We start from the raw sequence: 71,343 nt of genomic DNA on the forward strand, positions 1-71,343 counted from the left end.
CCATTCTCATATTTCCCCCATTTTCTCTCTTTTCCCCCTTGTTTCTCCATCTTTTTCCTCTCAGTTTCCTCTTGTCCCCGGTCTCTTCTCCTCCATCCTCATATTTCCCCCATTTTCTCTCTTTTCCCCCTCGTTTCTCCATCTTTTTCCTCTCAGTTTCCCCCTGTTCCCGGTCTCTTCTCTTCCGTCCTCATATTTCCCCCATTTTCTCTCTTTTCCCCCTCGTTTCTCCATCTTTTTCCTCTCAGTTTTCCCCTGTTCCCGGTCTCTTCTCCTCCATTCTCATATTTCCCCCATTTTCTCTCTTTTCCCCCTTGTTTCTCCATCTTTTTCCTCTCAGTTTCCTCTTGTCCCCGGTCTCTTCTCCTCCATCCTCATATTTCCCCCATTTTCTCTCTTTTCCCCCTCGTTTCTCCATCTTTTTCCTCTCAGTTTCCCCTGTTCCCGGTCTCTTCTCCTCCATCCTCATATTTCCCCCACTTTCTGTCATTTCCCCCTCGTTTCTCCGTCTTTTCCCTCTCAGTTTCTCCCTGTTCCCGATCTCCTCCGTCCTCGTATTTCCCCCTCGTTTCTCCATCTTTTTCCTCAGTTTCTCCCTGTTCTCCGTCTCTTCTCCTCCATCCTCCTATTTCCCCCACTTTCTCTCTTTTCCCCCTCGTTTCTCCATGTTTTTCCTCTCAGTTTCTCCCTGTTCTCCGTCTCTTCTCCTCCATCCTCCTATTTCCCCCACTTTCTCTCTTTTCCCCCTCGTTTCTCCATGTTTTTCCTCTCCGTTTCTCCCTGTTCTCCGTCTCTTCTCCTCCATCCTCCTATTTCCCCCACTTTCTCTCTTTTCCCCCTCGTTTCTCCATCTTTTTCCTCTCCGTTTCTCCCTGTTCCCGGTCTCCTCCGTCCTCGTATTTCCCCCTCGTTTCTCCGTCTTTTTCCTCTCAGTTCCCCCCTGTCTCTTCTCCTCCGTCCTCATGTTTCCCCCGTTTTCTTCCCCCTTCAGTTCCGTTTCCTCTCCGTCTCTGCTCCGTTTTGGGCGCACCCCTCCCCCCGGGGCTCAGTGGTCACGTGTCACACTCCGCTCTTCCATGGTCGCCTGCTCGGCTCCGCCCCGCCTGAGGTGGTGGAGGTGAGGAGGAGGCGTGGCCGCGCCTGCGCACACTGTCGGAGCTGGGTAGGCGCGCTGAGAGAAGATGGCGGCGGCGGGGGAAGCGGCATGAGCGGCCTCACTCATTGAAAGTGTCCAGCATGGCGTCCCCGGGCGCGCAGGTACGAGAGCGGCCGTCTGCGGCCAGAAAGCGGCCTGGGAGCCCCCGGGGCTTCTCACACTGCCCGGCCTGTGGGGGCGGGGGCGCTAGGCCCGGCCTCATTTCTGCAGCCTCATCAAGGCCCGGGACTCCGGCTCACACGTGGGCCTGGAACTGGAGGTCGGGCGGAGAGGAGCTGATCAGACCTCCCCACAGTCACCCAAACACCCGGCGGAGAGGGAAGGACGACCGGGGGAGGGGGACATTACCGGGGGGACGGGAAGGTGGGGGAGGGGGATAATACCGGGGGGGCGGGAAGGTGGGGGAGGGGGATAATACCGGGGGCGACCAGGGGAGGTGGACATTATCGGGGGGGGCGGGAAGGTGGGGGAGGGGGACATTACCGGGGGGCGACCGGGGGAGGGGGAAACCACCAGGGGGGAGGGGGATACTACCAGGGGGCGACTGGGGGGGGACGGGAAGGTGGGGGAGGGGGAAACCACCGGGGGGAGGGGGATATTACCAGGGGAGGGGAATAATACCAGGGGGGAGGGGAATACTACCAGGGGGCGACCGAGGGGGAGGGGGGGGGATACTACCGGAAGGATGGCCGGGGGAGGGGGACAATACCGGGGGCGACCAGGGGAGGGGGACATTACCGGGGGAGGGGAATAATACCGGGGGGAGGGGGATACTACCAGACGGACGGGAGGGGGAAACCATCGGGGGGGAAGGTGGGTGAGGGGGATACTACCGGAAGGACGACCGGGGGGAGGGAGACATTACCGGGGGGAGGGGGATAATACCGGTGAGGACTGGAAGCAGGGTGAGGGGGATACTACCAGGACGACGACTGGGGGAGGGGGATACTACCGGTGGGGACGGGAAGCAGGGGGAGGGGGATACTACCAGGGGGCGACCGGGGAAGGGGGATAATACCGGTGGGGATGGGAAGCAGGGGGAGGGGGATACTACCGGTGGGGACGGGAAGCAGGGGGAGGGGGATACTACCAGGGGGCGACCGGGGGAGGGGGATAATACCGGTGGGGATGGGAAGCAGGGGGAGGGGGATACTACTGAGGGGGACGGGAAGGAGGGTAAGGGGGATACTACCGGAAGGACGGCCGGGGGAGGGGGATAATACCGGGGGGGAAGGGAAGCAGGGTGAGGGGGATACTACCGGGGGGGGACGGGAAGCAGGGTGAGGGGGATAATACTGGGGGGACGGTTGGCGGAGGGGGAGGGCAACCGGGGGTGGGGGATAATACCGGGGGGACGGGAAGCAGGGTGAGGGGGATACTACCGGAAGGACCGCCAGGGGAGGGGGACGGGAATGAGGGTGAGGGGGATACTACCGGAAGGACGGGAGGGGGATAATACCGGGGGGGGGACATTACCGAGAAGAGGAAGGTGAGGGAGACATGACCAAGGGTAGGATAAAAACGACATTACCGTGAGGGACTAGGTGAGGGGGACATTAGTGAGAGGACGAGGGGAGGGTGAGGGAGACGAGAGGATGTTCTGTGGACTTAATCAGGGGAGGACGAGGGGAAAATGACTGAGAGCAGGGACCTTACCCTGGTGGGCGAGAGACGTTACCCTGAAGGGGACGTTACGTGAGGGGTAGGGAGGAGGGTGAGGGGGACTTTACCGAGGGGAGCGAGAGGAGGTTGAGGGGGACAGTACCAGGGTCGGGAGGAGGGTGAGGGGGACAGTACCAGGGTCGGGAGGAGGGTGAGGGGGACAGTAGCGGGGTCGGGAGGAGGGTGAGGGGGACAGTAGCGGGGTCGGGAGGAGGTTGAGGTTGATTTTATGAGGTGGGGAATGTGGGAGGAGGCAGGGGCGTTACCTGTGGAAGCGAGGGGAGCATTACTTGGGGGATGGAGAGAAGGGCGACGGGCTCGTTACCTGGGGGAATGAGAGGAGAGTGAGGGTGCATAGCCTGGAAGACTAGATTGGGGCGTTGCCGGAGGAACTTTACTTGGGAGGAGGGGGACTTTAACTGGAGGATATTACCTGGGGGGACAGGAGGAGGCTGAGAGGAACTTTACCTGTGGGGACAGGAGGAGGGCGAGAGGAACTTTACCTGGGGGGACAGGAGGAGGGCGAGAGGAAATATACCTGGTGGGACAGGAGGAGGGCGAGAGGAAATATACCTGGTGGGACAGGAGGAGGGCGAAGAGATCAATACCTACGGGGACGTGAGAGGGACATTACATGGGGGAAGAAAGCAGGTTGGGGGGACGTTACGGCAAAGGTGGATATTGCCAGTTACCAGGGGGAGGGCGAGAGGAACATTACCAGGGGAACGGGAGGAGGGTGAGGGGAACATTACCGGGGTGCAGCAGTTTTCGGTAGTTTGGGACGTGTGTCCTGCATGTTTTAAGTGCAGATGGTGATTGTTCTAGGATCACTCTGCACAGGTTACTGCCATTTCGGGGGTCTCCTGCTGGTTGGCAGCTGATTCTGGGGCTTCATTTCCTGTTCCTGTGTCGGGTGTATGAGTTTAAGGAGTAGAACCACACGTGTAAACATGTAGGCGGGGGTCCAGAGTGTGGACGGCACACATCACCGGCTCAGGAGTGACACTATAGGACGGCACACATCACCGGCTCAGGAGTGACACTATAGGACGGCACACATCACCGGCTCAGGAGTGACACTATAGGATGGCACACATCACCGGCTCAGGAGTGACACTATAGGATAGCACACATCACCGGCTCAGAAGTGACACTATAGGACGGCACACATCACCGGCTCAGGAGTGACACTATATGATGGCACACATCACCGGCTCAGGAGTGACACTATAGGATGGCACACATCACCGGCTCAGAAGTGACACTATAGGACGGCACACATCACCGGCTCAGGAGTGACACTATAGGACGTCACACATCACCGGCTCAGGAGTGACACTATAGGATGGCACACATCACCGGCTCAGGAGTGACACTATAGGACGGCACACATCACCGGCTCAGGAGTGACACTATAGGACGGCACACATCACCGGCTCAGGAGTGACACTATAGGACGGCACACATCACCGGCTCAGGAGTAACACTATAGGACGGCACACATCACCGGCTCAGGAGTGACACTATAGGACGGCACACATCACCGGCTCAGGAGTGACACTATAGGACGGCACACATCACCGGCTCAGGAGTGACGCTATAGGACGGCACACATCACCGGGTCAGGAGTGACGCTATAGGACGTCACACATCACCGGGTCAGGAGTGACGCTATAGGACGTCACACATCACCGGCTCAGGAGTGACACTATAGGACGGCACACATCACCGGCTCAGGAGTGACACTATAGAACGGCACACATCACCGGCTCAGGAGTGACACTATAGAACGGCACACATCACCGGCTCAGGAGTGACACTATAGAACGGCACACATCACCGGCTCAGGAGTGACACTATGGGACGGCACACCACCGGCTCAGGAGTGACACTATAGGACGGCACACCACCGGCTCAGGAGTGACACTATAGGACGGCACACATCACCCGCACAGGAGTGACACTATAGGACGGCACACATCACCCGCACAGGAGTGACACTATAGGACGGCACACATCACCCGCACAGGAGTGACACTATAGGACGGCACACATCAGCAGCTCAGGAGTGACACTATAGGACGGCACACATCACCGGCTCAGGAGTGGAACTATAGGACGGCACACACCACCGGCTCAGGAGTGACACTATAGGACGGCACACATCACCGGCTCAGGAGTGACATTATAGGACGGCACACATCACCGGCTCAGGAGTGACACTGTAGGACGGCACACATCACCGGGTCAGGAGTGACGCTATAGGACGTCACACATCACCGGGTCAGGAGTGACGCTATAGGACGTCACACATCACCGGGTCAGGAGTAACGCTATAGGACGTCACACATCACCGGGTCAGGAGTGACGCTATAGGACGTCACACATCACCGGGTCAGGAGTGACGCTATAGGACGTCACACATCACCGGGTCAGGAGTGACGCTATAGGACGTCACACATCACCGGCTCAGGAGTGACACTATAGGACGGCACACCTCACCGCCTCAGGAGTGACACTATAGGACGGCACACATCACCGCCTCAGGAGTGACACTATAGAACGGCACACACCACCGGCTCAGGAGTGACACTATAGGACGGCACACATCACCGGCTCAGGAGTGACACTATAGGACGGCACACATCACCGGCTCAGGAGTGACACTATAGGACGGCACACATCACCGGCTCAGGAGTGACACTATAGGACGGCACACATCACCGGCTCAGGAGTGACACTATAGAACGGCACACATCACCGGCTTAGGAGTGACACTATAGAACGGCACACATCACCGCCTCAGGAGTGACACTATAGGACGGCACACATCACCGGCTCAGGAGTGACACTATAGGACGGCACACATCACCGGCTCAGAAGTGACACTATAGGACGGCACACATCACCGGCTCAGCAGTGACACTATAGAACGGCACACATCACCGGCTCAGCAGTGACACTATAGAACGGCACACATCACCGGCTCAGGAGTGACACTATGGGACGGCACACCACCGGCTCAGGAGTGACACTATAGGACGGCACACCACCGGCTCAGGAGTGACACTATAGGACGGCACACATCACCCGCACAGGAGTGACACTATAGGACGGCACACATCACCCGCACAGGAGTGACACTATAGGACGGCACACATCACCCGCACAGGAGTGACACTATAGGACGGCACACATCAGCAGCTCAGGAGTGACACTATAGGACGGCACACATCACCGGCTCAGGAGTGGAACTATAGGACGGCACACATCACCGGCTCAGGAGTGACACTATAGGACGGCACACACCACCGGCTCAGGAGTGACATTATAGGATGGCGCACACCACCGGCTCAGGAGTGACACTATAGGATGGCACACATCACCGGCTCAGGAGTGACACTATAGGACGGCACACACCACCGGCTCAGGAGTGACATTATAGGATGGCACACATCACCGGCTCAGGAGTGACACTATAGGATGGCACACATCACCGGCTCAGGAGTGACACTATAGGACGGCACACACCACCGGCTCAGGAGTGACACTATAGGACGGCACACACCACCGGGTCATGAGTGACAGGACTACTCCTGTAAGGATTGGAATCACTAAGGACTTAGGAGTCCAGGGGGCGGTGTTACTCGGTAATTAACAGCCTCTATGTGTATGGTGCGGTAGATCCGCCCCTTGGACTCATGGTGACTGTGCCCTGTATTCTCCGGTGCCCTGGACGTCACTTGGTGGTCACTGCCCCAGTGGCGGATCTCTCGCCCGAGTTATGCTCCGTTTTGCCTGCACGCTGGCTGTACTCCGTTATCATTACTATACACAAGATCTGCAGATCACAGTGATTCCTACAAAGTAATGAGGATTAATAACCAGCTGCTGGCATTGGGATCGGGTTAAAGCCCTGTGTCACTAGTACCTTTTTTATGTCCGAGGTTCCCAGGTTATGGTTGCAGCTGTTTATGGTGTTCTGTTTTACAGTCATCCCGATCGGATCCTCCTTGTGGCGCAGGACTTGGATCATTCTCCTGTCCAGATGTCCTTACTGGGGGGAGGTGATGATAGGGACTGTGGTGATCCTTACTGGGGTGATGATAGGGACTGTGGTGATCCTTACTGGGGTGATGATAGGGACTGTGGTGATCCTTACTGGGGTGATGATAGGGACTGTGGTGATCCTTACTGGGGTGATGATAGGGACTGTGCTGGTCATTACTCGGGGTGATGACAGGGACTGTACTGGTCCTTACTAGGGGAAGGTGGTGATAGGGACTGTGCTGGTCATTACTGGGGTGATGATAGGGACTGTACTTGTCATTACTGGAGTGATGATAGGAACTGTACTGGTCCTTACAAGGGGAAGGTGGTGATAGGGACTGTGATGGTCATTACTTGGGGTGATGATAGGGACTGTACTGGTCATTACTCGGGGTGATGACAGGGACTGTACTGGTCCTTACTGGGGTGATGATAGGGACTGTACTGGTCGTTACTGGAGTGATGATAGGAACTGTGCTGGTCATTACTCGGGGTGATGACAGGGACTGTACTGGTCCTTACTGGGGTGATGATAGGGACTGTACTGGTCGTTACTGGAGTGATGATAGGAACTGTGCTGGTCATTACTCGGAGTGATGATAGGGACTGTACTGGTCCTTACTAGGGGAAGGTGGTGATAGGGACTGTACTGGTCATTACTGGAGTGATGATAGGGACTTTGCTGGTCCTTACTGGGGGTGATGATAGGGCCTGTACTGGTCCTTACTGGGGTGATGATGGGGACTGTACTGGTCCTTACTGGAGTGATGATAGGGACTGTACTGGTCCTTACTAGGGGAAGGTGGTGATAGGGACTGTACTGGTCATTACTGGAGTGATGATAGGAACTGTACTGGTCCTTACTAGGGGAAGGTGGTGATAGGGACTGTACTGGTCATTACTGGAGTGATGATAGGGACTTTGCTGGTCCTTACTGGGGGTGATGTAGGGCCTGTACTGGTCCTTACTGGAGTGATGATAGGGACTGTACTGGTCCTTACTAGGGGAAGGTGGTGATAGGGACTGTACTGGTCATTACTGGAGTGATGATAGGAACTGTACTGGTCCTTACTAGGGGAAGGTGGTGATAGGGACTGTACTGGTCATTACTGGGGTGATGATAGGGACTGTGCTGGTCATTACTCGGGGTGATGACAGGGACTACTGGTCCTTAATAGGGGAAGGTGGTGATAGGGACTGTGCTGGTCATTACTGGGGTGATGATAGGGACTGTACTGGTCATTACTGGAGTGATGATAGGAACTGTACTGGTCCTTACTAGGGGAACATGGTGATAGGGACTGTGATGGTCATTACTTGGGGTGATGATAGGGACTGTACTGGTCGTTACTGGAGTGATGATAGGAACTGTGCTGGTCATTACTCGGAGTGATGATAGGGACTGTACTGGTCCTTACTAGGGGAAGGTGGTGATAGGGACTGTACTGGTCATTACTGGAGTGATGATAGGGACTTTGCTGGTCCTTACTGGGGTGATGATAGGGCCTGTACTGGTCCTTACTGGGGTGATGATGGGGACTGTGCTGGTCCTTACTGGGAGTGATGATAGGGACTTTGCTGGTCCTTACTGGGGTGATGATAGGTACTGTACTGGTCCTTACTGGGGTGATGATAGGGACTGTGCTGGTTATTACTTGGGGTGATGATTGATAGGGACTGTACTGGTCCTTACTGGGGTGATGATAGGGACTGTACTGGTCCTTACTGGGAGTGACGATAGGGACTGTACTGGTCCTTACTGGGAGTGATGATAGGGACTTTGCTGGTCCTTACTGTGAGTGATGATAGGGACTTTGCTGGTAGTTACTGGGGGTGATTATCAGGACTGTGCTGGTTCTTACTGGTGGTGATATGGACTGTGCTCTGCTCCTCACTGGTTGTGATATGGATTGTGCTGGTTCTTACTGGTGGTGATAGTGATTGTGCTGGTCCTTAAAGTGAACCTGTCAGCATGATTTTGCTCAGTAACCTGCAGACAGTGTCAGGTCGGCCCGTTATACTGATTGTAATGATATCTGTGATGAATTCTGTCTTGTGGTTCTTGTTTAATCAGTGTTGGTTCTCAGTTAATGTTACTCCCATGCTCCGGAGCGGCCTGTAGCCGAGTCTTATCTTTCTGCTCTAAGGCTAAGGTCACACTAGGCTTTTCGCAGCGTGTTTTTATGCAACTTTTCAGCTGCGTTCTACAGTACCTGCAAAGTCTGAGATTTTAGAAATCTCATGCACACATTGTTTTTTTTGTCATCAGGATTTTGTGCTTTGCATCGTTTTTTTGCACAATGGAGGATGTCACTTTCAGCATCTTTCACCCTTTGAAATGAATGGGTGGTGAAAAAACGCACCAAGAAAACGCAAGGATCAGGTTTTGCTGCATTTCTTGTGGCAATGCATCATTCTATAGAATAGGACTTTTTTAACACTAAAATCTAGCATGCCAAAATAGCAGAAAAAAATGCAAGAAAAATCCAGGCAAACATGCTTTATTCTGCAGCTTCTTTCCTGCCAAGAGATCGGGTTTTGCTGCAGAACAAAAAACGGTGAATCAACACCTAGTGTGAACTTACCCTAAGGCCGTGGTCAGACCTGCGAGAAACTCGCACGAATCTCGCATCTCAATACCCGGCACTCAGGACCCCGGAGTGTGCGGCTGCGTGTATTTCTGTGCAGCTGAACCCTCCGATCCCGAGTGCCGGCGGCAGTGCCGGGTGTTAAGATGCTAGACCGGTGCGAGGTTCTTTGCAATTCTGACCCCAGCCTTAGCCGGAGAAACCAAGTAAAGAGATACCCACAGGCCGCCCCGAAGCACAAACAGTCTGTCTCCATGATGAGGAACATGTCTGTGCTTCGGGCGGCCTGTGTCTCTCCTTGGTTTCTCCGCCTTAGAGCAGGAAGATGAGACTCTGCCTACAGGCCACCCTGGAGCACGGCATAACATTAACTGAAAACTGATTACACAAGAACCACAAGACGGATTTCATCACCTCAGGCATCATGTTAATCAGTGTAACGGCGCCGACCTGACATTTTCTGTAGGTTACCGAGCACAATCCTACTGACAGGTCCCTTTAAAAGTTGTGATGGGGATTGTGCATTTCCATACTGGTTGTGATGGAGCACTGTGCTGGTCCTTACTGGGGGTCATGGGGACTGTCCTGGTCCTTAATTGTTGTGATGGGGACTGTGCTGGTCCTTACTTGTTGTGATGGGGACTGTGCTGGTCACTACTTGTTGTGATGGGGACTGTGCTGGTCATTAACTTGTTGTGATGGGGACTGTGCTGGTCATTACTTGTTGTGATGGGGACTGTGCTGGTCCTTACTTGTTGTGATGGGGACTGCTGGTCCTTGTTGTGATGGGGACTGTGCTGGTCCTTACTTGTTGGGATGGGGACTGTGCTGGCCCTCACTTGTTGGGATGGGGACTGTGCTGGCCCTCACTTGTTGCGATGGGGACTGTGCTGGCCCTCACTTATTGCGATGGGGACTGTGCTGGCCCTCACTTGTTGCGATGGGGACTGTGCTGGCCCTCACTTGTTGCGATGGGGACTGTGCTGGCCCTCACTTGTTGGGATGGGGACTGTGCTGGCCCTCACTTGTTGGGATGGGGACTGTGCTGGCCCTCACTTGTTGGGATGGGGACTGTGCTGGCCCTCACTTGTTGGGATGGGGACTGTGCTGGCCCTCACTTGTTGGGATGGGGACTGTGCTGGCCCTCACTTGTTGGGATGGGGACTGTGCTGGTCCTCACTTGTTGGGATGGGGACTGTGCTGGTCCTCACTTGTTGGGATGGGGACTGTGCTGGTCCTTACTTGTTGGGATGGGGACTGTGCTGGCCCTCACTTGTTGGGATGGGGACTGTGCTGGCCCTCACTTGTTGGGATGGGGACTGTGCTGGCCCTCACTTGTTGGGATGGGGACTGTGCTGGTCCTCACTTGTTGGGATGGGGACTGTGCTGGTCCTTACTTGTTGGGATGGGGACTGTGCTGGTCCTTACTTGTTGGGATGGGGACTGTGCTGGTCCTTACTTGTTGGGATGGGGACTGTGCTGGTCCTTACTTGTTGGGATGGGGACTGTGCTGGTCCTTACTTGTTGGGATGGGGACTGTGCTGGTCCTTACTTGTTGGGATGGGGACTGTGCTGGTCCTTACTTGTTGGGATGGGGACTGTGCTGGTCCTTACTTGTTGGGATGGGGACTGTGCTGGTCCTTACTTGTTGGGATGGGGACTGTGCTGGTCCTTACTTGTTGGGATGGGGACTGTGCTGGTCCTTACTTGTTGGGATGGGGACTGTGCTGGTCCTTACTTGTTGGGATGGGGACTGTGCTGGTCCTTACTTGTTGGGATGGGGACTGTGCTGGTCCATACTTGTTGGGATGGGGACTGTGCTGGTCCTTCGGGTGGTCCGCCAGGTTGAAATCTCTGCAGCGCCCTGCCACCACATACAGATGCTCTTCTTCCCTGGCACACCTATCTCTGCCATGTGCTTCCTGGCGCTGCCTCCTGCTGGCATCGGCCCAGCCATGTGCTTAACCCTTCCCCACCCATGATGGTGACTGAGCCTATGTACAGAGATCGTCAAATAATAGGTGTGTGTGTGGGGGGTTGGTGTAATTAGTGACATCCGCCATGAAATGTGATCAGGTGGCGATCAGACGATTCAAAATCCATGATCTCATTTAGGATTGTGCTTCTTAAAGGGCCGGTGACATAGTTTGCCAGAGCTGATGTTGCAGATCTGCCATTAATGTCGGTGGATATGATTTTTATAGGTTCTTGGCAATGCAGATACAGGTGCATCTCACAAAATGAGAATATCATCAAAAGTGAATTTATTTCAGTTCTTCAATACAGACAGTGACTCGCCTCTATTCTGTAGCGTCATTACACACAGAGGGATCTATGTCACAGGATTATTTCTGGTAATGTTGATGATTATGGCTTACAGCCAATGGATACCCAAAAGTCATTATCTCAGGAAATTAGAATACCATCAGTGATGGTTTGGGGAGCCATGTCATCTGCTGGTGTAGGTCCACTGTGTTTTATCAAGACCAAAGTCAGCGCAGCCGTCTACCAGGACATGTTAGAGCTCTTCATGCTTCCCTCTGCCGACAAGCTTTATGGAGCTGGAAATGTCATTCTCCAGCAGGACTTGGCCCCTGTCCACACTGCCAAAAGTACCAACACCTGGTGTACACACAACAGTATCACTGGGCTTGATTGGCAGCAAACTCGCCTGACCTTAACCCCATAGAGAATCTATAGCGTATTGTCAAGAGGAAGAGGAGAGACACCAAACCCAACAATGCAGACGAGCTGAAGGCTGCGATCAAAGCAACCTGGGCTTCCATAACCCCTCAGCAGTGCACACAGGCTGATCGCCTCCATGCCACGCTGCATTGATACAGTAATTGATGCAGAAGGAGCCCGGACCAATTACTGAGGGCATTTGCTGATCATACATTTCAGTAGGACAACATTTCGGATTTTACAATCATTTTTCAAGCTGGTGTTATAAAGTATTCTAATCTACTGAGATAATGACTTTTGGGTGTTATTCTCATTTTGTGAAAAGCACCTGTATGTGACAAGAAGGTATGTGTGCAGTATGGACTGGCTGATAACAGGGGACAGTAGATTTACTTCTGAGGGCCTGGTGGTGGGTATCCTCTGAGGGCCTGGCGGTGGGTTTCCTCTGAGGGCCTGACGGTGGGTTTCCTCTGAGGGCCTGACGGTGGGTTTCCTCTGAGGGCCTGACGGTGGGTTTCCTCTGAGGGCCTGACGGTGGGTTTCCTCTGAGGGCCTGACGGTGGGTTTCCTCTGAGGGCCTGACGGTGGGTTTCCTCTGAGGGCCTGACGGTGGGTTTCCTCTGAGGGCCTGACGGTGGGAGTCCTCTGAGGGCCTGACGGTGGGAGTCCTCTGAGGGCCTGACGGTGGGAGTCCTCTGAGGGCCTGACGGTGGGAGTCCTCTGAGGGCCTGACGGTGGGAGTCCTCTGAGGGCCTGACGGTGGGAGTCCTCTGAGGGCCTGACGGTGGGAGTCCTCTGAGGGCCTGACGGTGGGAGTCCTCTGAGGGCCTGACGGTGGGAGTCCTCTGAGGGCCTGACGGTGGGAGTCCTCTGAGGGCCTGACGGTGGGAGTCCTCTGAGGGCCTGACGGTGGGAGTCCTCTGAGGGCCTGACGGTGGGAGTCCTCTGAGGGCCTGACGGTGGGAGTCCTCTGAGGGCCTGACGGTGGGAGTCCTCTGAGGGCCTGACGGTGGGAGTCCTCTGAGGGCCTGACGGTGGGAGTCGTCTGAGGGCCTGACGGTGGGAGTCGTCTGAGGGCCTGAGCTCCGGACTGATACATTGTAGCAGCTCTTGGATGTTTCCAAAATCACCAAGCAGCATTGTCTCCTTGATACATTGGGCCCTGGTGTCCTGCGCTGAGGTTTTGCTCCAGGGGAGGGGTGATGTGCTGTGGTTTGGACCCTTGATCAGGGCACCCATTGTACCCGCTGCCGTCCTGGTGTTTGCTGGCGCACGGCCCGCGGATTACGCTGGGTGCTGTGTGAACGTGTCTATTGCTGAAGCTGCAGGATTGTGACAATGAGACACTCGTGCTGCGCTCGCACTTTTCTCTGGATGTTCGCGGCTCGTTAACATCTCGGGATTAGGTCATATTGTACAGGACAAAGGCACGCCTTATCCTATCGGTGATCCAGGGGGATGGGGGAGTGATCCAGGGGAAGGGGCAGTGATCCTGGGGGAGTGGGGATTCGGGAGTGATCCTGCAAAAGAGGGGCAGTGATCCTGGGGGGAGAGGGGATGGAGGAGTGATCAGAGAGGGAGGGCTAGAGGAGTTATCTGGGATGGGGGAGTGATTCTGCAAAAGGGGGCAGTGATCGTGGAGGGGAGAAGGGATTGAGGAGTGATCATGAGGAAGAGGGCAGTGATCCGGGATGGGGGGAGTGATCCTGGTGAAGAGGGCAGTGATCCTGAGGGGGAAGGAGGCAGTGATCCAGAAAGGGGGGATTGATCCATGGGGAGGAGTGATCCTGAGGAGGAGGGCAGTGATCCCGTGGACAGGAGAAGGGATGTAGTAGTGGCCCCGAGGGGGTCAGGGAGTGATCCTGGGAAAGGGGGCGCAATGATCCTGGTAGATTTGTTTCCGGTGGAAACAGGGAGTGACCCTGAATATCAAATGTTGAGGTGATAACCCGCCGTGTCTGGGAGAGCGGACGTATTGTCGGGGAGTTGTGAGGGGTGCTCGGGTCGCCTGCTGTGTGTGGTCTGACTTGTGTTTCTTTTTTTTTTTCAGTACATTTTTGGGGAGTTCAGTGACGATGAATTCCGCCAGTTCTTCACCAGCGCTCGTTGTACAGTAGAGGTAAGGCTCTGTCCCTCGCCACGTACTTAACATTGGGGGGTTTCGCTGCTCACAAATCTTGCATCAGAACTTCACACCCAGAAGTAATTCTTGCTTGATGGCACACTCTGAAATCCGGGCACAGGAGGCATTGTGATATAAAATTGTCACATCATGTCGGCTGGCGTGCTGGCCCAGCGTTGTATCCTGGTTAATGGTGACTGGGCATTGTTTTGTGGTGGTTACCGGCATAATGATCCTGTGTTGTGATGACCAGTGCCTTGGCATTGTGTTGAGGTGTCCGGCGTGTTGGCATCCTGGCCTTGTCAGGATGAATGACGTTTTGGCTACCTGGCATTGTTGTGACCGGTGTGTTGGCGTTCTGGTGTTTTAGTGGTGACTGGTGTATTGATGTCCTGGCATTGTGTCCGGTTGTGTTGAATGACAACTTGGTGTTCTTGTGGTGGCCTGCGTGTTTGCTTCCTTGCAGTTTGTCGTAGCTTGTGTGTTGGCCGGGAGGTGCTGTGGTGATGGCCGGTGTGAGCGTCCTGGTACTGTGTCCGGTTGTTGTGGTGACTGATATCTTGGTGGTGTTGTGGTGGCCTGCGTGTTGGCTTCCTTGCAGTTTGTCGTGGCTTGTGTGTTGGCCGGGGAGGTGCTGTGGTGATGGCCGGTGTGAGCGTCCTGGTATTGTGTCCGGTTGTTGTGGTGAATGACATGTTTGTGTTCTTGTGGTGGCCTGCGTGTTGGCTTCCTTGCAGTTTGTCGTGGCTTGTGTGTTGGCCGGGAGGTACTGTGGTGATGGCCGGTGTGAGCGTCCTGGTGTTGTCCTGGTATTGTGTCCGGTTGTTGTGGTGAATGACTTGTTTGTGTTCTTGTGGTGGCCTGCGTGTTGGCTTCCTTGCAGTTTGTCGTGGCTTGTGTGTTGGCCGGGAGGTGCTGTGGTGATGGCCGGTGTGAGCGTCCTGGTGTTGTCCTGGTATTGTGTCCAGTTGTTGTGGTGAATGACTTGTTGGTGTTCTTGTGGTGGCCTGCGTGTTGGCTTCCTTGCAGTTTGTCGTGGCTTGTGTGTTGGCCGGGAGGTGCTGTGGTGGTGGCCGGTGTCAGCGTCCTGGTGTTGTCCTGGTATTGTGTCCAGTTGTTGTGGTGAATGACTTGTTGATGTTCTTGTGGTGGCCTGCGTGTTGGCTTCCTTGCAGTTTGTCGTGGCTTGTGTGTTGGCCGGGAGGTGCTGTGGTGGTGGCCGGTGTGAGCGTCCTGGTATTGTGGCCGGTTGTTGTGGTGAATGACATGGTGGTGTTCTTGTGGTGGCCTGCATGTTGGCTTCCTTGTGGTTTGTCGTGGCTTGTGTGTTGGCCGGGAGGTGCTGTGGTTGTGGCCGGTGTGAGCGTCCTGGTGTTGTCCTGGAATTGTGGACGGTTGTTGTGGTGAATGACTTGTTGGTGTTCTTGTGGTGGCCTGCATGTTGGCTTCCTTGCAGTTTGTCGTGGCTTGTGTGTTGGCCGGGAGGTGCTGTGGTGGTGGCCGGTGTCAGCGTCCTGGTGTTGTCCTGGTATTGTGGCCTTTTGTTGTGGTGAATGACTTGTTGGTGTTCTTGTGGTGGCCTGCGTGTTGGCTTCCTTGCAGGTTGTCGTGGCTTGTGTGTTGGCCGGGGGGTGCTGTAGTGGTGGCCGGTGTCAGCGTCCTGGTGTTGTCCTGGTATTGTGGCCGGTTGTTGTGGTGAATGACATGGTGGTGTTCTTGTGGTGGCCTACGTGTTGGCTTCCTTGCGGTTTGTCGTGGCTTATGTGTTGGCCGGGAGGTGCTGTGGTGGTGGCCGTGGTGTTGGCTGATGTGAACATCCAGGTGATGTTGTGGTGGTGGCTGTTGTGTTGGTGTCATCTCAAAATATGGGGTGAAGAAGCTTCCATCTCGGACCTCAGTGACCACAGAAGAAATCTCCAGAACCAGAGGAAGTTCCTGTATAGACCTGTGGGGACATGGGGATGCAGAGATTTGCCCCACAGAAGCCATGGCGTGTACGTCGTCCTCCACAGTGTCGGGGTGTGGGGCGTTTTCTGAGGGAGAGTATCTACTTCCCGCTGTGGATACTAGCGAGGGCCGCGCTCTTCTCCACACTCCGCGGGGTGTAGCCCATTTTTCTCGGTGGCTTGTGTGCTGGCAGTGACTGATCTCGTGCATATTTCTGGATTCTCCTGAGCTGTATGCAGACATAGGGCAGCGTGCCCGCAGATTCTGAGAAGTTTTTCTTGTGTTTTTGTCTTTAATTCACATTTTCTTGTTCTCTCCGCAGTTGCCCCCTTTCAATGAGCCGTTATTCTGTGGCCCGCGGTCTTTATGTGATCTCCAGGATGGTAAGTTCCTGTGATACTGTGTGTCAGTGCATGGACTGGGTCTGACCCTGTAACCCTGCGCTGCTTATAGATGTGCGCAGTCAGTGTCTGCAGGTAAGGGGATGGGTACGTGGGTCTTATACCCAGCCAGTGTCTGCAGGTAAGGGAATGGGTGCGGGGGTCTTATACCCAGTCAGTGTCTGCAGGCAAGGGGATGGGTACGTGGGTCTTATACCCAGTCAGTGTCTGCAGGTAAGGGGATGGGTACGTGTGTCTTATACCCAGCCAGTGTCTGCAGGTAAGGGGATGGGTGCGGGGGTCTTATACCCAGTCAGTGTCTGCAGGCAAGGGGATGGGTACGTGGGTTTTATACCCAGTCAGTGTCTGCAGGTAAAGGGGATGGGTGCGGGGGTCTTATACCCAGTCAGTGTCTGCAGGTAAGGGGATGGGTGCGGGGGTCTTATACCCAGTTAGTGTCTGCAGGCAAGGGGATGGGTACGTGGGTTTTATACCCAGTCAGTGTCTGCAGGTAAAGGGGATGGGTGCGGGGGTCTTATACCCAGTCAGTGTCTGCAGGTAAGGGATAGGTACGGGGGTCTTATACCCAGTCAGTGTCTGCAGGTAAGGGGATGGGTGCGGGGGTCTTATACCCAGTCAGTGTCTGCAGGCAAGGGGATGGGTACGTGGGTTTTATACCCAGTCAGTGTCTGCAGGTAAAGGGATGGGTACGTGTGTCTTATACCCAGCCAGTGTCTGCAGGTAAAGGGATGGGTACGTGTGTCTTATACCCAGCCAGTGTCTGTAGGTAAGGGGATGGGTGCGGGGGTCTTATACCCAGTCAGTGTCTGCAGGTAAGGGGATGGGTGCGGGGGTCACGTGCGCAGTCAGTGTCTGCAGGTAAGGGGATATGTGCGGGAGTCACGTTCGCGGCACCATCGCAGATTTGTGCATCTCCTGATGTTTTTTTTTTCTTGTGAAAGGTGATGACTTCCAGAGAATCGAGTTTGGGGTGAGTGAAGTGATCGACGTTGACGCCGCTCTGCTCGGGAACTCGGATTACAGTATTTCCAGTACCCTAAACCCGCAGGCTCCGGAGTTCATCCTGTCCTGCAGCCCGACCCAGAAGAGCCCTGACGACCTCCTCCTCACAAACAACTGCGACGCCATTGATGGTCAATACCCCGACGCTGCCCTCCCCGACAGCAGCGGCAACGCAGACAGCGACGGTACATCCGCACAGAGAGAGCGGAAAAAGAAGAAAAAAAGGCCCCCGGGATATTACAGTTACTTGGAAGGTGTTGGAGATGTCCCTGTAGAGACCCTTGTAAACGGGCACGCCACATCCGCAGGACTTGGCAGTATCGGCACAGATGAGCCTGAGCTTGGAGTTGACACACGGGCATCGTCGGCCTCCCCTAGGACTTGTTATAGCCCGGAGCCCGCCGTGGACTTCAGCATAGAGGCTGTCAGTGACGACAGCACCTCTCTACCCAATGCACTAGATGATGGCAGGACTGCTGGGCAGCCTGAGGACTGCATGGCCTCAGACACCGGGCGGGAGAGCCCATTAAGGACAGCTGAGGAGCAGCCGCCGGCTGACTCTGATACTACTGATACGCTGGGGGTAGCCAATGGACAGACACTCGAAGCCACAGAGGACGCCCCTGCCCCCAATGGACTGGATTTACATCCCGAGGCCGAGCAAATGAAGCCGGAGGACACGTGCTTGTCTCAGGCCGTGACCCAGGCGTCTTCCTTGTCCCCCGGGAACCCTCCGGCAAAGTCATGGGCGAGTCTATTTCACAATTCCAAGCCCTCCTCGACCCCACTGGTGGCTTATGTTGAAACTAAGCCTTCCGCCCCCTCTGCTGCCCCGCCGACCCCCGAAAAACAGGCTGACGTTAAGGAGGTCCCTGTTCCTGTTTCAGAGGACCCAGTAGCCATAAAAATTGCAGGTATGTTGTGTTCATCTGCAGAGTCTGCCGCAGGTATGAGGACGCATTATAGTACTGCTACAGCGTAGGCCGTGATTACCACATAGGGTGTCCGCAGTGCAGGCTGTCCACATGTGTATGAGGCCGCATTATAGTACGGCTACATCATGGACCGTGATTACCACAAGGGGGCGCCACATAGGGTGTCCGCAGTGCAGGCTGTGCACGTGTATGAGGCCGCATTATAGTACTGCTACAGCGTAGGCCGTGATTACCACAAGGGGGCGCCACATAGCATGTCCGAAGTGCAGGCTGTGTACATGTGTATGAGGCCGCATTATAGTACTGCTACAGCATAGCCCGTGATTACCACAAGGGGGCGCCACATAGGGTGTCCGCAGGGCAGGCTATGCACATGTGTATGAGGCCACATTATAATACTGCTACAGCGTAGGCTGTGATTACCACAAGGGGTCGCCACATAGGGTGTCCGCAGTGCAGGCTGTGCACATGTGTATGAGGCCACATTATAGTACTGCTACAGCGTAGGCCGTGATTACCACAAGGGGGCGCCACATAGGGTGTCCGCAGGGCAGGCTATGCACATGTGTATGAGGCCACATTATAATACTGCAACAGCGTAGGCTGTGATTACCACAAGGGGTCGCCACATAGGGTGTCCGCAGTGCAGGCTGTGCACATGTGTATGAGGCCACATTATAGTACTGCTACAGCGTAGGCCGTGATTACCACAAGGGGGCGCCACATAGGGTGTCCGCAGTGCAGGCTGTGCACGTGTATGAGGCCGCATTATAGTACTGCTACAGCGTAGGCCGTGATTACCACAAGGGGGCGCCACATAGCATGTCCGAAGTGCAGGCTGTGTACATGTGTATGAGGCCGCATTATAGTACTGCTACAGCATAGCCCGTGATTACCACAAGGGGGCGCCACATAGGGTGTCCGCAGGGCAGGCTATGCACATGTGTATGAGGCCACATTATAATACTGCTACAGCGTAGGCTGTGATTACCACAAGGGGTCGCCACATAGGGTGTCCGCAGTGCAGGCTGTGCACATGTGTAAGAGGCCACATTATAGTACTGCTACAGCGTAGGCCGTGATTACCACAAGGGGGCGCCACATAGGGTGTCCGCAGGGCAGGCTATGCACATGTGTATGAGGCCACATTATAATACTGCAACAGCGTAGGCTGTGATTACCACAAAGGGTCGCCACATAGGGTGTCCGCAGTGCAGGCTGTGCACATGTGTATGAGGCCACATTATAGTACTGCTACAGCGTAGGCCGTGATTACCACAAGGGGGCGCCACATAGGGTGTCCGCAGTGCAGGCTGTGCACATGTGTATGAGGCTGCATTATAGTACTGCTACAGCGTAGGCCGTGATTACCACAAGGGGGCGCCACATAGGGTGTCCGCAGTGCAGGATATGCACATGTGTATGAGGCCACATTATAGTACTGCTACAGCGTAGACTGTGATTACCACAAGGGAGCGCCACATAGGGTGTCCTCTGCAGGCTGTGCACATGTGTATGAGGCCACATTATAGTACTGCTACAGCGTAGGCTGTGATTACCACAAGGGGGCGCCACATAGGGTGTCCACAGTGCAGGCTGTGCACATGTGTATGAGGCCGCATTATAGTACTGCTACAGTGTAGGCTGTGATTACCACAAGGGGGCGCCACATAGGGTGTCCGCAGTGCAGGCTGTGCACATGTGTATGAGGCCGCATTATAGTACTGCTACAGCGTAGGCTGTGATTACCACAAGGGGGCGCCACATAGGGTGTCCGCAGTGCAGGCTGTGCACGTGTATGAGGCCGCATTATAGTACTGCTACAGCGTAGGAGTGATTACCACAAGGGGGCGCCACATAGGGTGTCCGCAGTGCAGGCTGTGCACATGTGTATGAGGCCGCATTATAGTACTGCTACAGCGTAGGCCGTGATTACAACAAGGGGGCGCCACATAGGGTGTCCGAAGTGCAGGCTATGCACATGAGTATGAGGCCGCATTATAGTACTGCTACATCATAGGCTGTGATTACCACAAGGGGGCGCCACATAGGGTGTCCGCAGTGCAGGCTGTGCACATGTGTATGAGGCCGCATTATAGTACTGCTACAGCGTAGGAGTGATTACCACAAGGGGGCGCCACATAGGGTGTTCGCTGTGCAGGCTGTGTGCATGTGTATGAGGCCACATTATAGTACTGCTACATCATAGGCTGTGATTACCACAAGGGGGCGCCACATAGGGTGTCCGCAGTGCAGGCTGTGCACGTTTATGAGGCCGCATTATAGTACTGCTACAGCGTAGGCCGTGATTACCACAAGGGGGCACCACATAGGGTGTCCGCAGTGCAGGCTGTGTGCACGTGTATGAGGCCGCATTATAGTACTGCTACAGCGTAGGCTGTTATTACCACAAGGGGGCGCCACATATGGTGCAGGCTGTGCACATGTGTATGAGGCCGCATTATAGTACTGCTACAGTGTAGGCCGTGATTACCACAAGGGGGCGCCACATAGGGTGTGCGCAGGGGGTGTGTGAACGGTTTATTGTGGCTCTGTTCGAGCCATAGTGAATTCTCGGGATTACAAGGACAGTGGGCGCTTGGTGGTCTCCAACTAGTGGTCAGTCCGAAATTCTGCAGAAACCAGAAACTAAACTGTAGGTACAGGAGAGCAACAAGCGATCACCAGGAAGAGGCTCCGCAGTAAAACATGAACCGTGCGGACCCTGGTGCTCAGCTGTGTATCCCTGCTAGTATTCTGGAGTGGCAGCTCACCCCGTGTAACTCCTAATTGAGACCTTCTGTGTGTAACGGGCTGGGATCGCCGGCTCTGGGCTGAGGTGCTGGTCCTGTGTGCATCGGGCTGGGGTCGCCGGCTCTGGGCTGAGGTGCTGGTGCTGTGTGTACCGGGCTGGGGTCGCCGGCTCTGGGCTGAGGTGCTGGTCCTGTGTGTACCGGGCTGGGGACGCCGGCTCTGGGCTGAGGTGCTGGTCTTGTGTGCATCGGGCTGGGGACGCCGGCTCAGGGCTGAGGTGCTGGTCCTGTGTGCATCGGGCTGGGATCGCCGGCTCTGGGCTGAGGTGCTGGTCCTGTGTGCATCGGGCTGGGGTCGCCGGCTCTGGGCTGAGGTGCTGGTGCTGTGTGTACCGGGCTGGGGTCGCCGGCTCTGGGCTGAGGTGCTGGTCCCGTGTGTACCGGGCTGGGGACGCCGGCTCTGGGCTGAGGTGCTGGTCCTGTGTGCATCGGGCTGGGGACGCCGGCTCTGGGCTGAGGTGCTGGTCCTGTGTGCATCGGGCTGGGGACGCCGGCTCAGGGCTGAGGTGCTGGTCCTGTGTGCATCGGGCTGGGGTCGCCGGCTCTGGGCTGAGGTGCTGGTCCTGTGTGCATCGGGCTGGGGTCGCCGGCTCTGGGCTGAGGTGCTGGTGCTGTGTGTACCGGGCTGGGGTCGCCGGCTCTGGGCTGAGGTGCTGGTCCTGTGTGTACCGGGCTGGGGTCGCCGGCTCTGGGCTGAGGTGCTGGTCCTGTGTGCATCGGGCTGGGGGCGCCGGCTCTGGGCTGAGGTGCTGGTCCTGTGTGCATCGGGCTGGGGACGCCGGCTCTGGGCTGAGGTGCTGGTCCTGTGTGCATTGGGCTGGGGACGCCGGCTCAGGGCTGAGGTGCTGGTCCTGTGTGCATCGGGCTGGGGACGCCGGCTCTGGGCTGAGGTGCTGGTCCTGTGTGCATCGGGCTGGGGACGCCGGCTCTGGGCTGAGGTGCTGGTCCTGTGTGCATCGGGCTGGGGTTGCCGGCTCTGGGCTGAGGTGCTGGTCCTGTGTGTACCGGGCTGGGGTCGCCGGCTCTGGGCTGAGGTGCTGGTCCTGTGTGTACCGGGCTGGGGTCGCCGGCTCTGGGCTGAGGTGCTGGTCCTGTGTGTACCGGGCTGGGGTCGCCGTCTCTGGGCTGAGGTACTGGTCCTGTGCGGAGGACAGACGCTGCCGCCCTGCAGACACCGCACAGGAGCAGCACAGAGGCAGTGCGGGCAGATGATCCTCCATTACCTGGGAGGACTTATTTCTCCACCAGCATTAGCCACCAGGTGGCGCTCCAGGCTTGTGGTTTGAGGGCATAGAAGGCCGAGCTGTGCGTATTGTACCTCAGTGTAAGGGGATGTCAGGAGTGTAGGATACGCTCCCTGCTGAGATGGTTCCTGTATCATTTCCTGCAGCAAGGTGCATGTCCTACATGTCTGACCTCCCCTTTAATACTTAGGTCGTTGCACAGGACCATCACTAACTGGGATGTGGGGACCACCGGGGTTGACGCTTCAGCAGAAGACAATTCACCGGGTGAATAATATTTGCTTAGGTTTTTGTTATCTAGGTACACACACCTGTACCCCCCTTTCCATCACGGTCGACCCCGGTGGTCCCCATCGCTCTCTGTTTTCCTGGAGCAATGACATTCTATATCTGCTGGAAAGTAAAGACCGCTGCGGACCCCCAGGGTCGTTTGTGCTGAAGGGCTCGTGTACTGTAATACATTTCTAATTATTTTAAAATTTCCACTGTCTTGTTCCCTTTCCCTAATATTCAGGGAGCGATGGGAAGCGCGGCTGCAGGAGCCTCTGTAGGATGATTGGGATGGATGATTGGGGTTCAGATGGAAGCACGCCGAGCTGTGGCCGCCTCCCATCCCACCATGTACCGCTGGAACATCGGGAGTCGCAGGCTCCTGCTATCTGTGATATGTGGCCTCTGTACTGACGCTGCTTTCCTCCTCTCCGCAGAGATCCTGGACGGAGTGAAGCTCATCCACAAACCCGTGTCGTTACAGCCGCGAGGACTCCTCAACAAAGGAAACTGGTGCTACATCAACGCTGTATCCTTCATGGTGGCGTCACAAGCTGAATGCTGGCGACTGCAACTAAGTGTATAGCGCCCCCCAGCGTCAGAAAATATCTGGTGTTTCAGCTACCGGGGGTAGCTGAGACCCCAGAGAACATGATTCCAGTCGGTTTTCACTGTCCCCATTCTTGTGATCGCTGTTATTCACCGAATAAAAAAAAGGATCAGATTGCTCATTCACTTCTCTTTCCTCTGACATGATCTAGCATACCATAGGCGAGAGGAATGGGGTCCTCCGAGCCCCCCTGGTACCCCTGCCATCCGCAGATCCCTTGCTCCGGCCCTCCACGTCGTCTTCCTGGAAGAAAATGGCAGGCACATGCGCAGTACACCTGTCGAGATCTGCCGGCCGCTACCTGCCAACAATAGATTTTTCCTATTGGATCATTTTGATCACTGCAAAAGACCCGATCACAGTGATCAAAATAAAAATAGTAAATCAAACCCCCCTTTATCACCCCCTTAGTTAGGGAAAAGTGATAAACTAAAAAAATGTATTTTTTTTGTTTCCCGTTCTTTGCAGTTAGGGTTGGGGCTAGGTTTAGGGTTGTGTTGGGATTAGGGATAGGGCTATGTTAGAATTGGGGGGTTTCCATTGTTTAGGCACATCAAGGGGTCTCCATACGCGACATAGATGGCCCATAGATGGCCCAGGAGGTCCCTTCCATCTCTACGATTCTATAGCACCTGCCATTGATTCCAGCCAATTTTGCGTTCAAAAAGTCACGTGGTGCTCCCTCCCTTATGAGCTCTGCCATGCGCCCATACCATGGTTTCCCCTCCACATATGGGGTATCGGTGTCTGCGGTTTCGTTTTTCGCTCCCCTCCTTCCCAGAGCCATAATACGTTTTTTATTTTTCCATCAATATGGCCGTGTGATGTACTTTTGAACGACACCACTGGTTTTAGCATGTCATGTACCAGAAAACGGGAAAAAAATTCCAAGTGCCGTGAAAGTAATGGCGCGCTTCCTGCGCATGCATGTTAAATGCCGCCGTCAGAGCGATTCCACCCGCAGGTGTTCTGGGCACATATCAGCCGTCATGTGCCGGAAAAGGCGCGGAGCCCGCACCAAACGGGGGGGGCAATGATGGAATAGGTCCACCATTGATTGACCGTTAAGGCCAAAAAAGTATAAGTTTGAAAATTGCTAACATGAAGTAAACTATGTCATGAACAAGCATATAATTGGTACTGCGCATGCGCCGGTATTTTCCAACGCGGTCTAGCCCTGGAAGTGTGTCCTGCATGTGAACACTTCCGGGGCATAGACCGTGCCGGAAAATACTGGCGCATGCGCAGTACCGATTATATGCTTCGCCCACAGTTGGGTAAAGCATACTGCGCAGGCGCCGGTGGCCTTTACAATGCGCAAGCGCGGAAAACGTTATCTGTGATATTCACAGATGAAGATTACGTGCAGCAAGGGGGGGGGGGCGAGGCGACCAAGCCACGTCCATCGGACCGGACCGCGGCGATTTGCATACATCCCCAACAAGATAAAAAAGGTATTTATGCCTCAAAGGTGCGGGGTCGGGGGAGTCAAAAGCCCGAATAGAATCCTTATGGGATGCGCAATTGGGTGATATCTTTACATGATATCACTAAATATGGGTGACAGATTCCCTTTAAAATCTCATAAAGGGACAGTGGTCAGAATTGTAAAAATTGGCCCTGTCACCAAGGGGTTAAAGGGATCCCCCACTAAGGTGGGACCCCACAATCCCGACACTGATATTACAATGCCTCCAGGTTCCCTGCACTGAATGTAGGGGGTCTTTGCAGTGGGGGGCTCCAGCCAACTGCAGCTTTCTCCTAGTTTATAAATTTGAAGCAGCGTGTCAGCAACCTCTGCTCAACGTAACTGTCACCGCTGAGGGTTTGTTACTGTTGTATCCGGTGTAGACAATCATTAATCAGCTTGTCGGCCCGTGAGCTGTTTGTGTATCATTTATTCCTTGACCCGTCCCGCAGACCCTCCAAGCTCTGGTGGCCTGTCCGCCCATGTACCATCTGATGAAGTCCATTCCCATGTACAGCAAACTGCAGCGAGCGTGCACCTCAACGCCCATGATCGACAGCTTGTAAGTAGACGCGAATGATGGAAAGTTCCAGAATATCTTGTGCTGAGACCCCTGCGAGGGGCTGCTCATAGTCGCTAGGGGCTTCGGTGCAGCTCTGACTTGTCGCCAGTTCTGGTTTCTCAGATTGCCTCTTCTTCTTTCAGCGTTCACCTGATGAATGAATTCACAAACATGCCGGTCATTGCTAAGGCGAAGCAAGGTAAGGGCGTAAATCAGCCACCGGGGGTCGTGGAGGGTTCACTACAGGACGCCGTCCACATCTCCGCACTCCACTGACCACCAATGTGACCCCCTGTCTGTGGAGTGACGGACTGATCACCAGTGAGACCCCCTATCTGTGGAGAGACTGACTGACCACCATTGTGACCCCCTGTCTGTGGAGTGATGGACTGACCACCAGTTAGACCCCCTATCTGTGGAGTGATGGACCGACCACCATTGTGACCCCTTGTCTGTGGAGTGACTGACTCAGTGTGACCCCGTCTGAGGAGTGATGGACTGACCACCAGTGTGACCCCCTGTCTGCGGAATGACGGACTGACCACCAGTGTGACCCCTTGTCTGTGGAAAGAGTGACTCACTCACAGTGTGACCCCGTCTGTGGAGTGATGGACTGACCACCAGTGTGACCCCTTGTCTGTGGAGTGACTGACAGTGTGACCCCCTGTCTGCGGAATGACGGACTGACCACCAGTGTGACCCCCTGTCTGCGGAATGACGGACTGACCACCAGTGTGACCACTTGTCTGTGGAGTGACTGACTCAGTGTGACCCTGTCTGTGGAGTGACGGACTGACCACCATTGTGACCCCCTGTCTGCGAAATGATGGACTGACCACCAGTGTGACCCCTTGTCTGTGGAGTGACTGACTCCCCCACAGTGTGACCCCCTATCTGTGGAGTGACGGACTGACCACCAGTGAGACCCCCTCTCCGTGGAGTGACGGACTGACCACCAGTGTGACCCCCTCTCTGTGGGGTGATGGACTGACCACCAGTGTGACCCCCTCTCTGTGGAGTAACTGGGGGTCCTCGGACCTCTCGGGATATGACCACTGGACGGGAGCAGTGTTTGGGCATTTGGTTCTGATGTTCTTCGCTTTCGGCAGTGGCAGCTGGTGAGAAGGTTGTTCGGGACATTCGGCCCGGAGCAGCGTTCGAGCCCACGTACATCTACCGGCTGCTGACCCTCTCCAAGTCCAGCCTGTCTGAGAAGGTAAAAAGAGACTACGGGGGGCTGGGACCTGATATGTGAGGCTGTCTGGGGGTCCGGCCCCATATAGGGAGTGTAAAGGAGTCTAGGACTTAATGTGGGTGGCAGCTGGAGACCAAGGGGGCGATCAGGGGCTTGGGAGCTCATAGAGGGGACTATCACATGGCTCTGGCCCCATATTGGGAAGTGTTAGGGGGCTCGGCCTAATATGAGGGGGTCTTCAGCCTAATGGGAGTGGCACCCGGGCCCCAGGTTGGTGTTGGCCTCGTCCTCGCATATGGGGGAGGGGCAGAGGGTTGTTATCGGAGCATCCTGATTGTGGGGGAGTCATCATATGACTGGTTGGCCGCTGTCTGCGTTGCTGTGGTGTCTTCCATGTTTGTGTAACCCATGTATTGTGTCCCCGCAGGGGCGGCAGGAGGACGCGGAGGAGTACCTGGGCTTCGTGCTGAACGGACTCCATGAAGAAATGTTATCTCTGAAGAAGCTGTTGTCCCCGCACAATGACAGTACGTCCCCCGCGCTCAGCACCGCGTTATCTGCCCCGTGGCGTCACTGCGGCCTTGGCGTTGTTTGTCCTCTGTCTCCTTGTAATTCCCGATTAGAGAATCGCCATGTGCTGTTCGCTATCTGTGCCGCGGTCCGGAGTTGCTGAGGGGAGGCGCAGCAGCTTCGTCACAGTGTGTTAGTGTAGTTCCTTCTTCTAGGTCGGTTTCACTGTCTGTACTAGTTTCGGCCGCAGGTCTCATGACCAGAACGAGAGGGCCGACGAGGCTCTGCTGAGGGATTGCTGCAGTGTGTCAGTGCAGGCATTAAGGAAATGAACATTGTAACAAACCCTCAGCTGCAATAATCTCTTATTAATGGGTTTTCAGCCGCAGTACACGGAGGGGGCATCTGCAGCAGCAGGAAAAGTCAATGTTTCTGCCTGAAGTTTTGGCTTTTTTGATGGATGTCATGGTGACCGTCTGCAGTGGTGGATGAGATCGTCTGTAACCTGCGAGCCTTGTACTCTTTCTGTCCAGCAGTCGGTCTACCATTGTAGGATTGTGGCTGATGTTCCCCAGAGCCGACACTGTATATAGAGGAAGCCGCGCCCCGACCTCACGTACGGCAGAGTCTGAGTAACTCCACAAGTGACACCTGCTCTCGGCCCAGTTTCTTTTCGCCCGGGCATAGTCTGACCCGGCTCTGTGCCCCCTGGCCCAGTCTGACCCGGCTCTGTGCCCCCTGGCCCAGTCTGACCCGGCTCTGTGCCCCCTGGCCCAGTCTGACCCGGCTCTGTGCCCCCTGGCCCAGTCTGACCCGGCTCTGTGCCCCCTGGCCCAGTCTGACCCGGCTCTGTGCCCCCTGGCCCAGTCTGACCCGGCTCTGTGCCCCCTGGCCCAGTCTGACCCGGCTCTGTGCCCCCTGGCCCAGTCTGACCCGGCTCTGTGCCCCCTGGCCCAGTCTGACCCGGCTCTGTGCCCCCTGGCCCAGTCTGACCCGGCTCTGTGCCCCCTGGCCCAGTCTGACCCGGCTCTGTGCCCCCTGGCCCAGTCTGACCCGGCTCTGTGCCCCCTGGCCCAGTCTGACCCGGCTCTGTGCCCCCTGGCCCAGTCTGACCCGGCTCTGTGCCCCCTGACCCGGCTCTGTGCCCCCTGGCCCGGTCTGACCCGGCTCTGTGCCCCCTGGCCCGGTCTGACCCGGCTCTGTGCCCCCTGGCCCGGACTGACCCGGCTCTGTGCCCCCTGGCCCGGTCTGACCCGGCTCTGTGCCCTCTGGCCCGGTCTGACCCGGCTCTGTGCCCCCAGATTCGGGCGCCAATTGTATTTACTGGAGGAGATGATGTGCAAAAACCACAACTCCCAGCATGCCCAGACAGCTGCCGATTTTCAGGCTGCGCTAACAATATTTTCTTTTAAAGAAATCTCAAATGGACCCGAACTTCAGCCGGCGACCGACGAAGACGAGACTAACCAGCCAGGAGATCCCGGGGAGGGCAGCGACGAGGAGTGGGAGCAGGTGGGACCCAGAAACAAGTCCTCGGTCACCCGGCAGGCGGACTTCATCCAAACACCCATTACCGAAATCTTCGGAGGACACATGAGGTACGAGTCCATTATCAGTGCTGTGAGTTATACTCCCCCCCCCCCCCCCCCCCGAAATGTAATGACTGAGAGGCGACAGAAAGCAACTTGTCCGTCACTAGAGATCAGCGGTGACGCTGGCACCCCTTCTTTCCTGGCCCGGGTCACTGATGTAGGCCGGGGATGTCTCTGCCCCTCCGGTCGCTCCTCTGGACGAGCCGCGGTTCTTGCTGCAGTTTCTGCAGAGTCGGCGGACCTCGCACATCTGTCGTCTGCGGAGGATGGGTGCGGTGCGAGGATGTAATGTAACACACTTCCTCACCACAAGTGTTTGCTGTCTGTGCCATGTGGTTGGTGTGGACACCCTGTTCCCCATCGTCAGTAACGCGCCGCCCTGTGATGGCTTTTGGGGAGACAGATTGTGACTCTGGGAAGAATTTCTCATCACTGACTGAGCCAAGACAGAAAAAAAGCCGCGTACAGGATGGTGTCAGCACCGTGTAGTGTGCGGCGCGCAGTGCCGTCTCTGGTGCCGTCCACTCAGATCGCTTCTTTCTTTTGCAGATCTGTCGTTTATCAGCACAGCTCCAAGGAGTCTGCGACCCTGCAGCCGTTCTTCACCCTCCAGCTGGACATTCAGTCTGAGAAGATCCGCACCGTCCAAGACGCCCTGGAGAGTCTCGTGGCCAGAGAGTCCGTCCAGGGTTACACCACCAAAACCAAGCAAGAGGTGCGTCCCTGCCAGCTATAAGATGACTGCAGTTATTGCATGGTCACCTCGGAGCAGGCTATGGGGCTAATCTGCAGGTAGAAGGTGCACGGCTCCCGGAGACAGGGAGTTTCGTTCAGAGTCGTCTGCTGTCAGTCACACAGACGTCAGCGCTGCCACAGTCACCACTCTGTAATAAAGAAAAAAAGAGCAGGGGGGCGCTCATAGAGTAATACCTGGTGGTCTAATGAGGTATCTATTAAACGGGGATCCACTCACCTATCCGGATTGTGCACCCTTGCACAACCTCGGACGAAGCCTGTAGTTAGTAAGTAGTGAGCCGTCGGGCTGTGGAGCGTGGAGTCCAAGCTGACATGACTGAAACACAAGACCCAAGGTCCTGCAGATCTCCTATTAATGATGCCTGTGCTGCGCCATCCGCAGCCCTCTAGGTGAGTGTGAATGAATGAAGAAAAAAGTGCGGTCAAGCAGAGCAGAGCGCTCCACTTGACCACACTTTTTTCTTCATACAGTCACCGCTTGGAGCAGTGTGGTGCTGAAACATTAAAATGGTATCAGCGAGATGTGCACCACCAGCCAGATGTTAGTGATGGCATGGCGGGGGCTGGAGGTTATATACCGAGGATTGAGGTAGGAGGTTATGAACCGAGGATCGGGGGCTGGAGGTTATATACCGAGGATCGGGGCTGGAGGTTATATACTGACGATTGGGGGCTGGAGGTTTATATACTGAGGTTAGGAAGCTGGAGGTTACATACTGAGGATCGGGGGCTGGAGGTTACATACCGAGGATTGGGGGCTGGAGGTTATCTACCGAGGATCAGGGCAGGAGGTTATCTACCGAGGATTGAGGTAGGAGCTTATGAACCGAGAATCGGGGGGCTGGAGGTTATATACTGACGATTGGGGGCTGGAGGTTTATATACTGAGGTTAGGAAGCTGGAGGTTACATACTGAGGATCGGGGGCTGGAGGTTACATACCGAGGATTGGGGGCTGGAGGTTATATACTGACGATTGGGGGCTGGAGGTTTATATACTGAGGTTAGGAAGCTGGAGGTTACATACTGAGGATCGGGGGCTGGAGGTTACATACCGAGGATTGGGGGCTGGAGGTTATCTACCGAGGATCAGGGCAGGAGGTTATCTACCGAGGATTGAGGTAGGAGGTTATGAACCGAGAATCGGGGGGCTGGAGGTTATATACTGACGATTGGGGGCTGGAGGTTTATATACTGAGGTTAGGAAGCTGGAGGTTACATACTGAGGATCGGGGGCTGGAGGTTATATACCGAGGATCGGGGCTGGAGGTTATATACTGAGGATCGGGGCTGGAGGTTATATACTGACGATTGGGGGCTGGAGGTTTATATACTGAGGTTAGGAAGCTGGAGGTTACATACTGAGGATCGGGGGCTGGAGGTTACATACCGAGGATTGGGGGCTGGAGGTTTATATACTGAGGATTGGGGGCTGTAGGTTATATACCGAGGATCGGGGCTGGAGGTTTATATACTGAGGTTAGGGGGCTAGAGGTTATATACTGAGGTTAGGGGGCTGGAGGTTATATACAGAGGATAGGTGGATGGAGGTTATATACCGAGGATCGGGGGCTGGAGGTTATATACCGAGGATCGGGGGCTGGAGGTTATATACCGAGGATCGGGGCTGGAGGTTTATAAACTGAGGTTAGGGGGCTGGAGGTTATATACAGAGGATCGGTGGCTGGAGGTTATATACCGAGGATTGGGGGCTACTGAGGATCAGGGGCTGGAGGTTATTTACCGAGGATTGGGGGCTGGAGGTTTATATACTGAGGTTAGGGGGCTGGAGGTTATATACAGACGATCGGTGGCTGGAGGTTATATACTGAGGATCGGGGGCAGGAGGTTATATACCGAGGATCGGGGGCTAGAGGTTATATACCGAGGATCGGGGGCTGGAGGTTTATATATTAAGGTTAGGGAGGTGGAGGTTATATACTGACGATCGGGGGCTGGAGGTTATACACAGACTTTGGGGGGGGGGGGGGGGGTTATACGCCCGGGGGCGAGAGGCCGGATATTATACACCAGCAGTAGTGGGACTGGAGATATAACTGTGACTAAGATGGATGTTCCAGTGTCTTCTCCGTACAGACCTTGTAACGTCTCCTGATTCTTCAATCACATCCAGAGCTGCAGTCTCTCCCGTAGCTATGTAGATAATTTTTCAGCTGGGAGAATGGCGAGTTCAGCTCTGCAGGTGACGGGATCATTAGACATGGGGGAACTATCCAGACACGATGAGCGGCAGTTGTGTGCAGCTCCGTATATCCCTCCAGTCCCAGCCTAAATGTGTGACCTCCTGGGCAGTGATGGGGTTAATCCGTGCGCTCCACGCTCCGCCGCGGTCCAGCTTTCCGGTTATGAAGGTCATTGCTGATGTGGGAGCAGCGGCCGTGTGATTTTAGCTGGAGGTTTTGGTGGGTAACCCATCATTTCTGGTCTTCACAGGGCGACCACTGCTCAATTACGGGTTTGGGAGGGCCGGCGGCTCAGTTTACGTCCTGGTGGCTTCGTCTGAGTTTTTATTTTGATGTCTGAGCCGGAAATAAAATTCCTGCACAATAATTAGCCCGAGGCGGAGCGCAGCCGCTCAGAGACGTCACTGTCTACAGGGGGGTTCTCACAGGTGCGGACGGATGTACAAGACGCTGTCATGGGGCAATTATTATCACAGGGGTCCCTGGGACGGTCGACGACTCTGCGAGGGTCTACACCCATAGTCCTGACACTGAGCAAACATCCTATACTTCAGAATATACAGCAGCGCCTGCATGTTACAGCGACCCACCACATGCCGGATTATCAAATATCGCAGAGTATTGGATGGCGATAGCAATGTCACCCAAAATATCAGATGCAGAGAGACGGCCGCAGAACACCCCCCTCCTGATAGCGGGCTGCCATGTGTCAGGCTGGGTGCAGATCACAGAGGACACACGAGTACAAACCCTCAGCTGTGTGTAGCATCAGGTCTCCAGATAAGAAATGCATCCATTCACTTACAGCAAACAGTGATGTCACATGGGAAGAAACTGAAGAACGGGCAGAAATTTATCCCCAAGAGACGTCTCCCACTGTGACGCTGCAGGATGGGATTGCGGAGCCGGGGCAGATTAGCGGCCTTGTGGTACTGGGTGTCCTCCCCGCGTCGTGGTCTGTGCCGTGGCCTGCCCCCCGCCATGCCCTGCCCCCGCCGTTACCCTCGTCTGCAGATAAGCGTGCAGCTTTGCAGACCGCGTCCCGCCATTACCCGTGGTGATAGCCCCTCTGTACAAAGTGTCCGCCCCCGACTGCTGACACTGCGCTTCTGCTCCTTACCATTTTCCTGTTCTCTGCTTGCTATCAGTGAATATAAACACTTGCAATATTCACAGACTGGGGTCCCTTCTGACAGTGCTTGTCACAGCTCTGGTACAATGTATCGGAGCAGCACAGGCTGCACCACAGCTACTTCTACCCCCTGTGGGAGAAATGATGGCGGTGTTCCTGTGTGCAGGAGTCCCGGTGTTGCGCTGTGGGCTTGGCGCCCGTCCCTGCACATTCCTGGTGTCTGTTGCCGCGCTCACCCGGATCAGCAGAGCGCAGGTCGCTGCACACCCGCAAGAGACGCTGAGTGTTTAACCTCTTCATCACCGAGGGGCCACCGGTCCGAGGATGTCCGATCACATGCTGATAGAAGCTGCAGCCAGGATCATATTCCTCACCAATCGTTACACCGATGCCTCTACCTTGTGCCAGTCATTACACTGGCTACCCATCCACTCCAGAATTCAGTATAAACTTATTACCCTCACCCACAAAGCCCTCCATGGCTCAGCACCACCCTACATCTCCTCCCTTGTTTCAGTATACCACCCTACCCGCGCCCTCCGTTCTGCTGATGACCTGAGGTTAGTATCCTCAATAGTCAGAACCTCCCACTCCCGTCTCCAAGACTTTACACGTGCCGCGCCAATTCTTTGGAATGCACTTCCCAGGTCAATACGATTAGTCCCCAATCCCCACAATTTTAAGCGTGTCCTGAAAACGCATTTATTCAGACTGGCCTATCGCCTCAACACTTTAACCTAACCTATCCCTGTGTGGCAGAGCCAAAAGTTTTACCATAACCAGGTTCCCAGCATCATGTTCCCACATGCTTTATGCATCCATTAGCCCTCTGTGTCTGTACTGTTACACACTTAACATTATGGCTGGTCCATACAATCAGGGCAACTGTTACCACCCACCTTTCGTGTCTACCTCTTTCCTCATAGACTGTAAGCTTGCGAGCAGGGCCCTCACTCCTCTTGTTATTTGTTATAATCTACTGTATGTGATTATTGTTATGCTGTAATGTCTATTGTCTGTACAAATCCCCTCTGAAATGTAAAGTGCTGCGGAATATGTCGGCGCTATAAAAATAAAATTTATTATTATTATTATTAGAAGCTGCGTGCCGGCCTGGTGATGCCTTCATCCCCGCGGGACCCGCACTCGCAGAGATCAGCGCAGGACTCCATTGTTCCCCGATATCCTGGTCCTGACTGACCACTGCTCCTCTTTTTCCAGGTGGAGGTCAGCCGCAGAGTGACGCTGGAGGAGCTGCCGCCCGTCCTCGTGCTGCACCTTAAACGATTTGTGTTCGAAAAGACCGGTGGCTGTCAGAAGCTGGTGAAGAACATCGAGTACCCGGTGGACCTGGAAATCAGCAAAGGTGAGAGGAGACCGTGAGACGTGCTGGCGGCACAGGACCCCCACATCTAGGGGTGGTATCAGGGCTCTGGCTACACTACTGACGCGTCCCGGGGTCCTGCGCCCCATGTCACTCCTGGAATTGTCCTTGGAGACTGCTGTTATATAGAATTAAGAATAACAAAGACAATGAAATCTGGCCCTGCGCAGGTAGCTGCTGCGGCCAGTTACTAGCATGATGCCTGTGTGTACGGCACAAGACCTGAGGACATTGATTGGCTGCAGCAATTGTGTGTGGTGCCATTGACGTCATAACCGCATACACCTCCCGCTAAGCGTACGCTATTGGGTATAGTAATGCACCTCCACAGGTGTGCCCCTTACGTTATGGCTGCTGTGCACCTCTAGTGAGCAAGTAGTGAGGCTGGCCGGATGTGTAGGGAGGGAGCTAGGTCAGCCGGATGTGGAGGGAGGCAGTGAGGCCGGCTGAATGTGGAGGGAGGCAGTGAGGGCAGCCAGATGTGGATGGAGGCAGTGAGGCCGGCCGGATGTGGATGGAGGCAGTGAGGCCGGCCGGATGTGGAGGGAGGCAGTGAGGCCGGCCGGATGTGGAGGGAGGCAGTGCGGCCGGCCGGATGTGGAGGGAGGCAGTGAGGCCGGCCGGATGTGGAGGGAGGCAGTGAGGCCGGCCGGATGTGGACGGAGGCAGTGAGGCCGGAAGGATGTGGAGGGAGGCAGTGAGGCCGGAAGGATGTGGAGGGAGGCAGTGAGATCGGACGGATTTGGAGGGAGGCAGTGAGATCGGACGGATTTGGAGGGAGGCAGTGAGGCCGGACGGATGTGGAGGGAGGCAGTGAGATCGGACGGATGTGGAGGGAGGCAGTGAGGTCGGCCGGATGTGGAGGGAGGCAGTGAGGCCGGCCGGATGTGGAGGGAGGCAGTGAGGCCGGCCGGATGTGGAGGGAGGCAGTGATGCCGGCCGGATGTGGAGGGAGGCAGTGAGGCCGGCCGGATGTGGAGGGAGGCAGTGAGGCCGGAAGGATGTGGAGGGAGGCAGTGAGGCCGGCCGGATGTGGAGGGAGGCAGTGAGGCCGGACGGATGTGGAGGGAGGCAGTGAGATCGGACGGATTTGGAGGGAGGCAGTGAGGCCGGACGGATGTGGAGGGAGGCAGTGAGGCCGGACGGATGTGGAGGGAGGCAGTGAGGCCGGACGGATGTGGAGGGAGGCAGTGAGATCGGACGGATGTGGAGGGAGGCAGTGAGGCCGGACGGATGTGGAGGGGAGGCAGTGAGGCCGGAAGGATGTAGAGGGGAGGGAGTGAGGCTGGCCGGATATGGAGGGAGAGAGTGAGGCCGGATGCGGAGGGGAGGGAGTGAGGCCGGTCAGATGTGGAGTGAGGGCCGGCTGGATGTGGAGGGAGGGAGTGAGGCCGGATGTGGCGGGTGAGAGGCCAGACGTCTGCTGCATCTGATAAATACCAGATGTCATACAGCTGTGGGTACTAGAAGCGGTTCTATAGATAGTGGGATCTGTTCTGTTCTCATCAGATATGTGTGAACGCGCCCCTAACCTCCTGTCTTTTTCTCTGTAGATTTGTTTTCTCCTGGCGTGAGAAGCAAGATTAAGGGCCAAAAAACCTACAGGCTCTTTGCAGGTGAGTGCTTCTCCTTGTCCAGCTGCAGGACATGACCTTGTGGGCTCTGACACGTCGGCTCTCTTGACACTTGCAGGACCTCGGTCCAGTGAAGAGGTCATGTATGTAGTCCGTGGACCCTGGACCCGTGCCCTGCGAGCCTCCCCGGCGGTCTCCTAGGACCGGTGAAGTCCTGCGTTCGGCACGCCCGGTTCACAGGACTATGGTCCAGAGGCCACGGACTACTCGACCCAACCACTACTCCTAGGTCCTGGAAATCTGTGGTCGTCTGTGTGTCTCAGTTCTGCTCCTTTATAAGATCTCTGCTTGCTGCCAGTGTAAGAAAACTGATTATTTACCGGCGGTTACTGATTCCCAGCAAGCATTGATCCGGCCTCCGTGCAGACATCACCCACCAGGACAGACTACCCCTGATCTATGTGTTGTGTGAGCAGCACTCTGTGTCCGCGCCGACTGACCATTGTGTTGTCGTCTTCTCTCCGGCAGTGGTCTATCACCATGGTAACAGTGCCACGGGCGGGCACTACACTACAGACGTCTTCCAGATCGGTCTCAATGGCTGGTTACGCATCGATGACCAGACTGTGAAAGTGATCAATCAGTATCAGGTGGTGAAGCAGACGATGGAGCGCACGGCCTACCTCCTGTACTACCGCCGCGTCGACCTGCTGTGACCGTGCCGCCCTGCGTGCGGACCGGTGCAAGATTCTCCTGCTTCATAGGACACAAACCTACAGTTTTCACCTCCTTTTACTTTTTTTTTTCCCCCTTTTCTTGAGTGCCCCTCTTTGTTTTGCTACCCCCATTATTCCTCCAGTTTTTCTTCCCAGTACATTTTATAGATTAGATTAGGAGAAAATGTTTAAAAACTGTTTCACTTTGCTTTGGGGACCCCCAGACCACAATGGCAGGGGGGTCCGGAGTAGCCGGGATGTGCTGCTCCCCTTTTTCGGGATGCAGACGCTTTTGCGTGACCACGTGACCTGCAGAGGTGAAAGTCGTAGCGCCTGAGACGATGCTGTAATCAGCCTGGTAAGATGTCTATTACCGATGGCCTTGTGTGGCTTGGGGCGCCCCCGTCTGGAGGCGACAGGAATCACGAGATTAAAGCCCCATCGAGCCACAGTTTAACCCTTACCCTGAAAATACCCGAAGCCGCGGCGTCGGGGTTAACGTTGGGACCGAGGCAGAAGCTGACCGCGGAGGGGGAAGGTTCTTACTACACAGAAATAGATTTTTATTATTTTTTTAGCGTCTCGGATAGAAGCGGCTGAGTCGCCCCTCGGCACCCACGCGCTTCGCCAAAGACTCAACGCACCAGCATTTATCAATCCACATGTGAAAACGGTCCAGCCGGTAAGGCGTCACCCTCCACTCCTCGCAAAGAAATCCGCTGTCCCCCCAATCCCCGGATCACCGAGTCTAGAGATCACGACCAGACGGCACTTTTCTCTAGAATATTTCCTGCATAAATCAAAGGGAGGGAGGGGGATAATAATAAAAAGAATAAAAAAAAAAAGTTAAAAGTTAGCAAAAATCTGAAAAAAAAGTGCTGAAGGCTATTATTCAGAGTTGCTTCAGTAACCTGAAGTATTAGAGCGTTTTAACCCCTTCCCTGCTGGAGAAGTGCAGTGAGCGCCCTCTCTGGCGGATGGAAGGTTTTAAAACTGGTCGGGGGGGGTAGAGATGTTAAATAAGTGACCCCCTCCCGAGTGCGGAGTGCCTGTACGAGGAATAATGATGCTGATCTGTGTACGGCGGAGGGGAGAGGCACTGGCGATGCGCGGCGGTCTGCGGCACCTCCTCCTCCGCCGTGCGGTTACTCATTGTACACACTTTAGTGATATCTTGGAGTACAAAGTCTTCGCCATCAATAAAAGTTACCATGTTGGTTTAACCGCTTGAGTCCTGGACTGGTTTCATTGTATCCCCTGGAGCTGCGCGGCCTGATACGTCCACGGTTGTGCCTCCAATGTAGTCACGAGACGCCTAATATGGAGATTTAACGGAAAAATGCTAATTTTCTGACCCTTCACTGCTGAAATTGCTTTGTTTCCGACTATGACCACAGAATGGCGCTGCCAAATATAAAGCTAATCCCACTTACTGTAAGATAGGCAGGGGAGGCACCCTGGCACCAACGCCGCGGTAATCACCAAACCGGACGCGTCACTAAACTGTGTTCCAAGTTATTATGCAAAAAGAGTTTCGGAGTGATAAGGTTAGAATTGTTTTGTTTGTCATTTACACTCATTGATGGTGATGTGTGTCAGGGTCTTTATATCACTGAAAGCAATTGCAGATACCTGTGCACATTAGTTTGGCCGGTGTGTCCAAATAAAGGCGAGACTACTGAAGAAGGCTGTTCCACATTATTACGCAGCCGACATTTTTTGCCAAAATGGGAAAGAAAAAGGATGCGTCGGCTGCTGAGAAGCAACAAATTGTGGAGTATTTAGGTGAAGGCACGACTACAATCAACATTGCCAAGACACTTCATCGTGATCATCGCACAGTCAAGAAGTCTGTCGCTGATTCCCAGCACACACGTGTGCGGCTGATAAGGAAACATTGAGGACTCTTTCCAACAGGCAATTGCGTCAGGTTAAAAGAGCAGCTGCAAAAATGCCTTGTCATAGCAGCAGGCAAGTTTTTGAAGCTGCTGGTGCCTCCAACGCCCCCCGAACAACAAGATGCAGGGTCCTTCAGAGGTTTGCAGCTGTGTGTAAGCCGTCCTGTCCACCACCTCTATCCACTGCACACAAGCAGAAACGGCTCCAGTGGCCAAACGAGACATGAAGACTGATGAGTGCCGTGCAACGCTCGATGGTCCAGATGGATGGAGTGGAGGATGGCTGGTTGATGGACACCCCATGAAAACACGGCTAAGGCGCCAACAAGGAGGAGGTGGAGTAATGTTTTGGGCTGGAATCATGGGGAGAGAGATTGTCGGCCCCTTTAGGATCCCTGAAGGGGTAAAGATGAACTCCATAATCTATGTGGCGTTTCTAAAACAGCACTTCCTGCCATGGTTCAAGAGGAAGAACCGTGCTTTCCGCAGCAAGGTCATTGTCGTGACTGATAATGCACCGTCTCATGCTGCAAATAACACATCTGCATCTCTGGCTGCTATGGGCATAAAAGAGGACAAACTTATGGTGTGGCCACCATCTTCCCCTGACCTCAACCCCACTGAGAACCTCTGGAGCATCATCACAAGCAGTGTCTATGATGGCGGGAGGCAGGTCACATCTAAGCAACAGCTCTGGGAGGGGATTCTGTCCACAGGCAAAACAAGTGAGCACAAACCATCCAAAAACTGACAAATCCAATGGAGGAAAGAGTTCAGAAGCTTCTTTCCAACAAGAGGTCCTATGTGCAAATGTTACATCACCGAGAAGAAAGGTTTGACTTCAAAACTGTTTGATGTCATTCTGTAATAAGCTGATAATGCTTCTAATTTCACAATTCACCATTTTATTGTTCAAAATAAAAAGGTTGAAAACTCTGCTGTGCATAATAATTAGGAACATGCATTGTGAGTGTTTCTTATTTTTAAAATATACTGTTTTCATAGGCAGTTTGTTCAAAAAAATGCAATTATGCTAGAATATTAGATGACGGGAAAATAACAATGACTGTAATTCATATACCGTATTTTTCCGACCATAAGACGCAACTTTTTCCCCCAAAATTTTTGGGGAAAGTGGGGGGTGCGTCTTATGGTCGCAATACATGGTACTAACCTGGTGGCAGCGGGCGGGGCTCTGCGGTGCGGTGGTGGCAGCGGGCTGTGCTCCGGTGCAGGGGCGGCGGCTCCACCGACATTTCTTCGCAGCTCGGAGGCCCCCGCAGTTCCCTTGCTGGCCGCCGCCATGTTGCGGTGGCCTCCGGGAGCATGGACGCCAGGAAGATGGCCGCCGGATGGACGCCACCACCGCAAAAGCCCACCTGCCCCAGCACAGCTGCCCCTGCCTCAGCACAGTTGCCCCAGCACTGCACCAACAGCGCAGCTGCCCCAGCACAGCCCACCTTCCCTAGCACAGAGCCGCCACCGCACGAGCCGGGACCACTGAATGACCCCTGTGACTACTTCTCCACCTGTGCCGGATCCCTTCCCAGGTAAGCTGAATTCGGACTGTAAGACGGACCCCCATTTGACACTTTTTTTTTTCCTACTGAAAATTGGGGTGCGTCTTATGGTCCGGTGCGTCTTATAGTCCGAAAAATACGGTAGGTAATTTAGAGAAAATTTTTCCATAATAATTTAGAACACAGTGTAGTGTCCAGACCAGATCCTGTGCTAGGAAATGAGCAAAATAGAAATCAGAGGTGACATCACTGAGCATGCCTCCTATCCATCACCAGAGATCAGAGGTGACATCACTGAGCATGCCTCCTATCCATCACTAGAGATCAGCGGTGACATCACTGAGAATGCCTCCTATCCATCACTAGAGATCAGTGGTGACATCACTGAGCATGCCTCCTATCCATCACTAGGGATCAGCGGTGACATCACTGAGAATGCCTCCTATCCATCACCAGAGATCAGAGGTGACCTCACTGAGAATGCCTCCTATCCATCACCAGAGATCAGAGGTGACATCACTGAGAATGTCTCCCACCCATCACCAGAGATCAGAGGTGACATCACTGAGAATGCCTCCCATCCATCACTAGAGACCAGAGGTGACATCACTGAGAATGCCTCCTATCCATCACTAGAGACCAGAGGTGACATCACTGAGAATGCCTCCTATCCATCACCAGAGGTCACATCACTGAGAATGCCTCCTACCCATCACTAGAGATCAGAGGTGACATCACTGAGAATGCCTCCTATCAATCACCAGAGATCAGCGGTGACATCACTGAGAATGTCTCCTATCCATCACCAGAGATCAGAGGTGACATCACTGAAAATGCCTCCTATCCATCACTAGAGATCAGAGGTGACATCACTGAGAATGCCTCCTATACAGCACCAGAGATCAGAGGTGACATCACTGAGAATGCCTCCTATCCATCACCAGAGATCAGAGGTGACATCACTGAGAATGCCTCCTATCCATCACTAGAGACCAGAGGTGACATCACTGAGAATGCCTCCTATCCATCACCAGAGGTCACATCACTGAGAATGCCTCCTATCCATCACCAGAGATCAGAGGTGACATCACTGAGAATGCCTCCTATCCATCACCAGAGATCAGCGGTGACATCACTGAGAATGTCTCCTATCCATCACCAGAGATCAGAGGTGACATCACTGAGAATGCCTCCTATGCATCACCAGAGATCAGCGGTGACATCACTGAGAATGCCTCCTATCCATCACCAGAGATCGGAGGTGACATCACTGAGAATGCCTCCTATCCATCACCAGAGATCAGCGGTGACATCACTGAGAATGTCTCCTATCCATCACCAGAGATCAGCGGTGACATCACTGAGAATGCCTCCTATCCATCACCAGAGGTCACATCACTGAGAATGCCTCCTACCCATCACTAGAGATCAGCGGTGACATCACTGAGAATGTCTCCTATCCATCACCAGAGATCAGAGGTGACATCACTGAAAATGCCTCCTATCCATCACTAGAGATCAGAGGTGACATCACTGAGAATGCCTCCTATCCATCACCAGAGATCAGCGGTGACATCACTGAGAATGTCTCCTATCCATCACCAGAGATCAGAGGTGACATCACTGAAAATGCCTCCTATCCATCACTAGAGATCAGAGGTGACATCACTGAGAATGCCTCCTATACAGCACCAGAGATCAGAGGTGACATCACTGAGAATGCCTCCTATCCATCACCAGAGATCAGAGGTGACATCACTGAGAATGCCTCCTATCCATCACCAGAGATCAGCGGTGACATCACTGAGAATGTCTCCTATCCATCACCAGAGATCAGAGGTGACCACTGAGAATGCCTCCTATGCATCACCAGAGATCAGCGGTGACATCACTGAGAATGCCTCCTATCCATCACCAGAGATCGGAGGTGACATCACTGAGAATGCCTCCTATCCATCACCAGAGATCAGCGGTGACATCACTGAGAATGTCTCCTATCCATCACCAGAGATCAGCGGTGACATCACTGAGAATGCCTCCTATCCATCACCAGAGGTCACATCACTGAGAATGCCTCCTACCCATCACTAGAGATCAGCGGTGACATCACTGAGAATGTCTCCTATCCATCACCAGAGATCAGAGGTGACATCACTGAAAATGCCTCCTATCCATCACTAGAGATCAGAGGTGACATCACTGAGAATGCCTCCTATACAGCACCAGAGATCAGAGGTGACATCACTGAGAATGTCTCCTATCCATCACCAGAGATCAGAGGTGACATCACTGAGAATGCCTCCTATCCATCACCAGAGATCAGCGGTGACATCACTGAGAATGTCTCCTATCCATCACCAGAGATCAGAGGTGACATCACTGAGAATGCCTCCTATGCATCACCAGAGATCAGCGGTGACATCACTGAGAATGCCTCCTATCCATCACCAGAGATCGGAGGTGACATCACTGAGAATGCCTCCTATCCATCACCAGAGATCAGCGGTGACATCACTGAGAATGTCTCCTATCCATCACCAGAGATCAGAGGTGACATCACTGAGAATGCCTCCTACCCATCACTAGAGATCAGAGGTGACATCACTGAGAATGTCTCCTATCCATCACCAGAGATCAGAGGTGACATCACTGAGAATGCCTCCTATCCATCACCAGAGGTCACATCACTGAGAATGCCTCCTACCCATCACTAGAGATCAGAGGTGACATCACTGAGAATGTCTCCTATCCATCACCAGAGATCAGAGGTGACATCACTGAAAATGCCTCCTATCCATCACTAGAGATCAGAGGTGACATCACTGAGAATGCCTCCTATACAGCACCAGAGATCAGAGGTGACATCACTGAGAATGCCTCCTATCCATCACCAGAGATCAGAGGTGACATCACTGAGAATGCCTCCTATCCATCACCAGAGATCAGCGGTGACATCACTGAGAATGTCTCCTATCCATCACCAGAGATCAGAGGTGACATCACTGAGAATGCCTCCTATGCATCACCAGAGATCAGCGGTGACATCACTGAGAATGCCTCCTATCCATCACCAGAGATCGGAGGTGACATCACTGAGAATGCCTCCTATCCATCACCAGAGATCAGCGGTGACATCACTGAGAATGTCTCCTATCCATCACCAGAGATCAGCGGTGACATCACTGAGAATGCCTCCTATCCATCACCAGAGATCAGAGGTGACATCACTGAGAATACCTCCTATCCATCACCAGAGATCAGAGGTGACATCACAGAATGCCTCCTATCCATCACCAGAGATCAGCGGTGACATCACTGAGAATGTCTCCTATCCATCACCAGAGATCAGAGGTGACATCACTGAGAATGCCTCCTATCCATCACCAGAGATCAGCGGTGACATCACTGAGAATGTCTCCTATCCATCACCAGAGATCAGAGGTGACATCACTGAGAATGCCTCCTATCCATCACCAGAGATCAGCGGTGACATCACTGAGAATGTCTCCTATCCATCACCAGAGATCAGCGGTGACATCACTGAGAATGCCTCCTATCCATCACCAGAGATCAGTGGTGACATCACTGAGAATGCATCCTATCCATCACCAGAGATCAGAGGTGACATCACTGAGAATGCCTCCTATCCATCACTAGAGATCAGCGGTGACATCAGAGAATGCCTCCTATCCATCACTAGAGATCAGCGGGGACATCACTGAGAATGCCTCCTATTCATCACTAGAGATCAGCGGTGACATCACTGAGAATGCCTCCTATCCATCACTAGAGATCAGAGGTGACATCACAGAGAATGCCTCCTATCCATCACTAGAGATCAGCGGTGACATCAGAGAATGCCTCCTATCCATCACTAGAGATCAGCGGTGACATCACTGAGAATGCCTCCTATCCATCACCAGAGATCAGAGGTGACATCACTGAGAATGCCTCCTATCCATCACCAGAGATCAGCGGTGACATCACTGAGAATGTCTCCTATCCATCACCAGAGATCAGCGGTGACATCACTGAGAATGCCTCCTATCCATCACCAGAGATCAGTGGTGACATCACTGAGAATGCATCCTATCCATCACCAGAGATCAGAGGTGACATCACTGAGAATGCCTCCTATCCATCACCAGAGATCAGTGGTGACATCACTGAGAATGCATCCTATCCATCACCAGAGATCAGAGGTGACATCACTGAGAATGCCTCCTATCCATCACTAGAGATCAGCGGTGACATCAGAGAATGCCTCCTATCCATCACTAGAGATCAGCGGGGACATCACTGAGAATGCCTCCTATTCATCACTAGAGATCAGAGGTGACATCACAGAGAATGCCTCCTATCCATCACTAGAGATCAGCGGTGACATCACAGAGAATGCCTCCTATCATCACTAGAGATCAGCGGTGACATCAGAGAATGCCTCCTATCCATCACTAGAGATCAGAGGTGACATCACTGAGAATGCCTCCTATCCATCACCAGAGATCAGCGGTGACATCACTGAGAATGCCTCCTATCCATCACCAGAGATCAGAGGTGACATCACTGAGAATGCCTCCTATCCATCACCAGAGATCAGCGGTGACATCACTGAGAATGTCTCCTATCCATCACCAGAGATCAGCGGTGACATCACTGAGAATGCCTCCTATCCATCACCAGAGTTCAGAGGTGACATCACTGAGAATGCCTCCTATCCATCACCAGAGATCAGAGGTGACATCACTGAGAATGCCTCCTATCCATCACCAGAGATCAGAGGTGACATCACTGAGAATGCCTCCTATCCATCACCAGAGATCAGAGGTGACATCACTGAGAATGCCTCCTATCCATCACCAGAGATCAGAGGTGACATCACTGAGAATGCCTCCTATCCATCACCAGAGATCAGAGGTGACATCACTGAGAATGTCTCCTATCCATCACCAGAGATCAGAGGTGACATCACTGAGAATGCCTCCTATCCATCACCAGAGATCAGCGGTGACATCACTGAGAATGTCTCCTATCCATCACCAGAGATCAGCGGTGACATCACTGAGAATGCCTCCTATCCATCACCAGAGATCAGAGGTGACATCACTGAGAATGCCTCCTATCCATCACCAGAGATCAGAGGTGACATCACAGAATGCCTCCTATCCATCACCAGAGATCAGCGGTGACATCACTGAGAATGTCTCCTATCCATCACCAGAGATCAGCGGTGACATCACTGAGAATGCCTCCTATCCATCACTAGAGATCAGAGGTGACATCACTGAGAATGCCTCCTATACAGCACCAGAGATCAGAGGTGACACCACTGAGAATGCCTCCTATCCATCACCAGAGATCAGAGGTGACATTACTGAGAATGCCTCCTATCCATCACCAGAGATCAGCGGTGACATCACTGAGAATGTCTCCTATCCATCACCAGAGATCAGAGGTGACATCACTGAGAATGCCTCCTATCCATCACCAGAGATCAGCGGTGACATCACTGAGAATGCCTCCTATCCATCACCAGAGATCAGAGGTGACATCACTGAGAATGCCTCCTATCCATCACCAGAGATCAGCGGTGACATCACTGAGAATGTCTCCTATCCATCACCAGAGATCAGCGGTGACATCACTGAATGCCTCCCATCCATCACCAGAGATCAGAGGTGACATCACTGAGAATGCCTCCTATCCATCACCAGAGATCAGAGGTGACATCACTGAGAATGCCTCCTATCCATCACCAGAGATCAGCGGTGACATCACTGAGAATGTCTCCTATCCATCACCAGAGATCAGAGGTGACATCACTGAGAATGCCTCCTATCCATCACCAGAGATCAGCGGTGACATCACTGAGAATGTCTCCTATCCATCACCAGAGATCAGCGGTGACATCACTGAGAATGCCTCCTATCCATCACCAGAGATCAGTGGTGACATCACTGAGAATGCATCCTATCCATCACCAGAGATCAGAGGTGACATCACTGAGAATGCCTCCTATCCATCACTAGAGATCAGCGGTGACATCAGAGAATGCCTCCTATCCATCACTAGAGATCAGCGGGGACATCACTGAGAATACCTCCTATTCATCACTAGAGATCAGCGGTGACATCACTGAGAATGCCTCCTATCCATCACTAGAGATCAGAGGTGACATCACAGAGAATGCCTCCTATCCATCACTAGAGATCAGCGGTGACATCAGAGAATGCCTCCTATCCATCACTAGAGATCAGCGGTGACATCACTGAGAATGCCTCCTATCCATCACCAGAGGTGACATCACTGAGAATGCCTCCTATCCATCACCAGAGATCAGAGGTGACATCACTGAGAATGCCTCCTATCCATCACCAGAGATCAGCGGTGACATCACTGAGAATGCCTCCTATCCATCACCAGAGATCAGAGGTGACATCACTGAGAATGCCTCCTATCCATCACCAGAGATCAGAGGTGACATCACTGAAAATGCCTCCTATCCATCACCAGAGATCAGCGGTGACATCACTGAGAATGCCTCCTATCCATCATCAGAGGTGACATCACTGAGAATGCCTCCTATCCATCACCAGAGATCAGCGGTGACATCACTGAGAATGTCTCCTATCCATCACCAGAGATCAGAGGTGACATCACTGAGAATGCCTCCTATCCATCACCAGAGATCAGCGGTGACATCACTGAGAATGTCTCCTATCCATCACCAGAGATCAGCGGTGACATCACTGAGAATGCCTCCTATCCATCACCAGAGTTCAGAGGTGACATCACTGAGAATGCCTCCTATCCATCACCAGAGATCAGAGGTGACATCACTGAGAATGCCTCCTATCCATCACCAGAGATCAGAGGTGACATCACTGAGAATGCCTCCTATCCATCACCAGAGATCAGAGGTGACATCACTGAGAATGTCTCCTATCCATCACCAGAGATCAGAGGTGACATCACTGAGAATGCCTCCTATCCATCACCAGAGATCAGCGGTGACATCACTGAGAATGTCTCCTATCCATCACCAGAGATCAGCGGTGACATCACTGAGAATGCCTCCTATCCATCACCAGAGATCAGAGGTGACATCACTGAGAATGCCTCCTATCCATCACCAGAGATCAGAGGTGACATCACAGAATGCCTCCTATCCATCACCAGAGATCAGCGGTGACATCACTGAGAATGTCTCCTATCCATCACCAGAGATCAGCGGTGACATCACTGAGAATGCCTCCTATCCATCACTAGAGATCAGAGGTGACATCACTGAGAATGCCTCCTATACAGCACCAGAGATCAGAGGTGACACCACTGAGAATGCCTCCTATCCATCACCAGAGATCAGAGGTGACATTACTGAGAATGCCTCCTATCCATCACCAGAGATCAGCGGTGACATCACTGAGAATGTCTCCTATCCATCACCAGATATCAGAGGTGACATCACTGAGAATGCCTCCTATCCATCACCAGAGATCAGCGGTGACATCACTGAGAATGCCTCCTATCCATCACCAGAGATCAGAGGTGACATCACTGAGAATGCCTCCTATCCATCACCAGAGATCAGCGGTAACATCACTGAGAATGTCTCCTATCCATCACCAGAGATCAGCGGTGACATCACTGAATGCCTCCTATCCATCACCAGAGATCAGAGGTGACATCACTGAGAATGCCTCCTATCCATCACCAGAGATCAGAGGTGACATCACTGAGAATGCCTCCTATCCATCACCAGAGATCAGCGGTGACATCACTGAGAATGTCTCCTATCCATCACCAGAGATCAGAGGTGACATCACTGAGAATGCCTCCTATCCATCACCAGAGATCAGCGGTGACATCACTGAGAATGTCTCCTATCCATCACCAGAGATCAGCGGTGACATCACTGAGAATGCCTCCTATCCATCACCAGAGATCAGTGGTGACATCACTGAGAATGCCTCCTATCCATCACTAGAGATCAGAGGTGACATCACTGAGAATGCCTCCTATCCATCACCAGAGATCAGAGGTGACATCACTGAGAATGCCTCCTATCCATCACTAGAGATCAGCGGTGACATCAGAGAATGCCTCCTATCCATCACTAGAGATCAGCGGGGACATCACTGAGAATACCTCCTATTCATCACTAGAGATCAGCGGTGACATCACTGAGAATGCCTCCTATCCATCACTAGAGATCAGAGGTGACATCACAGAGAATGCCTCCTATCCATCACTAGAGATCAGCGGTGACATCAGAGAATGCCTCCTATCCATCACTAGAGATCAGCGGTGACATCACTGAGAATGCCTCCTATCCATCACCAGAGGTGACATCACTGAGAATGCCTCCTATCCATCACCAGAGATCAGAGGTGACATCACTGAGAATGCCTCCTATCCATCACCAGAGATCAGCGGTGACATCACTGAGAATGCCTCCTATCCATCACCAGAGATCAGAGGTGACATCACTGAGAATGCCTCCTATCCATCACCAGAGATCAGAGGTGACATCACTGAAAATGCCTCCTATCCATCACCAGAGATCAGCGGTGACATCACTGAGAATGCCTCCTATCCATCATCAGAGGTGACATCACTGAGAATGCCTCCTATCCATCACCAGAGATCAGCGGTGACATCACTGAGAATGTCTCCTATCCATCACCAGAGATCAGAGGTGACATCACTGAGAATGCCTCCTATCCATCACCAGAGATCAGCGGTGACATCACTGAGAATGCCTCCTATCCATCACTAGAGATCAAAGGTGACATCACTGAGAATGCCTCCTATACAGCACCAGAGATCAGAGGTGACATCACTGAGAATGCCTCCTATCCATCACAAGAGATCAGAGGTGACATCACTGAGAATGCCTTCTATCCATCACCAGAGATCAGCGGTGACATCATTGATAATGCCTCCTATCCATCACTAGAGATCAGCGGGGACATCACTGAGAATGTCTCCTATCCATCACCAGAGATCAGAGGTGACATCACTGAGAATGCCTCCTATCCATCACCAGAGATCAGCGGTGACATCACTGAGAATGCCTCCTATCCATCACCAGAGATCAGAGGTGACATCACTGAGTATGCCTCCTATCCATCACCAGAGATCAGCGGTGACATCACTGAGAATGTCTCCTATCCATCACCAGAGATCAGCGGTGACATCACTGAGAATGCCTCCTATCCATCACCAGAGATCAGAGGTGACATCACTGAGAATGCCTCCTATCCATCACCAGAGATCAGCGGTGACATCACTGAGAATGTCTCCTATCCATCACCAGAGATCAGAGGTGACATCACTGAGAATGCCTCCTATCCATCACCAGAGATCAGCGGTGACATCACTGAGAATGCCTCCTATCCATCACCAGAGATCAGAGGTGACATCACTGAGAATGCCTCCTATCCATCACCAGAGATCAGCGGTGACATCACTGAGAATGTCTCCTATCCATCACCAGAGATCAGCGGTGACATCACTGAGAATGCCTCCTATCCATCACCAGAGATCAGAGGTGACATCACTGAGAATGCCTCCTATCCATCACCAGAGATCAGAGGTGACATCACTGAGAATGCCTCCTATCCATCACCAGAGATCAGCGGTGACATCACTGAGAATGCCTCCTATCCATCACCAGAGATCAGCGGTGACATCACTGAGAATGTCTCCTATCCATCACCAGAGATCAGAGGTGACATCACTGAGAATGCCTCCTATCCATCACCAGAGATCAGCAGTGACATCACTGAGAATGTCTCCTATCCATCACCAGAGATCAGAGGTGACATCACTGAGAATGTCTCCTATCCATCACCAGAGATCAGCGGTGACATCACTGAGAATGCCTCCTATCCATCACCAGAGATCAGAGGTGACATCACTGAGAATGCCTCCTATCCATCACCAGAGATCAGCGGTGACATCACTGAGAATGCCTCCTATCCATCACAAGAGATCAGAGGTGACATCACTGAGAATGCCTCCTATCCATCACTAGAGATCAGCGGTGACATCAGAGAATGCCTCCTGTCCATCACTAGAGATCAGCGGGGACATCTCTGAGAATGCCTCCTATTCATCACTAGAGATCAGCGGTGACATCACTGAGAATGTCACCTATCCATCAATAGAGATCAGAGGTGACATCACTGAGAATGTCTCCTATCCATCACTAGAGATCAGCGGGGACATCACTGAGAATGCCTCCTATTCATCACTAGAGATCAGCGGTGACATCACTGAGAATGTCACCTATCCATCACTAGAGATCAGAGGTGACATCACTTTGAATGCCTCCTATCCATCACTAGAGATCAGAGGTGACATCACAGAGAATGCCTCCTATCCATCACTAGAGATCAGCGGTGACATCATAAAATGCCTCCTATCCATCACTAGAGATCAGAGGTGACATCACTGAGAATGCATCCTATCCATCACTAGAGATCATCGGTGACATCACTGAGAATGTCTCCTATCCATCACTAGAGATCAGAGGTGACATCACTGAGAATGCCTCCTATCCATCACTAGAGATCAGAGGTGACATCACTGAGAATGCCTCCTATCCATCACTAGAGATCAGAGGTGACATCAGAGAATGCCTCCTATCCATCACTAGAGATCAGCGGGGACATCACTGAGAATGCCTCCTATCCATCACCAGAGATCAGAGGTGACATCACTGAGAATGCCTCCTATCCATCACTAGAGATCAGAGGTGACATCACTGAGAATGTCTCCTATCCATCACTAGAGATCAGAGGTGACATCACTGAGAATGCCTCCTATCCATCACTAGAGATCAGAGGTGACATCACTGAGAATGCCTTCTATCCATCACTAGAGATCAGAGGTGACATCACTGAGAATGCCTCCTATCCATTACCAGAGATCAGCGGTGACATCACTGAGAATGTCTCCTATCCATTACCAGAGATCAGAGGTGATATCACTGAGAATGCCTCCTATCCATCACTAGAGATCAGAGGTGACATCACTGAGAATGCCCCCTATCCATTACCAGAGATCAGCGGTGACATCACTGAGAATGTCTCCTATCCATTACCAGAGATCAGCGGTGACATCACTGAGAATGTCTCCTATCCATCACCAGAGATCAGAGGTGACATCACGGAGAATGCCTCCTATCCATCACCAGAGATCAGAGGTGACATCACTGAGAATGCTTCCTATCCATCACCAGAGATCAGAGGTGACATCACTGAGAATGCTTCCTATCCATCACTAGAGATCAGCGGTGACATCACTGAGAATGTCTCCTATCCATCACCAGAGATCAGAGGTGACATCACTGAGAATGCCTCCTATCCATCACCAGAGATCAGCGGTGACATCACGGAGAATGCCTCCTATCCATTACCAGAGATCAGCGGTAACATCACGGAGAATGCCTCCTATCCATCACTAGATGTAAGAGAAGGAAAGGACAACTGGTTGTGCTGGTCGGCAGATAGAAAGGAGATGCAGGACACACTCAAAACCACAGAAGGAGGAGGCAGAGCTTAATGTGAACATTCTCTAATAGTTTGTGATATTTACAGCAAATGTAGGTTAACAGGCAGGTCTGAGGATTCATGTGTGTTTGCAAAGGTAAATGTAGCGTAGAGATTAGTTTGTAAATGTCAGTTTAGTTCATCGTGCTTACAGCCAATGAAGGGTTAACCGGTTGGCCTTGTGGAGCTGTAGGTGATAGATGCAGAATCACAAATCTTGTGTCTATCTTGGCTTAAAGGGAACCTGTCAGCTCGTTTTTCCGCTATAAGCTGCGGCCGCTGCCTTTCGGGGCTTAGCTACCGCATTCTATAATGCTGTAGATAAGCCCCCGGTCCGACCTGAAGGAAAAGAAAAACAGGTTTTATTATATTCACCTGGGGGCGGTCTGGTCCGATGAGTGTTGCAGGTCTGGGTCTGGCGCCTCCCATCTTCTAGCGATGTCGTCCTCCTGCTTGCTTCGTGCTGTGCTCCTGCGCAGGCGTACTTATCTGTCCTGTTGAGGGCAGAGCAGAGTACTGCAGTGCGCAGGTGCTGGGCCTCGCTGACCTTTCCCGGCGCCTGCGCACTGCAGTACATTATTCTGCCCTCAACAGGACAGATCAGTACGCCTGCGCAGGAGCCTTGGCAGAAGTAAGAAGGAGGACGTCATCGCTAGAAGATGGGAGTCGCTGAACCGTGACACCCACCGCACTGGACCACGCCCCCAGGTGAGTATAATAAAACTTGTTTTTCTTCTCTTTCAGGTCGGACTGGGGGCAGATATACGGAATTATAGAATGCTGTAGATAAGCCCTGAAAGGCAGCGGCTGCAGCTTATAGCGGAAAAACGAGGTGACAGGTGCTCTTTAAGAGTCCCTGGGACCCTTGTAAATCCTTACGTGGAGACCAGCAAAGGCAGTGGCCATAGGGGGAGGGAGCAGAGCCGAGACAGGAAAATAGTGGTCCCCCTCTTTTATGGTCCCAGGAAAGTGGTCAGTAGAAGAAATAATGCTTAGTATGGAATATCCTAAGCAAGTAGTGAACCCTCGCACCTCAGGAGTATCCAACAAGGTCCATGAAAGTGTTGGACCAGGGTTCAGGGGGCATAGAACTGGGAACAAGAATTTACAAATTCTTTCACGTCTTATCTCGATTTTGGCCATCAGTAGATATGATCATGTTCAGCAGTCTATTTCCAGGGTGACTGGAGAGAAGAACGGGCCCAAGAATCTCAAGCGAACGGTTTTCAGTCAACATTCTGACCTTAGGCCTGTTTCACACTTCCGTTTGTTTCCATCAGTCAAAATCCACCGTTTTGCAAAAAAAAACAAACTGATCCACCATTTTTTTGGGCGGATCCGTTTTTTTTCCCATTGACTTGCATTAACGGTGGATTTTGACGGATGGTCATCCTTTTGGATCCGTTTTTTGACGGATCCGCCAAAATTTTGGCATCCGCTGACTTGAGTGGATCTCTCTTTCTCTCTCTCTGCGGTTCCTTTAAGTTTCCGACTTCAACAGATCCGTCAAAACAGCGGATCCGTCTTTTGCATGTTTTTCACGGATTGCAACTGACCAAAAAAACGGAAGTGTGAAAGAGGCCTTATGGGTAAGGGTAGGTTCAGGTGCATGTTCAGAGGCATCAAATGGGTCAAAGGAAACATTCGATGGTAAGTCAAACCATGAGGAGAAGAGAGACCATCAAATTTGGTGAAGGTTCAAGGCCGATAAAAGATATTCCAGATTATTGTTTGGAAAAGGTTAAGTGCAGCACGGTGATTAGTCTCTGAATGTCAGTTCGTAATGCTTACAGCAGACAATGGGGTGACTAGCAGGTCCTGTGGAGCTGTAGGTGCTAGATACAAAATAGCAGAAGTCTGAGCAGATAATAGCGACAGAAGCAGCTGGAGTACAAATTTAAGGCGGCTGGACACAGTGCTGTTTTACCACTCAGACATAAAGGAGTTAATGCCCTGGAATACATGGAGAATGGCGAATTGTGGCTGCCAAAAGGCAAGGAAGGTGAAGCCCGGCCCTCCGCAGACAGGTGCGTCACACACGGAATAGTAACTCATTGTCACCTGAGCAATAAGATTGGGTGTTGCTTGGTTTCGTCGTGGCCGCCATCCGTGGTCCCTCGAATAATGGTTTTCCTTTTTTAAGCAAAGTTGTGATATAACTCTCATCCCCCTGTGCATGTGTAAGCTTGAACGCATGCGCGGGGGTCAGGACATGTTGCGATCATCTGCCCATTCGCTGCTCTCCTTGGTTCTTGCTCGTTAGCTGGATGGCCGTGTGAGTAATTAGGCCGGTCTCATCTCTGTGGGGGCTGCACATGTGGGGGCCGGGGTCTTTTATTTGCTTTTTTCATTCCCTTCATCTTTTCAGCTCCATTTTCGCCTTTAATTAGCCGATGCCTTTTTTCCTTCGAATTTGCTGATGTTTCTTCTGAAATGTTGTAATTCTGTAATTTTCCTTCTGTCTGGATCCCGAGGACATTCCTCTAATTAATAACACTCTTCTCGTGGCTCGGGTTCGGCGCAGGTTGCGTAACGCTGTGACATTGCGCTTCTGGTGAATGGAGCTCGCCATTTATCACTCCGCTCCCTCTGATCTCAGTCTCCGTAGTTTGGACAGGTTGAGGGTTTTCAGTCTCTTGGCCGCTGCTCGCTGCTGTCTGCATCTGATTATAGAGATGACCAGAAGTCACCACAGATGATACGGCCCGGAGTAAGGGCCCCATACACATGAGACTGACCGCGCCAAAACCACCAATATCTAAGACCTGGTCGACAGTCTACTGTGTATGGTGGGAGATGAGGATCTGGAGGAGACATCCCTGGCAGCAGCTCTCAGAGAAAGCAGGAGTGTGTATGAGACAGATGGGCGAGATGACCGCTGATGATTGTGCAGCTGACAACCATCTGAAGAGTATGGTCTTATCACAGCTGACCGGCACAATACGGCACGTGTCCTGGGAGCCGATCACACCATAGCGAGGAAGAGTCTGAACACTACCAGAAATGGTAGATAACAGAGATCAAATATAGCCTAAGGGGTCCTCTCCTGTGGAGTGTAAGCTCTTATGGTCAGTGGGGTCCTCTCTCTCTCCTGTAGAGTGTAAGCTCTTATGGTCAGTGGGATCCTCTCTCCTGTAGATTGTAAGCTCTTATGGTCAGTGGGGTCCTCTCTCTCTCCTGTAGAGTGTAAGCTCTTATGGTCATTGGAGTCCTCTCTCCTGTGTAGAGTGGAAGCTCTTATGGTCAGTGGGGTCCTCTCGCTCTCCTGTAGAGTGTAAGCTCTTATAGTCAGTGGGGTCCTCTCTCCTGTAGAGTGTAAGCTCTTATGGTCAGTGGGGTCCTCTCTCCTGTAGAGTGTAAGCTCTTATGGTCAGTGGGGTCCTCTCTCTCTCCTGTAGAGTGTAAGCTCTTATGGTCAGTGGGGTTCTCCTGTAGAGTGTAAGTTCTTATGGTCAGTGTGGTTCTCTCTCTCCTGTAGAGTGTAAGCTCTTATGGTCAGTGGGGTCCTCTCTCCTGTAAGAGTGTAAGCTCTTATGGTCAGTGGGGTCCTCTCTCCTGTAGAGTGTAAGCTCTTATGGTCAGTGGGGTCCTCTCGCTCTCCTGTAGAGTGTAAGCTCTTATGGTCAGTGGGGTCCTCTCTCCTGTAGAGTGTAAGCTCTTATGGTCAGTGGGGTCCTCTCTCTCTCCTGTAGAATGTAAGCTCTTATGGTCAGTGAGGTCCTCTCTACTGTACAGTGTAAGCTCTTATGGTCAGTGGGGTCCTCTCTCTCTCTCTCTCTCCTGTAGAGTGTAAACTCTTATGATCAGTGGGGTCTTCACTCTCTCCTGTAGAGTGTAAGCTCTTGTGATCAGTGGGGTCCTCTCTCCTGTAGAGTGTAAGCTCTTATGGTCAGTGGGGTCCTCTCTCCTGTAGAGTGTAAGCTCTTATGGTCAGTGAGGTCCTCTCTACTGTAGAGTGTAAGCTCTTATGGTCAGTGGGGTCCTCTCTCTGGTAGAGTGTAAACTCTTATGGTCAGTGGGGTCCTCTCTCTCTCCTGTAGAGTGTAAGCTCTTATGGTCAGTGGGGTCCTCTCTCCTGTAGAGTGTAAGCTCTTATGGTCAGTGGGGTCCTCTCTCTCCTGTAGAGTGTAAGCTCTTATGGTCATTGGAGTCCTCTCTCCTGTAGAGTGTAAGCTCTTATGGTCAGTGGGGTCCTCTCTCTCCTGTAGAGTGTAAGCTCTTATGGTCATTGGAGTCCTCTCTCCTGTAGAGTGTAAGCTCTTATGGTCAGTGGGGTCCTTTCGCTCTCCTGTAGAGTGTAAGCTCTTATGGTCAGTGGGGTCCTCTCTCCTGTAGAGTGTAAGATCTTATGGTCAGTGAGGTCCTCTCTACTGTAGAGTGTAAGCTCTTGTGATCAGTGGGGTCCTCTCTCCTTTAGAGTGTAAGCTCTTATGGTCAGTGGGGTCCTCTCTCCTGTAGAGTGTAAGCTCTTGTGATCAGTGGGGTCCTCTCTCCTGTAGAGTGTAAGCTCTTATGGTCAGTGGGGTCCTCTCTCCTGTAGAGTGTAAGCTCTTATGGTCAGTGGGGTCCTCTCTCTCATATAGAGTGTAAGCTCTTATGGTCAGTGGGGTCCTCTCTCTCTCCTGTAGAGTGTAATCTCTTATGGTCAGTGGGGTCCTCTCTCCTGTATAGTGTAAGCTCTTATGGTCAGTGGGGTCCTCTCTCTCCTGTAGAGTATAAGCTCTTATGGTCAGTGGGGTCCTCTCTCTCTCCTGTAGAGTGTAATCTCTTATGATCAGTAGGGTCCTCTCTCTCCTGTTGAGTGTAAGCTCTTATGGAAAGTGGTGTCTTCTCTCTCCTGTAGAGTGTAAGCTCTTATGGTCAGTGGGGTCCTCTTTCTCTCTCCTGTAGAGTGTAAGCTCTTATGGTCAGTGGGGTCCTCTCTCTCTCCTGTAGAGTGTAAGCTCTTATGGTCAGTGGGGTCCTATCTCTCTCCTGTAGAGTGTAAGCTCTTATGGTCAGTGGGGTCCTCTATCTCTCCTGTAGAGTGTAAGCTCTTATGGTCAGTGAGGTCCTCTCTCCTGTAGACTGTAAGCTCTTATGGTCAGTGGGGTCCTCCTGTAGAGTGTAAGCTCTTATGGTCAGTGTGGTTCTCTCTCCTGTAGAGTGTAAGCTCTTATGATCAGTGGGGTCCTCTCTCCTTTAGAGTGTAAGCTCTTATGATCAGTGGGGTCCTCTCTCCTTTAGAGTGTAAGCTCTTATGGTCAGTGGGGTCCTCTCTCCTGTCGAGTGTAAGCTCTTATGGTCAGTGGGGTCCTCTCGCCTGTCTAGTGTAAGCTCTTATGGTCAGTGGGGTCATCTCTCTCCTGTAGAGTGTAAGCTCTTATGGTCATTGGGGTCATCTCTCTCCTGTAGAGTGTTAGCTCTTATGGTCAGTGAGGTCATCTCTCCTGTAGACTGTAAGCTCTTATGGTCATTGGGGTCCTCTCTCCTGTAGAGTGTAAGTTCTTATGGTCAGTGGGGTCCTCTCTTTCTACTGTAGAGTGTAAGCTCTTACGGTCAGTGGGGTCCTCTCTCCTGTAGAGTGTAAGCTCTTATGGTCAGTGAGGTCCTCTCTCCTGTAGAGTGTAAGCTCTTATGGTCAGTGGGGTCCTCTCTCTCCTGTAGAGTGTAAGCTCTTATGGTCAGTGGGGTCCTCTCTCTCTCCTGTAGAGTGTAAGCTCTTATGATCAGTGGGGTCCTCTCTCTCCTGTAGAGTGTAAACTCTTATGGTCAGTGGGGTCCTCTCTCTCCTGTAGAGTGTAAACTCTTATGGTCAGTGGGGTCCTCTCTCTCCTGTAGAGTGTAAGCTCTTATGGTCAGTGGGATCCTCTCTCTCTCCTGTAGAGTGTAAGCTCTTAAGGTCAGTGGGGTCCTCTCTCCTGTAGAGTGTAAGCTCTTATGGTCAGTGGGGTCCTCTCTCCTGTAGAGTGTAAGCTCTTATGATCAGTGGGGTCCTTTCTCCTGTAGAGTATAAGCTCTTATCGTCAGTGGGGTCCTCTCTCCTGTAGAGTGTAAACTCTTATGGTCAGTGGGGTCCTCTCTCCTGTAGAGTGTAAGCTCTTATGGTCAGTGAGGTCCTCTTTCCTGTAGAGTGTAAGCTCTTATGATCAGTGGGGTCCTCTCTCTCTCCTGTAGAGTGTAAGCTCTTATGGTCAGTGGGGTCCTCTCTCCTGTAGAGTATAAGCTCTTATGATCAGTGGGGTCCTCTCTCTCTCCTGTAGAGTGTAAGCTCTTATGGTCAGTGCGGTCCTCTCTCTCCTGTAGAGTGTAAGCTCTTATGGTCAGAGGGGCGCGCTCTCTCCTGTAGAGTGTAAGCTCTTATGGTCAGAGGGGCGCTCTCTCTCCTGTAGAGTGTAAGCTCTTATGGTCAGTGGGGTCCTCACCTGTAGAGTGTAAGCTCTTATGGTCAGTGGGGTCCTCACCTGTAGAGTGTAAGCTCTTATGGTCAGTGAGGTCCTCTCTCCTGTAGAGTGTAAGCTCTTATGGTCAGTGAGGTCCTCTCTCCTGTAGAGTGTAAGCTGTTGTGAGTTCATTTTCCCCTCCGTCACTGAGGCCTGGTGAACTCCCTATTCTAGTGAAGGAAGGTAGTGAGCCTGATTATCAGGCACCTGGGACTAATGAAGACGATTGGCTGAGTGGAGTCACTGACTGGATTTAAGGCAGCCTACGCCCTTTCTGCCCTGCGGGTGATTTCTCTGTGGACTCTTGGACACCAGTTTGATTCCTGCTCTCCTAAAGCTAAGTTTTCTGTTTTGCCTTTTTGCATTTAAGATTTGTTTTTGTTTTTCTTGCTTTTTGGATTCTGCCACTCCCTGCCGGAGTGTGCAGTGTTCCGTGAGCTCTGTCTTCAGAAAGTACCTGAGTGCTGATTCAGTTTTTGAAGCTTAGTTGCTTCAGGGCCATTTTTATATCAGCTTGTTGGCTTTTGTCTCTGATAGGGTTTTGGCAGATTGCAGACAGCAGCCTTCCTATCCGTTCCTATCTAGGTAGTTTTTGGCCCCGTCTTTGCTCAGTCTGTCTTTCTGTGTAAGTGTTTTCATCTTGCTTCACCGTCATTATATGTGGGGGGCTGCCTATTGCTTTTGGGTCTGCTCTGGGGCAGTTAGAGTTCCCCTTTCCTTCTTTAGGCCTAGGTATCTCTCCGGCTGTGATCGAGGGGTCTAGGGCATCGTAGGAACCCCCCACGGCTACTGCTAGTTGTGTTGATAGGTTCAGGGGTCTGCAATCTGATAGTTGCCAACTTCTCCGGTTTTCTGGACTTAGCTAGCATTTCTGTTTTTGCCTCCTACGGTGACTCAATCATAACAGAATCACCTGCCAAACCGCAGATCCTGGGGTACTCAATAGCAGGAAAGAATTGTTTAAAAAAAAAAATAAAAAAGTGTGTATATTCTTTCCTCTATATCTCTGAGGCCGTAGGGGGAATTTTTTTTTCTATCAATGGAGATAAAGCAAGTGTCTGATCGTGTGGAGCAGCTCGCTGCTGAAGTGCGGGGAATTTCCGCCTACCTTGCTCGTTCACATGCTGTTGAACCAAAGATCCCCACACCTGACGTATTTTTTGGGGATCGATCTAAATTTTTGAGTTTCAAAAATAATTGTAAATTATTTTTTGCCTTGAAGCCTAACTCGTCGGGGAGCCCCGCGCAGCAGGTTAAAATTGTCTTCTCTTTGCTGCGCGGCGATCCCCAGGATTGGGCGTTTTCTTTGAAACCAGATGACCCTATTCTGACTAATGTGAACGCATTTTTTCAAGCCTTGGGGTTGCTGTACGACGAACCTAATGCTATTGATCAGGCTGAAAAGACCCTGTTAGCATTGAACCAGGGTCGAGAATCTGCAGAGTTGTACTGTCAAAAGTTCAGAAAGTGGGCGGTCCTTACTACCTGGAATGATAATGCCTTGGCTGCTCTCTTTCGGAAGGGTTTGTCAGAAGCCGTAAAAGATGCTATGGTGGGATTTCCTGTTCCCTCTGGTCTGGACGATTCTATGTCTTTAGCCATTCAGGTTGATCGGCGTTTACGTGAACGCAGGATTACACGAGAGGTGTTGCCACCGGTTGAACAGACGTCTGAACCTATGCAATGTGATAGAGTTTTGCTAAGGCGCAACGTCAGTAATTCAGAAGGCGTAATAAGCTGTGTTTTTTCTGTGGAGATGCCTCACATATTATTTCTGTTTGTCCTAAACGTGAGAAACGCTTTGCACACACGTTTTCTGTTGGTGGGGTTCAGCCTAAGTTTCTTTTGGCGATTACTCTGATCTGTTCCCTGTCCACATTTTCCGCCAAGGCTTTTGTGGATTCGGGAGCAGCGCTAAACCTAATGGACTTGGATTTTGCTAAACGTTGTGGATTTCCGTTGACACCTCTGCAGACGCCTATCCCTTTGAGGGGGATTGATGCTACCCCTCTGGCTAAAAATAAACCTCAGTTTTGGACCCAGTTGGTCATGCGGGTCGCCCCAGACCACCAAGAAAATTGCAGATTTTTGGTGTTGCATGATCTGCATGATGCTGCTGTTCTGGGGTTTCCCTGGTTGCAGATTCATAATCCAGTTTTGGATTGGAAGTCTGTGTCTGTGGTGAGTTGGGGTTGCCGGTGTACCTTTAGTGAGGCTCCGGTTTTTTCCACCTCTCCTCAGTCGCATGAGGTTCCTGACTATTTGGCGGACTTCTATGATGTATTTAGTGAGAATGAGTCTGCGTCCTTGCCTCCTCATAGGAGTTATGACTGTGCAATTGAACTAAGCCCAGGGTGTAAATTTCCTAAGGGTCGGCTCTTCAATTTATCTGTACCCGAGCACGAGGCTATGCGGTCCTATATTAAGGAGGCGTTGGAGAAGGGTCATATTAGACCATCCTCTTCACCCTTAGGTGTCGTTTTTTTTTTTTTGTGGCCAAGAAGGATGGTTCTTTGAGGCCTTGTATTGATTATCGTGCCTTCAATAAAATTACTATTAAATATCAGTATCCGTTACCCCTGATTTCGGATCTATTCTCTAGAGTCAGAGGTGCTTGCTGGTTTACCAAGCTTGACCTGAGGGGGGCGTATAATCTTATCCGCATTAAGCAGGGGGATGAATGGAAGACGGCGTTTAATACTCCGGAGGGACATTTTGAGTACCTGGTGATGCCTTTTGGGCTCACTAATGCCCCTTCTGTCTTCCAATCCTTCATGAACGATATTTTCCGAGATTTTGTCGATACATTTTTGATTATCTATCTGGATGATATTTTGATCTTCTCCAAGGATTGGGATTCTCATGTGGAACATGTTCGGACTGTGTTCCGGATCTTGAGAGAGAATTCTCTGTATGCACAAAGGATCAAAATGCCTTTTTGGAGTACAGAGGATTTCTTTTTGGGGATTTATTTTGTCTCCGTCAACTATTGAAATGGACCCGGCCTAGGTACAGGCCATTTACGATTGGGTTCAGCCCACTTCTTTGAAGGCCCTCCAGAAGTTTTTGGGTTTTGCTAATTTTTATCGGAAATTTATAGCAAAATTTTCTAGTATTGCCAAGCCATTGACTGACCTGACCAGGAAGGGTGCGGATGTGTTGAATTGGTCTCCGGAGGCGGATGCTTCCTTTCAGGAGCTGAAGCGTAGATTTACCTCCGCCCCGGTTCTGCGGCAGCCTGATGTCTCACTCCCGTTTCAGGTAGAGGTGGATGCTTCTGAGATTGGTGCAGGAGCGGTGTTGTCCCAAAAGGATCCGGTAACATCTAAAATGAATCCCTGTGCTTTCTTTTCCCGAAAGTTCTCTTCATCTGAACGTAACTATGATGTGGGGAATCGGGAACTGTTGGCCATGAAATGGGCATTTGAGGAGTGGAGACATTGGTTGGAGGGAGCCAAACATCAAGTTGTGGTCCTCACTGACCACAAAGATTTGATTTACCTAGAGTCGGCTAAACGCTTGAACCCTAGACAGGCTAGGTGGGCCTTGTTTTTTACACGTTTTGATTTTGTGGTCTCTTTCCTTCCTGGAACTAAGAATGTCAAGGCAGACGCCTTCTCTAGGAGTTTCTTTGCTGATTCTCCTATGGTGACCAAGCCTGCTACCATCATAGGCGAAGGGGTAGTTCTTTCTGCCATCTCGCCCGATTTGAGACTTGCTCTGCAAGAGTTCCAGGAGGAACAAACCTGAGCGTTGCCCCAGTGGAAAGTTGTATGTTCCTGACCAGTGGAAGAAGAGAGTGATGTCTGAAGTTCATTGCTCTGCATTGGCTGGGCATCCAGGTATTTTTGGTACTAGAGATCTGGTGAGTCGCTCTTTTTGGTGGCCCATCTTGTCTCATGATGTCAGGAATTTTGTGCAGTCCTGTGGGACATGCTCCCGGTCTAAATATTGTTCTCGCTCTAGTGGGTTGTTGATGCCTTTGCCGGTCCCCAGGAGGCCATGGACCCATATTTCAATGGATTTCATCTCTGATATGCCGGTCTCTCAAAGAATGACTGTTATTTGGGTGATTTGTGATAGGTTCTCTAAGATGGTTCATCTTGTACCACTCCCTAAGTTGCCATCTTCCTCTGAGTTGGTGCCCCTGTTTTTGCAACAGGTGGTTCGCTTGCACGGGATTCCTGAGAACATTGTATCTGACAGAGGAGTTCAATTTGTGTCTAAATTTTGGAGGACGTTCTGTTCCAAGCTGGGAATTCAGTTGTCCTTCTCCTCTGCTTTTCACCCTCAGACCAATGGGCAGACAGAGAGAACAAACCAGACCTTGGAGTCGTATTTCAGATGTTTTATTTCCGCTGATCAGGATGATTGGGTTTCATTTTTGCCCTTGGCCGAATTTGCTTTAAATAATAGAGCTAGTTCTGCCACTTTGATGTCACCTTTTTTTTGTAACTTTGGGTTTCATCCTCGATTTTCTTCAGGGCAGGTGGAGTCCTCTGCCTGCCCAAGTGTTGACACTGTGGTGGAGAGAATGCACCAGATCTGGGACCAAGTGGTGGATAAGTTATCTCTCTCCCAGGAAAAGGCCCAGCGGTTTTCCATTCGACATAGAACTATTGGTCCCCAGTTTAAGATTGGTGATATGGTGTGGTTATCATCAAAAAATATTACCATGAAGGTGGCTTCTCCTAAGTTTAAGCCTAGATTTATTGGACCTTACAAGATTTTGGAGATTATTAATCCGGTCTCTTTTCGTTTGGCTCTTCCTGTCACATTTAAGATCCATAATGTGTTCCATAAGTCCTTGTTGAAGAGGTTTGTTGAGCCAGTTGTGCCTGAGGTGGCACCTCCGGACCCTGTATTGGTTGAAGGTAACTTGGAATATGAGGTAGAGAAAATTCTGGATTCCCGTCTGGCTAGACTGAGACTCCAGTATTTGGTTAAGTGGAAGGGTTATGGTCAGGAGGATAATTCCTGGGTCTCTGCCTCTGATATTCATGCCAAAAGATTAGTGCGTGCCTTTCATCGGGCTCACCCTGATCGCCCTGGTAGCGTTGTTGAGGGTTCGGTGACCCCTCCTCAAGGGGGGGTACTGTTGTGTGTTCATTTTCCCCTCCGTCACTGAGGCCTGGTGAACTCCCTATTCTAGTGAAGGAAGGTAGTGAGCCTGATTATCAGGCACCTGGGACTAATGAAGACGATTGGCTGAGTGGAGTCACTGACTGGATATAAGGCAGCCTACGCCCTTTCTGCCCTGCGGGTGATTTCTCTGTGGACTCTTGGACACCAGTCTGATTCCTGCTCTCCTAAAGCTAAGTTTTCTGTTTTGCCTTTTTGCATTTAAGATTTGTTTTTGTTTTTCTTGCTTTTTGGATTCTGCCACTCCCTGCCGGAGTGTGCAGTGTTCCGTTAGCTCTGTCTTCAGAAAGTACCTGAGTGCTGATTTAGTTTTTGAAGCTTAGTTGCTTCAGGGCCATTTTTATATCAGCTTGTTGGCTTTTGTCTCTGATAGGGTTTTGGCAGATTGCAGACAGCAGCTTTCCTATCCGTTCCTATATAGGTAGTTTTTGGCCCCGTCTTTGCTCAGCCTGTCTTTCTGTCTGTGTAAGTGTTTTCATCTTGCTTCACCGTCATTATATGTGGGGGGCTGCCTATTGCTTTGGGGTCTGCTCTGGGGCAGTTAGATTTCCCCTTTCCTTCTTTAGGCCTAGGTATCTCTCCGGCTGTGACCGAGGGGTCTAGGTCATCGTAGGAACCCCCCACGGCTACTGCTAGTTGTGTTGATAGGTTCAGGGGTCTGCAATCTGATAGTTGCCAACTTCTCTGGTTTTCTGGACTTAGCTAGCATTTCTGTTTTTGCCTCCTACGGTGACTCAATCATAACAGTAAGCTCTTATGGTCAGTGGGGTCCTCTCTCTCTCCTGTAGAGTGTAAACTCTTCTGGTCAGTGGGGTCCTCTCTCCTGTAGAGTGTAAGCTTTTATAGTCAGTGGGATCCTCTCTCTATCCTGTAGAGTGTAAGCTCTTAAGGACAGTGGGGTCCTCTCTCCTGTAGAGTGTAAGCTCTTATGGTCAGTGGGGTCCTCTCTCTCTCCTGTAGAGTGTAAGCTCTTATGGTCAGTGGGGTCCTCTCTCTCCTGTAGAGTGTAAGCTCTTATTGTCAGTGGGATCCTCTCTCCTGTGGAGTGTAAGCTCTTATGGTCAGTGGGATCCTCTCTCTCCTGTGGAGTGTAAGCTCTTATGGTCATTGGGGTCATCTCTCTCCTGTAGAGTGTAAGCTCTTATGGTCAGTGGGGTCCTCTCTCCTGTAGAGTGTAAGCTCTTATGGTCAGTGGGGTCCTCTCTCCTGTAGAGTGTAAGCTCTTATGGTCAGTGGGGTCATCTCTCTCCTGTAAAGTGTAAGCTCTTATGGTCAGTGGGGTCCTCTCTCCTGTAGAGTGTAAGCTCTTATGGTCAGTGGGGTCCTCTCTCCTGTAGAGTGTAAGCTCTTATGGTCAGTGGGGTCCTCAATTTCTCCTGTAGAGTGTAAGCTCTTATGTTCAGTGGGGTCCTCTCTCCTGTAGAGTGTAAGCTCTTATGGTCAGTGAGGTCCTCTCTCCTGTAGAGTGTAAGCTCTTATGGTCAGTGGGGTCCTCTCTCTCCTGTAGAGTGTAAGCTCTTATGGTCAGTGGGGTCCTCTCTCTCTCCTGTAGAGTGTAAGCTCTTATGGTCAGTGGGATCCTCTCTCTCCTGTAGAGTGTAAGCTCTTATGATCAGTGGGGTCCTCTCTCTCCTGTAGAGGGTAAGCTCTTATGATCAGTGGGGTCCTCTCTCTCCTGTAGAGTGTAAGCTCTTATGATCAGTGGGGTCCTCTCTCTCCTGTAGAGTGTAAACTCTTATGGTCAGTGGGATCCTCTCTCCTGTAGAGTGTAAGCTCTTATGGTCAGTGGGGTCCTCTCTCTCCTGTAGAGTGTAAGCTCTTATGGTCAGTAGGGTCCTCTCTCTCCTGTAGAGTGTAAGCTCTTATGGTCAGTGGGGTCCTCTCTCTCTCCTGTAGAGTGAAAGCTCTTATGATCAGTGGGGTCCTCTCTCCTGTAGAGTATAAGCTCTTATCGTCAGTGGGGTCCTCTCTCTCTCCTGTAGAGTGTAAACTCTTATGGTCAGTGGGGTCCTATCTCTCTCCTGTAGAGTGTAAGCTCTTATGATCAGTGGGGTCCTCTCTCCTGTAGAGTATAAGCTCTTATCGTCAGTGGGGTCCTCTCTCTCTCCTGTAGAGTGTAAACTCTTATGGTCAGTGGGGTCCTATCTCTCTCCTGTAGAGTGTAAGCTCTTATGGTCAGTGAGGTCCTCTCTCCTGTAGAGTATAAGCTCTTATCGTCAGTGGGGTCCTCTCTCTCTCCTGTAGAGTGTAAACTCTTATGGTCAGTGAGGTCCTCTCTCCTGTAGAGTGTAAGCTCTTATGATCAGTGGCGTCCTCTCTCTCATGTAGAGTGTAAGCTCTTATGGTCAGTGAGGTCGTCTCTCCTGTAGAGTGTAAGCTCTTATGGTCAGTGAGGTCCTCTCTCCTTTAGAGTGTAAGCTCTTATGGTCAGTGGGGTCCTCTCTCTCCTGTAGAGTGTAAGCTCTTATGGTCAGTGGGGTCCTCTCTCTCTCCTGTAGAGTGTAAGCTCTTATGGTCAGTGGGATCCTCTCTCTCCTGTAGAGTGTAAGCTCTTATGATCAGTGGGGTCCTCTCTCTCCTGTAGAGTGTAAGCTCTTATGATCAGTGGGGTCCTCTCTCTCATGTAGAGTGTCAACTCTTATGGTCAGTGGGATCCTCTCTCCTGTAGAGTGTAAGCTCTTATGGTCAGTGGGATCCTCTCTCTCTCCTGTAGAGTGTAAGCTCTTATGATCAGTGGGGTCCTCTCTCTCCTGTAGAGTGTAAGCTCTTAAGGTCAGTGGGGTCCTCTCTCCTGTAGAGTGTAAGCTCTTATGGTCAGTGGCGTCCTTTCTCTCTCCTGTAGAGTGTAAGCTCTTATGATCAGTGGGGTCCTCTCTCCTGTAGAGTGTAAGCTCTTAAGGTCAGTGGGGTCCTCTCTCCTGTAGAGTGTAAGCTCTTATGGTCAGTGGGGTCCTCTCTCTCTCCTCTAGAGTGTAAGCTCTTATGGTCAGTGGGGTCCTCTCTCCTGAAGATTGTAAGCTCTTATGGTCAGTGGGGTCCTCTCTCTCTCCTGTAGAGTGTAAACTCTTATGGTCAGTGGGGTCCTATCTCTCACCTGTAGAGTGTAAACTCTTATGGTCAGTGAGGTCCTCTCTCCTGTAGAGTGTAAGCTCTTATGATCAGTGGCGTCCTCTCTCTCTCCTGTAGAGTGTAAGCTCTTATGGTCAGTGGGGTCCTCTTTCTCTCCTGTAGAGTGTAAGCTGTTAAGATCAGTGGGGTCCTCTCTCTTCTGTAGAGTGTAAGCTCTAATGGTCAGTGGGGTCCCCTCTCCTGTAGAGTGTAAGCTCTTATGGTCAGTGGGGTCCTCTCTCTCTCCTGTAGAGTGTAAGCTCTTAAGATCAGTGGGGTCCTCTCTCTTCTGTAGAGTGTAAGCTCTTATGGTCCTTGGGGTCCTCTCTCTCCTGTAGAGTGTAAGCTCTTATGGTCAGTGGGGTCCTCTCTCTCCTGTAGAGTGTAAGCTCTTATGGTCAGTGGGGTCCTCTCTCTCCTGTAGAGTGTAAGCTCTTATGGTCAGTGGGATCCTCTCTCTCCTGTGGAGTGTAAGCTCTTATGGTCATTGGGGTCATCTCTCTCCTGTAGAGTGTAAGCTCTTATGGTCATTGAGGTCCTCTCTCCTGTAGAGTGTAAGCTCTTATGGTCATTGAGGTCCTCTCTCCTGAAGAGTGTAAGCTCTTATGGTCAGTGGGGTCCTCTCTCCTGTAGAGTTTAAACTCTTATGATCAGTGGGTTCCTCACTCTCTCCTGTAAAGTGTAAGCTCTTATGATCAGTGGGGTCCTCTCTTTCTCCTGTAGAGTGTAAGCTCTTGTGGTCAGTGGGGTCCTCTCTCTCTCCTGTAGAGTGTAAGCTCTTATGGTCAGTGGGGTCCTCTCTCCTGTAGAGTGTAAGCTCTTATGGTCAGTGGGGTCCTCTCTTCTGTAGAGTGTAAGCTCTTATGGTCAGTGGGGTCCTCTCTACTGTAGAGTGTAAGCTCTTATGGTCAGTGGGGTAGTCTCTCCTGTAGAGTGTAAGCTCTTATGGTCAGTGGGGTCCTCTCTCCTGTAGAGTGTAAGCTCTTATGGTCAGTGAGGTCCTCTCTACTGTAGAGTGTAAGCTCTTATGATCAGTGGGGTTCTCTCTCTCCTGTAGAGTGTCAGCTCTTATGGTCAGTGGGGTCCTCTCTCCTGTAGAGTGTAAGCTCTTATGGTCAGTGAGGTCCTCTCTTCTGTAGAGTGTAAGCTCTTATGATCAGTGGCGTCCTCACTCTCTCCTGTAGAGTGTAAGCTCTTATGGTCAGTGGGGTCCTTTCTCTCCTGTAGAGTGTAAGCTCTTATGGTCACTGGGGTCCTCTCTCTCCTGTAGAGTGTAAGCTCTTATGATCAGTGGGGTCCTCTCTCTCTCTCCTGGAGAGTGTAAGCTCTTATGATCAGTGGGGTCCTTTCTCTCCTGTAGAGTGTAAGCTCTTATGGTCAGTGGGGTCCTCTCTCTCTCTCTCCTGTAGAGTGTAAGCTCTTATGGTCAGTGGGGTCCTCTCTCTCCTGTAGAGTGTAAGCTCTTATGATCAGTGGGGTCCTTTCTCTCCTGTAGAGTGTAAGCTCTTATGGTCAGTGGGGTCCTCTCTCTCTCCTGTAGAGTGTAAGCTCTTATGGTCAGTGGGGTCCTTTCTCTCCTGTAGAGTGTAAGCTCTTATGGTCAGTGGGGTCCTCTCTCTCTCTCCTGTAGAGTGTAAGCTCTTATGGTCAGTGGGGTCCTCTTTCCTGTAGAGTGTAAGCTCTTATGATCAGTGGGGTCCTCTCTCTCCTGTAGAGTGTAAGCTCTTATGGTCAGTGGGGTCTTCTCTCTCTCCTGTAGAGTGTAAGCTCTTATGATCAGTGGGGTCCTCTCTCTCCTGTAGAGTGTAAGCTCTTATGGTCAGTGGGGTCCTCTCTCTCTCCTGTAGAGTGTAAGCTCTTATGGTCAGTGGGGTCCTCTCTCTCTCCTGTAGAGTGTAAGCTCATATGGTCAGTGGGGTCCTCTCTCCTGTAGAGTGTAAGCTCTTATGATCAGTGGGGTCCTCTCTCTCCTGTAGAGTGTAAGCTCTTATGGTCAGTGGGGTCTTCTCTCTCTCCTGTAGAGTGTAAGCTCTTATGGTCAGTGGGGTCCTCTCTCTCCTGTAGAGTGTAAGCTCTTATGGTCAGTGGGGTCCTCTCTCTCTCTCTCTCCTGTAGAGTGTAAGCTCTTATGGTCAGTGGGGTCCTCTCTCTCTCTCCTGTAGAGTGTAAGCTGTTATGATCAGTGGAGTCCTCTCTCCTGTAGAGTGTAAGCTCTTATGGTCAGTGGGGTCCTCTCTCTCTCCTGTAGAGTGTAAGCTCTTATGGTCAGTGGGGTCCACTCTCCTGTAGAGTGTAAGCTCTTATGATCAGTGGGGTCCTCTCTCTCCTGTAGAGTGTAAGCTCTTATGGTCAGTGGTGCTCTCTCTCCTGTAGAGTGTAAGCTCTTATGGTCAGTGGGGTCCTCTCTCCTGTAGAGTGTAAGCTCTTATGATCAGTGGGGTCCTTTCTCTCCTGTAGAGTGTAAGCTCTTATGGTCAGTGGGGTCCTCTCTCCTGTAGAGTGTAAGCTCTTATGATAAGTGGGGTCCTCTCTCTCTCCTGTAGAGTGTAAGCTCTTATTGTCAGTGGGGTCCTCTCTCCTGTAGAATGTAAGCTCTTATGATCAGTGGGGTCCTCTCTCTCCTGTAGAGTGTAAGCTCTTATGGTCAGTGGGGTCCTCTCTCCTGTAGAGTGTAAGCTCTTATGGTCAGTGGGGTCCTCTCTCCTGTAGAGTGTAAGATCTTATGGTCAGTGGGGTCCTCTCTCTCTCCTGTAGAGTGTAAGCTCTTATGGTCAGTGGGGTCCTCTCTCTCTCCTGTAGAGTGTAAGCTCTTATGGTCAGTGGGGTCATCTCTCTCCTGTAGAGTGTAATCTCTTATGGTCAGTGAGGTCCTCTCTCCTGTAGAGTGTAAGCTCTTATGGTCAGTGAGGTCCTCTCTCCTGTAGAGTGTAAGCTCTTATGGTCAGTGAGGTCCTCTCTCCTGTAGACTGTAAGCTCTTATGGTCAGTGGGTTCCTCTCTCCTGTAGAGTGTAAGCTCTTATGGTCAGTGGGGTCCTCTCTCTCCTGTAGAGTGTAAGCTCTTATGGTCAGTGGGGTCCTCTCTCCTGTAGAGTGTAAGCTGTTAAGATCAGTGGGGTCCTCTCTCTTCTGTAGAGTGTAAGCTCTAATGGTCAGTGGGGTCCCCTCTCCTGTAGAGTGTAAGCTCTTATGGTCAGTGGGGTCCTCTCTCTCTCCTGTAGAGTGTAAGCTCTTAAGATCAGTGGGGTCCTCTCTCTTCTGTAGAGTGTAAGCTCTTATGGTCCTTGGGGTCCTCTCTCTCCTGTAGAGTGTAAGCTCTTATGGTCAGTGGGGTCCTCTCTCTCCTGTAGAGTGTAAGCTCTTATGGTCAGTGGGGTCCTCTCTCCTGTAGAGTGTAAGCTCTTATGGTCAGTGGGGTCCTCTCTCCTGTAGAGTGTAAGATCTTATGGTCAGTGGGGTCCTCTCTCTCTCCTGTAGAGTGTAAGCTCTTATGGTCAGTAGGGTCCTCTCTCTCTCCTGTAGAGTGTAAGCTCTTATGGTCAGTGGGGTCATCTCTCTCCTGTAGAGTGTAATCTCTTATGGTCAGTGAGGTCCTCTCTCCTGTAGAGTGTAAGCTCTTATGGTCAGTGAGGTCCTCTCTCCTGTAGAGTGTAAGCTCTTATGGTCAGTGAGGTCCTCTCTCCTGTAGACTGTAAGCTCTTATGGTCAGTGGGGTCCTCTCTCCTGTAGAGTGTAAGCTCTTATGGTCAGTGGGGTCCTCTCTCTCCTGTAGAGTGTAAGCTCTTATGGTCAGTGGGGTCCTCTCTCTCTCCTGTAGAGTGTAAGCTCTTATGGTCAGTGGGGTCCTCTCTCTCTCCTGTAGAGTGTAAGCTCTTATGATCAGTGGGGTCCTCTCTCCTGTAGAGTATAAGCTCTTATCGTCAGTGGGGTCCTCTCTCTCTCCTGTAGAGTGTAAACTCTTATGGTCAGTGGGGTCCTCTCTCCTGTAGAGTGTAAGCTCTTATGGTCAGTGGGGTCCTCTCTCTCTCCTGTAGAGTGTAAGCTCTTATGATCAGTGGGGTCCTCTCTATCTCCTGTAGAGTGTAAGCTCTTATGGTCAGTGCGGTCCTCTCTCTCCTGTAGAGTGTAAGCTCTTATGGTCAGAGGGGCGCGCTCTCTCCTGTAGAGTGTAAGCTCTTAATGTCAGAGGGGAGCGCTCTCTCCTGTAGAGTGTAAGCTCTTATGGTCAGTGAGGTCCTCTCTCCTGTAGAGTGTAAGCTCTTATGGTCAGTGAGGTCCTCTCTCCTGTAGAGTGTAAGCTCTTATGGTCAGTGGGGTCCTCTCTCTGCTGTAGAGTGTAAGCTCTTAAGGTCATTGGGGTCCTCTCTCCTGTAGAGTGTAAGCTCTTATGGTCAGTGGGGTCCTTTCTCTCTCCTGTAGAGTGTAAGCTCTTATGGTCAGTGGGGTCCTCTCTCCTGTAGAGTGTAAGCTCTTAAGGTCAGTGGGGTCCTCTCTCCTGTAGAGTGTAAGCTCTTATGGTCAGTGGGGTCCTCTCTCTCCTGTAGAGTGTAAGCTCTTATGGTCAGTGGGGTCCTCTCTCTCTCCTGTAGAGTGTAAGCTCTTAAGATCAGTGGGGTCCTCTCTCTTCTGTAGATTGTAAGCTCTTATGGTCCTTGGGGTCCTCTCTCTCCTGTAGAGTGTAAGCTCTTATGGTCAGTGGGGTCCTCTCTCTCCTGTAGAGTGTAAGCTCTTATGGTCAGTGGGGTCCTCTCTCTCTCTCTCTCCTGTAGAGTGTAAGCTCTTATGGTCAGTGGGGTCCTCTCTCTCACCTGTAGAGTGTAAGCTCTTATGGTCAGTGGGGTCCACTCTCCTGTAGAGTGTAAGCTCTTATGATCAGTGGGGTCCTCTCTCTCCTGTAGAGTGTAAGCTCTTATGGTCAGTGGGGCTCTCTCTCCTGTAGAGTGTAAGCTCTTATGGTCAGTGGGGTCCTTTCTCTCCTGTAGAGTGTAAGCTCTTATGATCAGTGGGGTCCTTTCTCTCCTGTAGAGTGTAAGCTCTTATGGTCAGTGGGGTCCTCTCTCCTGTAGAGTGTAAGCTCTTATGATCAGTGGGGTCCTCTCTCTCTCCTGTAGAGTGTAAGC

The 71,343-nt window shown here is 52.1% G+C and overlaps 1 protein-coding gene across 1 annotated transcript; it reads left to right on the forward strand.

Moving 5' to 3' along the window:
• Positions 1-1,100: 1,100 nt before the first annotated feature.
• Positions 1,101-37,800, forward strand: USP10 (ubiquitin specific peptidase 10). Its single transcript, XM_073554868.1, has 14 exons — positions 1,101-1,257; positions 14,192-14,260; positions 16,533-16,593; positions 17,553-18,527; positions 23,313-23,404; positions 25,406-25,515; positions 25,659-25,714; positions 26,625-26,731; positions 27,138-27,237; positions 28,635-28,818; positions 29,362-29,527; positions 34,125-34,269; positions 35,841-35,903; positions 36,390-37,800. The coding sequence occupies exons 1-14, from the start codon at positions 1,237-1,239 to the stop codon at positions 36,575-36,577; spliced, it is 2,337 nt and encodes a 778-aa protein (XP_073410969.1). The 5' UTR covers positions 1,101-1,236; the 3' UTR covers positions 36,578-37,800.
• Positions 37,801-71,343: the final 33,543 nt, after the last annotated feature.

The sequence above is a fragment of the Dendrobates tinctorius genome, unplaced genomic scaffold, assembly GCF_039654945.1.
Source record: "Dendrobates tinctorius isolate UK_male_01 unplaced genomic scaffold, ASM3965494v1 ptg000214l, whole genome shotgun sequence".
NCBI lineage: Eukaryota > Metazoa > Chordata > Amphibia > Anura > Dendrobatidae > Dendrobates > Dendrobates tinctorius.

Coding starts and splice junctions, on each gene's coding strand:
- USP10 (XM_073554868.1), top strand. CDS start 1,237: ATGGCGTCCCCGGGCGCGCAG. Junction 23,405..25,405: donor ACTGGTGCTACATCAACGCT/GTATCCTTCATG, acceptor CCCGTCCCGCAG/ACCCTCCAAGCTCTGGTGGC. Junction 27,238..28,634: donor GTTGTCCCCGCACAATGACA/GTACGTCCCCCG, acceptor TTTCTTTTAAAG/AAATCTCAAATGGACCCGAA.